General features: G+C 44.3%; 4 protein-coding genes and 1 pseudogene across 5 annotated transcripts in view; 2 read left to right on the top strand and 3 right to left on the bottom strand.

The window, feature by feature from the left end:
• LOC125553194 (26S proteasome non-ATPase regulatory subunit 12 homolog A-like) overlaps positions 1 to 890 on the bottom strand; it is a 4286-nt gene extending 3396 nt beyond the window's left edge. Inside the window, exons 1-2 of one of the 2 annotated variants that reach the window (XM_048716991.1) lie at positions 684 to 890; positions 334 to 528 (exon numbers count right to left, since the gene is read on the bottom strand). In XM_048716991.1, the coding sequence (XP_048572948.1) occupies positions 334 to 528; positions 684 to 686 (198 nt within the window). In that variant the 5' untranslated portion in view covers positions 687 to 890. Of the gene's footprint in view, positions 1 to 333; positions 535 to 683 lie in introns of those variants that run through there. The other variant, XM_048716990.1, reaches the window with a different exon arrangement.
• A 24823-nt stretch (positions 891 to 25713) lies between these two features.
• LOC125554993 (vesicle-associated protein 1-4-like) lies at positions 25714 to 33535 on the bottom strand. Its single transcript, XM_048718325.1, has 5 exons — positions 33404 to 33535; positions 32055 to 32582; positions 28748 to 29162; positions 26614 to 26621; positions 25714 to 26181 (listed from the first exon to the last, which is right to left on the bottom strand). The coding sequence occupies exons 1-5, from the start codon at positions 33533 to 33535 to the stop codon at positions 25714 to 25716; spliced, it is 1551 nt and encodes a 516-aa protein (XP_048574282.1).
• Positions 33536 to 33845: 310 nt separating this feature from the next.
• LOC125554992 lies at positions 33846 to 39613 on the top strand (annotated as a pseudogene).
• Positions 39614 to 40274: 661 nt separating this feature from the next.
• Positions 40275 to 54861, bottom strand: LOC125554991 (probable L-type lectin-domain containing receptor kinase V.3). The gene is made up of 9 exons (XM_048718324.1): positions 54844 to 54861; positions 50075 to 50533; positions 48139 to 48562; positions 43883 to 43986; positions 43530 to 43788; positions 43087 to 43315; positions 42829 to 42976; positions 42520 to 42717; positions 40275 to 40628 (listed from the first exon to the last, which is right to left on the bottom strand). The coding sequence occupies exons 1-9, from the start codon at positions 54859 to 54861 to the stop codon at positions 40275 to 40277; spliced, it is 2193 nt and encodes a 730-aa protein (XP_048574281.1).
• Positions 54862 to 60002: 5141 nt separating this feature from the next.
• LOC125554417 (receptor kinase-like protein Xa21) lies at positions 60003 to 61511 on the top strand. Its single transcript, XM_048717981.1, has 2 exons — positions 60003 to 60907; positions 61045 to 61511. The coding sequence occupies exons 1-2, from the start codon at positions 60055 to 60057 to the stop codon at positions 61425 to 61427; spliced, it is 1236 nt and encodes a 411-aa protein (XP_048573938.1). The 5' UTR covers positions 60003 to 60054; the 3' UTR covers positions 61428 to 61511.
• The last annotated feature ends 10578 nt before the right edge of the window (positions 61512 to 72089 follow it).

Below are 72089 nucleotides of genomic sequence, written 5' to 3'. Positions count from 1 at the left end.
AACAAAACATATTGAGACCTACTTCCTTCACGCATATCACCACTAACAAATTTCTACTACATAAATCCCAGTTTCTCACAATAAACAAACTATCTAGCTAAAGGTTCAAAAAAAAAAACTATCTAGCTTCTCCGAACAGCCAATTCCTATCACATAAAGAACTAATCGAAGACCCTAATCCAGCCAATTCTCTGGGAAGCTTCTCTGAGCATAATTCCACCACATAAATCTAGGGTTAAGTATCCAAATCGTAGCTACAGGCTCAAGTTCGACACAATCGAGACGAAGCAGAGAAGGGGGGAGGAGGGGCGGGGTGTGGCGAGCGAGCTGTACCTGTTTGAGCTGGCCCCTCCGCTTGGAGAGGACGACGATCTGGTCGTTGAGCGTCTTCCAGGCGGCGTCCTTGAAGCAGAGCTCGACGATGTCGACGGCGGCCTTCCGGGTGCCGGCCACATCCCCGGCGAGGCGGCACTGCTTCTCCGTGTTCAGGAGCGACTCGATCGCCGCGTCGAGGCCGCTGCTGCCCTCCTGCATCACCACAAATCACCGTCGTCACAAGGACAGCAACAAGCAGATCAGATCGGAAACCCTAGGCCGGTGGGGATGGAACCCCGGGAAGCTCGGCGGCCGGGTGGGGGGACGGGGAGGGGCGGAGGCGGGCGGGAGGGAGAGGGGGAGCTCACCATGGTCGGGATCTCGCGAGGAGGCGGCACCGGCGGCGGGGGTGGGCGGAGGAGGAGAGGGGACGGCGGCCGATTTGGGTTTGCTTGCGGGAGAGGTCTCGCGCTGGGTGGGGGATGGAGCGTGGGGAGAGAGTATAGTGGTGCTGCTGAGCCGGGTCGGGCTCGGGCCGGGCGTCTTGGATGGCGAGGTCTGGACGGCCCAGATCCGGTGTCTGGTCGGTCTCTCGTCTTCGGGCCAGTCCTCTTCGCAGCTTAAAAAATAAGCCGCCTCTTCTCCAGTTTTTCTGTAAACCGCTTCTCTTATTTATTGAGGCTTCTAACCTAATTATAGAATAACTAATTTAAAAATCTCAACAAATTTTGAATACGGCTTATTTTTTAAGTTGGGAAGAGGCAGCTTATCTTTTAAAGCCGCCCAAAAGAACTGGCCCTTCGTCTACGTGCCGCTACGCAGACTCGGTCGGAACCTCCCGTTTAGCACGGTACGCGCTAGCGAACCAGCCAACACCCAACGCGCACCCCTCACCCTCCCACCGCGCACCCTTTTGTTTTTTTTCTTTCGTCTTTAAAATAAGTCGGGATTAAAAAAACAATTTTCAAAAAACATAAAATGTCTGTGAATTCAAAATATATTGATGGTTTCAAAACAAATGTTTGGAAAATTATAAAATATTCGTGATTTTAAAAAAAATTGTGAATTTTAAAAACCAATCAGGAAATAAAAAATGTTCATGATTTGAATAAATGACCGCGTATTCAAAAATGTTCTTAAATTTGAAAAATAATTATGGATACAGAAAATATCATGGGTTTAGAAAAAATCATGGATTTTATTAAATCATGCAGTTTGATAAAATACTCATCCAAATAAAAATGAAAAAAAAAACAGAAACCCGAAGAGAAAAACGCAAAAAACAGGTCTGGGAAGGTTACTTTCCCAAAACCAGAAAGGAGCTACTTGGGCCGCCCCAGCGGCGGCGGGGGGGGGGGGGGGGGGGGGGGGGGGGGGGGTACGCATTTGGTCATCATCGGCCGACCTACGTGCTAAATAGGATCGAGGCCTCGTGGCTATTGACTTAGATCCCTACATATTAAAAAACTGTGGAGATGTCTGCACAATGCCATTCCTTGTTTTATTGTTCTTGAACAACTACACATCGAAAACAATTCACAATGACGGGTCTGAGCGGTGGGAACGAAGGGCATTAGTCATGCTTTGTTTAAATGTTTATGAGCGAAGGCAATCTCGAAGTCGCTCAAACTTAAGCAACTTGTTTCTGGCGCTGCGCTTGTGGGCGGATCAGGAGCGGGGGTGATTGAGTTTCGGAAATGTTAATGCTCACACATGTGGGCGTTTGCACATCGCCCACACGCCTCCATCACCACTCATTTTGCCACGTATGAATAGATGACATCAGCAGAATTTTTTTTAGTTTCCGGCTTAAAAATGTTGTATCTCCTAAATAAAAAAGCGAACTAAAAATCCGTTTTCACCATTAAATCCGTCTCGACGAGATCTGCAAAACTAGACCCCATGTTGATATGTTTTGACGAAAAAAAAATTTGCCAGAAGTTGCCACGATGTTTACACTGCAGTTGCCATAGGGCTTAAACTAAAGTTGCCATGTGGCAATTTTAGTTTGTAGATCATGGCAATTTTAGTATTTTGATGATAGCAACTCCAGTACTTTGACCATGAAAATTATTTTTTGTATGAACCATGGCAATTTTACGTGCATGTATCATGGCAATTTTAGTTTATGGTTCATGGCAAGTCTAGTTTCTTAATTCCTCATTTTATAAATGTCAAAATTTACATTTAAATGTAGAAGAAAATAGCTGAAACATATCATGGCAACTTCAGTGTAAATATCATGGCAATTCATATGCAATAGACATGGCAACTTTTAATCCAAAAAAAATTTCATCAAAACATATCAATATGGGATCTAGTTTCGAAGATCTCATCGCGAGGGATTTAATGGTGAAAACGGATTTTCAATCAGATTTTTCGTTTAAGAGATAAAACATTTTAAAAACTGAAAATCCAAAAAAATTCCTACATGCATGCATGCGATGACGTGGCAATCTGTTTACATTAGAGACGTGTGGTGCGTCTCTCTTCCTGCCACACGTGTGGCAGTTAGCGCGCCCCCAATTTCTGCTATGTGATTAATCGTTCGAACACCTCTATATGGATCCGACTAACTGTCAGAGTTGATGGCAACTACATGTTGACATATATGGTGGGAGCGCATGCAGCAATTGGTCCAAGGCAAAATTGTGCGATCTTCAAAACATATTGCGCCAATAATTCACATGTTGCCTCTCAACTTTGTCCGTGCAGCGGGCAAAGCTACGACTGCTTAGAGACTAAATATATGGGCTAGAGCTTTAGTTGGTCAGTAGGTACTGAATGTTGATGCATATTTCTCCGATGAAGATAGAAGATTACTCGGGGTCTTGCGGAGCAAATGCCAGAGAGCATCGCGGAGGTTTTATTAGAGCTTTTACAACGCGTCTAGAGCATGTGGCAGATGTTGTTTTTGCTGAAGCCGCTGCATTTTACATGAATGTCTGATTATTTCCAAAGTGTTAAATAGGAACCACAGTCACCATGGCAGAGGACACATCCATTGCAAAGGCATAATGTTGAATCATTGCTTTGTCGAAGGATTGCGTCGAAGAAGAGGCAAGAGCACTAAAGGATAAAACATGAAAGACATTGGTCAAAACCACCATCACTGTCATCAATATCTAAAGTATAGAGCAAAGCGAGGAAATCACCACAAACATTGGTCAAAACCAACTCAAAACCACTGCCATTGTCATCGCTGAAGTAGATCAAAGAGGACCATAATCAACAAGATCAAGAGCATTAGTCGGGCAAGATTGCCCTAAGTTGTCGAGCGAGATGATTAGTTTTCCTACTAGTGCCACTAGTCGTCAGCTTAGGTCGCTTTAGGTTACCAGAGAAGAGAATTATGACACAAGACATCGAGAGTGATCTTTGGAATATTTTCTCGTGGCACTAGTAGAAAACAGGGCTTTGGTTCGGGCCTGGCCAGCCCATTAGTCCCGGTTCTGCACGAACCGGGACCCATGGGGGGCATTTGTCCCGGTTCGTGAGCCTAGGGGGCCGGCCGGGGCCTCGTAGGCATTGGTCCCGGTTCGTCTAGACCCATTTGTCCCGGTTCTAGGCACGAACCGGGACCAATGGACCTCGCTCCTGGCCCACAGCCATTGGTCCCGGTTTGTAACTCGAACAGGGACAGAAGGGGGAGCTTTAGTCCTGGTTCCAACCACGAACCGGGACAAATAAGTTGCCTACATATACCCCATCGCCGCAGTAGAGCACTCCACAGTGCTCTGTTTTTTCTAGCCGGCGATGGGAGGGCATTTGGGTGCTCTAGCTCACCTCCTATGCACATGAGGTGTTCGATGAAATGCCCGAGCCACACTAGTTAAGCTTTCTCCTCTCGAAGCTCGACCTCCGAGCTCCATTTTTCCCGAGATTTGTCTAGGTTTAGCGGTCCGTCACGCCCCGTCCCCGTCTTCACCGCCGTCGATCGCCCGCGCCGATCTCGTCGCCGGCACCACCGTGGTGAGCCTCTTGTTCTTATATTCTTTCTAAAAGAAAAAATTCTTACTTTAGATAGATACTTGTCTAATTTTCTTACTTTTGACACACATAATTATATATAATGCACGCAGATGAACCGGCAATGGATGTACGGTGACAGACACACCCCCGAGTACATTAAGGGCGTGCATAATTTTCTCGAAGTGGCTGAGGCAAACAAGCAGAATGGTTTTATGTGTTGTCCATGCCCTAAATGTGGGAATACGAAGTCTTACTCTGACTGGAAAATCCTTCACATCCACCTGCTTTATAAGGGTTTCATGCCACACTATAATGTTTGGACGAGGCACAGAGAAATAGGGGTTATGATGGAAGACATCGAAGAAGAAGAGGACGATGACAACTATGTGCCCCCTGAATACGGTGATGCTGCAACGGGGGAAGCTGCTAAAGATCAAGAGGAACCAGATGATGTGCCCGATGATGGTGATCTCCGCCGGGTCATTGTCGATGCAAGGACACAATGCGAAAGTCAAAAGGAGAAGCTGAAATTCGATCACATGTTAGAGGATCACAAAAAAGGGTTGTACCCCAATTGCGAAGATGGCAACACAAAGCTCACTACCGTACTGGAATTGTTGCAGTGGAAGGTAGAGAATGTTGTGCCTGACAAAGGATTTGAGAAGTTACTGAAAATATTGAAGAAGAAGCTTTCAAAGGATAACGAATTGCCCGACAGTACGTACGCAGCAAAGAAGGTCGTATGCCCTCTAGGATTGGAGTGCAGAAGATACATGCACGCCCTAATGACTGCATCCTCTACCGCGGTGCGTATGAGGATTTGAATGCATGCCCGGTATGCGGTGCATTGCAGTATAAGATCAGACGAGATGACCCTGGTGATGTTGACGGCGAGCCCCCCAGGAAGAGGGTTCCTGCGAAGGTGATGTGGTATGCTCCTATAATACCACGGTTGAAATGTCTGTTCAGAAATGAAGAGCATGACAAGTTGATGCGATGGCACAGAGAGGGTCGTAAGAAAGACGGGAAGTTGAGAGCACCCGCTTACGGGTCGCAGTGGAGAAAAATCAAGAGAAAGTACTGGGCTGAGTTTGCAGGTGACCCAAGGAACGTATGGTTTGGTTTAAGCGCGGATGGCAGTAATACTTTCGGGGAGCAGAGCAGCAATCACAGCACCTGGCCCGTGACTCTATGTATGTATAACCTTCCTCCTTGGATGTGCATGAAGCGGAAGTTCATTATGATGTCAGTTCTCATCCAAGGCCCTAACCAACCCGGCAATGACATTGATGTGTACCTAAGACCATTAGTTGAAGAACTTTTACAGCTATGGAATGAAAACGGTGTACGTGTGTGGGATGAGCACAAACAGGAGGAATTTAACCTGCACGCATTGCTGTTTGTAACCATCAACGATTGGCCCGCTCTCAGTAACCTTTCAGGACAGACAAACAAGGGATACCACGCATGCACGCACTGTTTAGCTGACACCGAAAGTATATACCTAGACAAATGCAGGAACAATGTGTACCTGGGCCATCGTCGATTTCTTCCGACCAACCATCAATGTCGAAAGAAAGGCAAGCATTTCAAAGGCGAGGCAGATCACCGGAAGAAGCCCGCCATGCGTACCGGTGATCACGTACTTGCTATGGTCAATGATTTACACGTAATATTTGGAAAGGGTCCCGACGGACTAGCTGTTCCGAATGACGCTGAGGGACGCGCACCCATGTGGAAGAAGAAATATATAATTTGGGACCTACCCTACTGGAAAGACCTAAAGGTCCGCTCTTCAATCGACGTGATGCACGTGACGAAGAACCTTTGCGTGAACCTGCTAGGCTTCTTGGGCGTGTATGGGAAGACAAAAGATACACTTGAGGCACGGGAGGACCTGCAACGTTTGCACGAAAAAGATGGCATGCCTCCAAAGTAGTATGAAGGTCCTGCCGGCTACGCTCTTACCAAAGAAGAGAAGGAAATCTTCTTTGAATGCCTGCTCAGTATGAAGGTCCCGACTAGCTTCTCGTCGAATATAAAGGGAATAATAAATATGCCAGAGAAAAAGTTCCAGAACCTAAAGTCTCATGACTGCCCCGTGATTATGACGCAACTGCTTCCGGTTGCATTGAGGGGGCTTCTACCGGAAAACGTCCGATTAGCCATTGTGAAGCTATGTGCATTCCTCAATGCAATCTCTCAGAAGGTGATCGATCCAGAAATCATACCAAGGCTAAGGAGTGATGTGGCGCAATGTCTTGTCAATTTCGAGCTGGTGTTCCCACCATCCTTTTTCAATATCATGACGCATGTCCTAGTTCATCTAGTCAACGAGAACCAAGGACAAGGGAGCAGCCCGCTGATAGAGAGGAAGACCGTACTCCATCACCTCCATTAGGCCAACCAAAATTGGACCCCCATCCGTCTCTGCCCCCGAACGCCGTCGACAAGCAGAGCCACTCACCCCGAGTGGAAGGATAGGAACAGTAGGCTGCCGAGGAGAGAACGAGAGCACAGTTGATACGTCCATTTTGCTTCATGCTTTTATATCGATATTTATTGCATTATGGGCTGTTATTTCATGTTATGTCACAATACTTATGACTATTCTCTCTTATTCTACAAGGTTTACATAAGGAGGGAGAATGCCGGCAGCTGGAATTCTGGGCTGGAAAAGGAGCAAATATTAGAGACCTATTCTGCGCAACTTCAAAAGTCCTGAAACTCCATGGAATATCTTAAAAGAAATAAAGAAAATCGTCGCCAAAGATGAAGGCCAGGGGGCCCACACCCTGCTCACGAGGGTGGGGGGCACGCCCCCCTCCCTAGGGCGCGCCCCCTACCTCGTGGGTCTCCGACGTCCATCTTCTGCTATATGAAGTCTTTCGATGAGAAAAAAAATCAGAAGCAACCTTTCGGGACGAAACTCCGCCGCCATGAGGCGGAACCTTGGCGGAACCAATCTAGGGCTCCGGCAGAGCTGTTCTGCCGGGGATACTTCCCTCCGGGAGGGGGAAATCATCACCATCATCATCACCAACGCTCCTCTCATTGGGAGAGGGAAATCTCCATCAACATCTTCACCAGCACCATCTCATCTCCAAACCCTAGTTCATCTCTTGTATCCAATTCTTGTCTCAAAGTCCGGGATGGGTGCTAGTAGGTTGCTAGTAGTGTTGATTACTCCTTGTAGTTGATGCTAGTTGGTTTATTTGGTGGAAGATCATATGTTCAGATCCTATATGCATATTATTACCCCTCTGATTATGAACATGAATATGCTTTGTGAGTATTTACGTTTGTTCCTGAGGACAAGGGAGAAGTTTTGCTATTAGTAGTCATGTGAATTTGGTATTAGTTCGATATTTTGATGAGATGTATGTTGTCTAGCCTCTAGTGGTGTTATGTGAACGTCGACTACATAACACTTCACCATTATTTGGGCCTAGAGGAAGGCATTGGGAAGTAATAAGTAGATGATGGGTTGCTAGAGTGACAGAAGCTTAAACCGTAGTTTTATGCGTTGCTTCGTAAGGGGCTGATTTGGATCCATATGTTTCATGCTATGGTTAGGTTTACCTTAATACTTTTGTTGTAGTTGCGGATGCTTGCAATAGAGGTTAATCATAAGTGGGATGCTTGTTCAAGTAAGAACAACACCCAAGCACCGGTCCACCCACATATCAAATTATCAAAGTACCGAACGCGAATCATATGAACGTGATGAAAACTAGCTTGATGATATTCCCATGTGTCCTCGGGAGCGCTTTTCCTATTATAAGAGTTTGTTCCGGCTTGTCCTTTGCTATAAAAAGGATTGGGCCACCTTGCTACACTTTATTTACTTTTTTCACTTGTTGCTCGTTACAATTTATCTTATTACAAAACTATATGTAACACTTATTTCAGTACTTGCAGAGAATACCTTGCTGAAAACCGCTTATCATTTTCTTCTGCTCCTCGTTGGGTTCGACACTCTTATTTATCGAAAGGACTACGATAGATCCCCTATACTTGTGGGTCATCAAGACTCTTTTCTGACGCCGTTGTCGGGGAGTGTAGCGCCTTTGGTAGGAGGAATTTGGTAAGGAAAAATTTATATAGTGTGCTGAAATTTACTGTCATTTGTTACTATGGAAAGTAATTCTCTGAGGGGCTTGTTCGGGGTATCTTCACCCCGTCCAGTAGAGCAAAGAGTTGCTTCTCAACCTACTGAACCTATTGAAAATGAAACTCCTTTTGAATTTCCTTCGGGTATGATGGAAAAACTGCTAGCTAATCCTTTTACAGGAGATGGAACAAAGCATCCTGATGAGCACTTAATATATGTGGATGAAGTTTGTGTATTATTTAAGCTTGCAGGTATGCCCGATGATGTTGCTAAGAAGAAGGTCTTCCCTTTATCTTTGAAGGGAGATGCATTGACATGGTATAGGCTATGTGATGATACGAGATCATGGAGCTATAAAAGATTGAAATTGGAATTTCATCAAAAGTATTACCCTATGCATCTTGTTCATCGTGATCGCAATTATATATATAATTTCTGGCTTCGCGAAGGAGAAAGCATCGCTCAAGCTTGGGGGAGGCTTAAATCAATGTTATATTCATGCCCCAATTATGAGCTCTCGAGAGAAATAATTATTCAAATTTTTTATGCTTGGCTGTCTCATAACAATCAAACCATGCTCGATACTTCTTGTGCTGACTCTTTTATGATGAAGACTATTGAATTTAAATGGGATTTATTGGATATAATTAAACGCAACTCTGAAGATTGGGACCTCGACGAAGGTAAGGAGTCAGGTATGACACCTAAGTTTGATTGTGTTAAATCTTTTATGGATACCGATATTTTCCGCAAGTTTAGCACTAAATATGGACTTGACTCTGAGATAGTAGCTTCTTTCTGTGAATCTTTTGCTACTTATGTTGATCTCCCTAAGGAAAAGTGGTTTAAATATCATCCTTCCATAGAAGTAAAAGTAGCTGCACCTATTAAAGTTGAAGAAAAGACTGTCACTTATAATGATCCTATTGTTCCTACTTCTTATGTTGAGAGACCACCTTTCCCTGTTAGAATAAAGGATCATGCTAACGCTTCAACTGTTGTTCGTAAAAGCAATATTAGAACTTATACACCTCCTGAGTAAGTTAAAGTAGAACCTAATATTGCTATTGTTAAAGATCTCTTGTCTGATAATATTGATGGGCATGTTATTCAGTTCGACGGTGAAACTGCTAGAATTGCTAAGCCTTGTGCTAAAGATAAACATAGACCTATGGTAGGCGTGCCTGTTATTTCTGTTAAAATAGGAGATCATTATTATCATGGCTTATGTGATATGGGTGCGAGTGCTAGTGTTATACCGCATACTTTATACGAAGAAATTAAGCATGAAATTGCACCTGCTGAGTTAGAGGGTATTGATGTTACAATTAAACTTGCCAATAGAGATACTATATCCGCGATGGGAATTGTTAGAGATGTTGATGTCTTGTGTGGGAAAACTAAATATCCCGCTGATTTTCTTGTTTTTGGTTCCCCACAAGATAGCTTTTGTCCCATTATATTTGGTAGACCCTTCTTGAACACTGTTAATGCTAAGATAGACTGTGAAAAGAATGTTGTTACTATTGGCTTGGATGACATGATTCATGAGTTTAATTTCTCTAAATTTAGTAAACAATATCGTGAAGAAGAATTGCCTAGTAAGGATGAAATTATTGGTCTTGTTTCTATTGCCGTACCTCCTAGTGATCCTTTAGACCATTTTTTGCTAGACCATGAAAATGATATGTTCATGAATGAAAGAAGGGAAATAGATGAAGTATTCTTTAAACAGGAACCTATTCTGCAACACAATTTGCCTGTTGAAATTTGAGGGGATCCCCCTCCACCCAAGGATGATCCCGTGTTTGAGCTTAAACCGTTGCCTGATAATCTTAAATATGCTTATCTTGATGAAAAGAAGATATATCCTGTTATTATTAGTGCTAACCTTTTAGAGCATGAAGAAGAAAGATTATTGAAAACTCTGAAGAAGCACCGTTGACGGTGTCCTGGACTAGGGGGTACTCACCACGTCGTCTCCCGATCTATTAGATTGGGCCGAGGACCCCCATGGCCGTATACTCATGGGCCAGTTCGGACAGCTACCGCATACAAGGAAGATTCCACAAGACTTGGCGATCAAGACAAGGACTTCTCCCCACCGGCGTATTCAGCTAGGACTCTTGTTATCCTAGGCCTCTGGTGCATTATATAAACCGAGGCCAGGCTAGTCGATAGAGATATACATACAATCACATACAACAATCATACCATAGGCTAGCTTTTAGGATTTAGCCTCCTTGATCCCGTGATAGATCTACTCTTGTACTACCCATATCATCAATATTAATCAAGCAGGACATAGGGTTTTACCTCCATCAAGAGGGCCCGAACCTGGGTAAAACATCATGTCCCCTGTCTCCTGTTACTCATCGATCCTAGACGCACAGTTCGGGACCCCCTACCCGACATCTGCCGGTTTTGACACCGACATTGGTGCTTTCATTGAGAGTTCCGATGTGTGATTGGCAAAAGGATCGATGGCTCATCTGCACACTACTAGAAAAAGGGCTATAGATGGGATTGACACTAATGGCGCACCAGACAAGCGGTGCGCCATTAGTATATACTAATGGCGCACCACCTTCTGATACGCCATTAGAGTTGAAACTACTAATGGCGCACATGGCCCAGGGTGCGCCATTAGTATCAATTTTTTTTGAACTAGTGCGCCTGTCCAAACATACTAATGGCGCATCCAGACAAAGTGCGCCATTACTAGTTGTAACTAGTAATGGCGCACCTGTCGGAAAGTGCGCCACTAATGTTGTTTTTTTATTATATTTTTTATTCCTTTTTTTGCAAAACTACTAATGGCGCACTTTTCCACCGTGCGCCATTAGTATGTTTTTTTTTGCAAAACTACTAATGGCGCACCACCAGGAGGTGCGCCATTAGTAACCTGGATTACTAATGGCGCATTTAGAGTTGGTACGCCATTAGTAATCCCTCCCTATCCCCTCTCTCTCTCCCTCGCCCTCGCCCTCGATCCCCTTCCCCTCTCCTCTCCCGACGCTGCCGCCCCGCCGCCCCGTCGTCCTCGTCTCCCCGCCGCCCCGTCGTCCTCGTCTCCTCGGCGCCGCTCTCCCCGTCGCCCCACCTCGTTGAACGCCATCGCCCCGCCGCCCTCGTCGCCGGTGGGCGCCCGGACGCCGCCCCATCCACACCACCGTCGCCGGAGCACCACCACCACCCGGACCTCGTCGCCTCCCGGACCTCGTCGCACCACCACCACCCGGACCTCGTCGCCCCACCTCGTCGCCCCGTCCACACCACCGCCCCCGTGAGCTCCCCCTCCTCCTCTCCCCCTCTGTTGCTTGTTGCTTGCTGCTTGCTGCTTGCTTGTAGTTCACTAATGCTGCTTGCTGCTTGCTTGTTCTTTGGATATAATTAGTGCTCCATTCGTATGGTAGGATAGCATACGGTTTATGTTTATATTGCTAAGTTTAGTTTTGATAATAGATCGGATGATGTGCTTTGTAATGGTGTTTCAGCCTTCAGGCTAATGCTGTAACTAATGATTGTAATAATTTTTAATTAATTAACATATGGACAGGGGATTTAAGAAAAACCAGTGTCCAACCTTTTTTTAAGATGGTTTCACCTGAAAAATCATTTGATTTTTCATCACTATAAATTTCATTGGGTGTCCACGTTAAAAAGACTGAAGTGTCAAACCTGAAATTCGGTCCTTGGTTGACCAAAGCGTTAAAGACTAAAGCGCCAGTGTCCTCCTAACCATTCAACCAAATATTGGTTAGAAAACAAGGGTTTTTTTTTCTCTCTCTCAAAAGTTAACTAGTAATATTTTCGGGAGATTAGAGTAGTGCTCAATCTGGGCCGTGGGATCCTGATCCAGCGATGACCATGCATAGTATAGCAGAGCCGCTCTCAGTCGCCTGCCCCCAATCCCCCGCCCCTCCGAGCACGGCGACGGCGCCGCCGCCCGCCGGCGCTCCATGGCGATTCGCGAGGCTCGTCTCTTTCCCAGGCGTTCAAGCAGATGAGCCGCACATCTCCTCCCTTGGCGGCATGGAGTGCGCTCTTCAATCTCAGCAACAGATTTATGTTTGCGAACCCGTGCGTTTAAGGTGTCTTCGTGATAGGAACTTTCTGCAATAAATGGACCATGTCTCAGGACAAATGCTGAATTAGCTAGTGTCACATCTACATCATTCTAACATGATATTTGACAACCAAGTTTAGCACAGCACAAGCTTCTACTCCCTCTGTTTCTAAATATAACTCTTGATGTCATATAGTTCTAATTTAAACACTTACAGTCTTTCTACTACTACTTGATCAACTGGAGTACTCTGGTACTTGATCAGTAGCTGTTTTGGTGTAGCAAGTGCAGCAGCTGTAGTACTCCATTTGGTACTCCATCTGGAGACTTTAACTGGATCAGATTAGGTACTCCATTTGCTGTAGTACTCTAGTTAACTGAAACTAGTGACATCACTTGAAGCAACTTAAGTCTGAATAATCAAATTCATCATACACTATTACTTGAATAAAAGATTATGTGCTTGCAGTGGAGTGCATGCGTTTTGGAGTAGCATCAGTTGGTGTAGTACTGCTTGGAGTAGCTTGCTGTAGAGATTTGTGTATTCTGCAGTTGAGTGCCAAAATAAACCTTGCTAGGTGAATCTTGTTTGCATTAGGAGTAATCGCTGGAAATTTACTGAATTTTGTTTCCAGTAGATGCACTATTGGAGTATTGGATTACTGCCTCTGTTTTTAATTAACAGTAATCCATGATCAGCAACAGTTTCTTTCACTAATTTTCAGTTAACAACAATCCATGATTTTTTTCAGCTAAAACTATTGATGATTTTTTGTTGGGTGACCTATTAGATCTGGAATGGAAGCTCACATAAGTTGAGCTGATTTTTGTCCATATGAAAGCAGAGGACCATATGGTCTGTGGCCTTTTCATCCATATGAAAGTAGAGGCACATTGTGGTGCTAGTTTGCTGGCTTTTGTCTCCGACCGTCGTGTCGTGATGATTTTGCAGGTACCCCGAGAGGCCCTTGAGTTTGCCGGAATGTCGATTAACTTCCGTTCCGGCAAATTCGGGTACTCCATATGTCCTATTTTCAGCAAAGGTCATGCTGAAATTTTCCGTGAATTTTAGCATGACTTTGCTAAAAATAGGACATATGGGGTACTTGCGACTAATGCATGGGCCGGGGTATCTTAGTACTTAGTTAAGTAGGATCAACTGCCCCGCCATTCTTGCTGCATTAAACCATAGGTGGCAATAGAGCCAAGTGATTAGTGCCAAGTGATTAAGCCCAATCTAGGGTGCCTCGGCATCGATAAACCCTAAATGATGAAAACTTAACTTGGCTGCCCCGGATGCCTCGGTGTCGATGAGAACCCAAATGATGTACGCTTAGGCTTTTAGGGTGCCTCGGCGTCGAAACCCTAAATGATGAAAGCTTAGGCTTTTAGGGTGCCTCGGTGTCGACAAACCCTAAATGATGAGACCATGATCTTGTTCCTTGACAATAACCAACTTTTTGACCAAACTTTTTTCCTATTTAGAGCGAAACATGGCCCACAACGATGAGGCCGGTGGTTCGGGCGGCAAGCAATTCTGGGAGCTGTCCCAGGATATGTCGTCATCATCATCGGACGACGAAAGTCTCCCGACGGAGTGCTACTGGTGCCACGACAATCGAGGTCTGTGCGACATTCCTCACCTGGATGATGATCGGCGCTTCAGCATTAAGCTCAAGGAGACCTTCGAGTCGAAACGGTACACACCGATGACAAGTGTTATTTTCATAATTAAGCATTACTTCAACTATTTCAACGTGTAATTTTCATCTTTTACAATTCGAGTATAGCTTATCCCATGCCATGCAAGACGCTATGTCTTGGAGAGGATGGATTTTGAAGACCATGAAATTTCTGAAACAAAGAAAATTCACCTAAGGACTCATCACGATGTGGACTTTGAAGTAAATCTATATAATTCTGAGAGCGTAACCCATTTTGGTTGCAAAAATTGGGAAGCATTTTGCAAGATGTATGGTTTTGATGAGGGTATGCTTATCACCATGGATCTTGGTAATCCTGACATCAACCAAGACAATATGGACATTTGGGTCCTTGTTGATACGCCTCCAGTTCTACCGCTATGTGAGTTTCTCAAACATAGTTATTAGCTAATTTATATTGTTTATTTCAAAATAGTTGACAGCTTATTTCCATTGACAGCTTATTTTTATTGTTCAAAGAATGTGCGGGAGATGATAGACAAAACCCACTACACCGATGGCTCCGAATTAACAACTTACAAGGAGAAAAATCATCTGGTCGGATTTTGTACTGACATTGAAAATTACATTATCCACAAACAAATTCCTCAACATTATGGTAAATACGTGCCACTAGTGCATGTGTGCAACTATGGTAACTACCATGGAGATACCCTGGTAAGATTTTTACTATTACGACATCCGTGCATCTTTTGCATACTTCTAAAACTAGTACATCATTGCTAACTATGAAGTTATTACTATGTTTTTTAACAGATAATCCCAAAGAATTGTGTGCCTCATATGATGTTTCTGAAAGGTAGTGTTAATGTTTTGAACATACAGCCAGGTCATCCTACGAATCTCAATTGTCCATACGAGATTTCTAAAAGAAGTGGAGACATGAAAATCAAAGGATGGAAAAAATGTATGGACAGTCGTAAGGAGCTTCTTGGAAGCAAAAGGAAGCGAAGCGCAAGAATTGGAGACAGGATGTTCTCCATTCTCCATAATGGAGAGTCAGGGTCTATATTGTTTTATGCTATTTTAGCTTAAATAGGGTATTTAGGTCCTGCCTAATACTGATGATCATGTGCTGATGAACAATTAAGTAGGGTTGGTTCGAAGACTATCAAGATGATGATCGTATGACTTGTTATGAATAACGAGTAGAAGTTGTATGATGATGATTAGTAGGACTTGTTACGATTAGTATTACTTTTGACAAACTCGATACTCGCAGTCTTGAGACTTGTAATGTTTTATCTTTGTTCGGTCTTTTCAATTCGGAGACTAATATGATGAATTGTATTTGGAGACTAATATGATGAATTGTATTCAGAGACTAATCTTCTATTGTATTCGATGAATCTGTTGTTGATGTGTGCTGTCTATATTTTGTCCAATTATACATTTTGTAACCTGTGCAAAAAACAGAAAATTAAAAAATAAAAAAACCTAATATTCATACTAATGGCGCATCACATCATAGTGCGCCATTAGTATGCCAAAGGATACTAATGGCGCATCATTAAATAGTGCGCCATTAGTATGCCGAAGTTACTAATGGCGCATCCTGTTGTTGTGCGCCATTAGTATGCCAAAGCACCTGGGTATACATGGCCCCCTGGGAGGCATACTAATGGCGCACTTTTGTATATACTAATGGCGCATCCGAGGTGCGCCATTAGTATACCAGATACTAATGGCGCACCGGTGGTGCGCCATTAGTAAAATATAATAATGGCGCACCACTAATGCGCCATTAATGGCCAAATTAGGTGCGCCATTAGTAGGCCTTTTCCTAGTAGTGGCAGGTCAACTACGGTGTCGGCATCTTCGTCGCCGGCTCGACTGGTCACCTTGGCTCGACCAAGGACCGTGCTCCATATCCGATCGTCATGTTCGGACGAGGTCCTTCATCAACATCAACTCCGATCTCTATCAAGATCATTGAGGAATCATCCATGAGCTCGGGGGCTCAACGTCAACATTGCCCTCGGGCGACCGTGCTGTTTTTCCGAACAGCAAACTTGTATCCGCTGCCATCACCTCTTAGAGCATCTCTTTGATGATCCCTTTGGTGGAATTGTGCGGAATTGAGTCTACAACAACCATGCAAAGTTTCGTCGAGTTCCGATGGAGGAATCTCCGACAATCTACGATATACAGGAACCCTGTCAAATCTGGACGGGAATCTGGATGAGTTTAGGGCGTGGTGTCCAGCTTCTAGCTCGGACGTCCTTTGGAAGATCCAACCGTTGATCGGCTGCGGAAATACCATGTCTACCACCCCTCCAAATTTCAGCTCGATCCAACGGTTAAAACTCCGGGAAACTTTCGATGAGTGGACCAATTTTCGGATCTGTTTTCTGCGCGAATACGGATCCGACCCGAATTCATGTTTCTTTATGAACGTGATATTGGACAACCTTTTTTAAGGAATTTTGTTCTATGGTATTGTGCGTTGTTTTTAAACACGTACCCATAAAATTTTAAGCCTCCTTCGAGGTAATCTTCACCATCATACTGGTGTCAAACCAGTCCGGCGGTATTGCTCCACGGCTGCCGACCTGCGCTACACACGTCGCCGCCTTATTGAGCCGAGCTCAATTCCTTCGATCATCATCTCCGCAAGCCGAACAAGAGTTCGGCATCGCGAAGGATAAATCATCACCAACATCCACTACTAGGGAAAAGCCTAGCAGCAGCGAGGGTTTTGGGCCTCTCAGTAGCGCAGGCACCGGCGCTACTAATAAGGCGCTACAGCTAACGTATAGCAGTAGCGCCGGTTGTCCCACGCTACTGCTATACATGAATAGCTGTAGCGCTCTTTGAGAAAGGGCGCTACTGATATTATCTGCAGCGCTGTTTGCTGGGACGCGCTACTGACAATGCGGTGCTACTGCTAAATTTCCCCCCTCGCTACTACTAGTTTATTTATTAGTTTTTTCCTGCATATTTGTTTTGTATTTGTTTTGTATTTGAATAGGCTTTATACAATAATCTTTAGCATATGATACACATACAAATGTAATCATAGCATATACATACAATTAGTCTCATCAAATCATGTCATCATCATAATCATCATCCAACACAAAGTGGTCTCTCGTCATCATCTCGAAAATAGCGATACAAGTCTCGAATGATATGCAAATACATCGTCATCCATTTAAACAATGATATACACGAGAAGAGATATCACTTTGAGAACATGAGTTCGTATCCCTCTCTCGCATTAGCGTGAACCTCTAAACTAACTACTGCCTGTCGCTCGGAAACCGGAAGGGCCTGACACTCTGGCCACTTGTCGTATATATACTCCTGGCATAGCACTTCTTTGCCATCTATGATCTATGCACCTGCATCATCACATGAGTCGATGATATGCAACATATATAGTTGAGCAACAGAAAGAGACGGACTTGGCAAAAATAAAAACAACATATCATAAGCATAAATAACAAAGTTCATCGTACCCCAAAATGCCCTAACTAGAGTGATTTTCGCTAGTCGAGGAGGAGGACGGTTTAATTACATCACAAATAAAGTTTCACCGTGCATAACTCAAAGTTTTGTCATACAGAAAGTATGGACTAAATGGACACATTGTCATATATCGACAATCACTCCAACATGTCGTTCCATCCATCCAAGTCAGGGAGATAGTCCCCGAGCCTAGTGAAAGGCTTCAGGTCGAGACGCTGAGAGGATATCCATGTTCAGACGTCTTCCCGCGACATTTGTCCTTCTCTGTAGAACATCCCTGTTTTTTCCGACAACCTCCTTCATGATGATTTGGGCAAGTTCGCTGGATGTTATAGAACTCAGCTCGAAGTCGATGATCCTTGATATCTCCTATGTCCTTTGCCCATTGCAGAATATGGGCATCGCCGGAAGAAGGTGCCATGCGAAGGTTCTGGTGATCCCGTCTGTACTCTAGCATGTGGTGTAGGACATAGAATCCATCATTAAGAGAATCGTCCGATTGCTGGATGCAGCAGAAGTCAGTCTTATGGCCGAAGGCGACCCTGCCGCCCCTCATCTTCTTGTCCCTGACCTCTCCATCCAGTGATTGGTAGTGATACATAGCACTGTCGAGAACATCCTTGATGTGGGTGTAATCCTTTTTGTGAATGTTCTTCGACGAGTCCAAGTAAAGAGCGTGGGAGAATCAGGGGTAGAGGATGATGAGGACGGCGCGCCCGCCGCTGCGCAAAATAAGTCCTCAAATTAATTAGCCTCCACCATGCAAATGAATGATTGAAATCGAAGGAAGGATAGCAGCGCGGATGACTTACACGGGATGATAAGGCACGAGAATCTCCCCCTTGTCCTTATTGGCGAGCATGAAACTGATGATGTAATCCCTCGCGTATTCACGGTGCTTTGTGCAGACTCCCAAGAAGCCCTCGTGCATGTAGTACGGGTCAGCGACACAGATATGAGATATCTGGTCAACCCCGATGATGTAGTTCATGTGCAAGGCATAAAGGCGGACAAACGTAAAATCCAGCTTCTTCACGTGAAACATGTCGAATATGTAATCGAATCGGAGGAAGAACTTATCCGCGGGGAAGCTGTCGACGTACGACATTTGCTGCGGAACGTTAACCACGTAGAGTGGGTATCCTGGATCTTTCTAGGCGATGAGGTCTTTCTCTACCCGCAGCACATCATCATGAAGTCTCTTTAGATCGCCGAATCTGGCCCCTAGCGCTGTTGCAGGTAGGATTGGTTGACCGGGGATATGCCATTTATCCGCATCAGGGATATCTATACGGTCCTGAAGCCGAGGCTGCTGAGGCGGCTGGATCATAGAAACAACTTTTTTGCCTTTCCTCGCTCTCTTCCTAAACTTCTTTACTACCGGAAGGTCGTCCATAATATGTTGAGACGGCAATTCAGGCACCGACTCATGACGCTCAAACCCTGAGGAGGCGCCAGTATAGACATACTGTTCAGCAGCGCCATCGCCGTCCTCATCCTCATCCATGGCGATGTCATCAGCGACTAATGGAGCCTCCTCCTTACCCCGTCCGCTATCACCCAACCCGACACCCGACGCTAATTGGGCAGGTGGGGTGTTGATGTTCATACCTTGCTGAGGCTGCGTGCTCGTGGGTGTGCTCCCGGCCGCCTCCAGATGAAGCAGACTCTTTGGCCACAACAGGACCCACCCAACATTTCAACAATCACAAAGTCGCCGTGGTGTCTCGTCGTCATCCCCCAGTAGTACTGGAGGAGGCAAATTCTCGTGGCCCGATTTGACACTGGCCATGGAAACCTTGAAGACGTTTGGGGGGATCAGCTGGCTGTGGAACAATGGTTCCTTCGGCTCCATTATCGTCGCCTTCCCCACGTCCACCTTCTGGTCGCCGATGGTGTACAATATGGTGCACGGGGTTTCGTCGGCCTGCAAAGAAAAGTCTGTGACGTGAGACATCCAAAAGGCAACGAAAACGGGAGATTATACATTTATATTGAAGGGGGCCGGTGTGACAGATACCGTGAGGGCGTCGAGCTCAGCCAAAGACGAAGCACCGCCTAGCACGTCCGGTGCGGGAGCCGGTGCGGGAGCAGGTGCAGCTGCAGGTGCTGGTGCAACGCTAGTCGAGCTGCTCCCCGCCAAGAAGTCAGCAAGGGGAAAGTCCGTTGCATCTTTTTCTGGATTTTGCCTGCTCCAATTGAAAACGGCCGGAACCAAGGTAGTAGAAATATCTACAGCCACCTGTTTTGCGGCAACTACCGCTGTTGTGACTGTCTCAGTTGATTTCTTCTCAACCGCAATCTCAACCCTCTTGTCGATGTTTTCTTCATTTAACCTCCGTCTTTCCTTTCTCTCCTCCATGGTCTCACGGTAGTACTTCTTCCACGTGGCGCCGTCTCCGACACCGTGCACGCGTCCATACGACGGTCGAGTATCCACCGGTTGTCGTTTCAATATTTTCAACGCCCGGTTGAATGAAGTGTCCCACTTGGGCCTCGCCAATGCCTCAGACGTCGAGTCGCTTTCGGCCGCAATCCTGTGCTGCTCTCTCTGCAAAAGGCACAACGATCGTTTACAAATATGACTAATGTGTGCGGTCGAATTGATCAGAAACTAAAATTACCAGTAGTCTCATGAACTCCGTAATGACCGGTGTTGTCTCGTAAACCTTTTTCACTGGGTCCCAACGGTGCCGGGCCCTGAGGACGTCACGCTCCTGCGGGACGGTGAACTCCGCCAAGGGGTCTGGGATGCCCAGACTCGCGGCTTTCGTGTCCTCCTTGGCCCATTTGGACCTCTTTCCGCCGTAACCATGGCTTCCGAGGTGGTGGCTCCCAAAGTTCCTCTCTTGAAGCCCCTTCATGTACTTAGACTTTTTTTGGCATCTTCGGCCTCGCAAGCCTCCTTGAATATTTGAAACTGCTCTTCCGTGATTGTCGGATTATCCTTTACAATCTCGGAGTAGGGTTCCTTCTTGTCGATGATCCTTGCTTTCACTCGATTTTTCCAGGTGGCCAACAACGTCGCTAAACTTGGTCATGGCGTGTTTGTTTATCTTCTTCATTGCCGGGTCCTCATCTGGATCTTTATAATCATTCTCATTCCGGCCCGGGAACAAGAATATCTGGTGAAACTTCTTTAGGAGGGAGCTCCTCATATTTTCTATCTTCTGTAGTTTCTCATCGTTGATGGTGGCGGTTGTTCGTACGATGCAGCCTATTTGATTACTGTAGCATCGACGCGCTTCCTCGGGCGCCGTTGGCTCAAAATTGCCGTCGTCCACCTCCGTGACCACCACTCTAGTAGTCCTGAGTTTGTTAGGAACCCGTTGCCTCTTTCTTTCGGTTCTACACCGGCTCCACTCCCCGAGGCAGCGCCGGTCTCAGTCTCGGTGCCGGTCTCGATGCCGGTCTGAGTTTGAGCGCCGGTCTCAGTCTCAGCACCGGTCTGCGTGTCGGTCTCAGTCCCCGATGCCACCGGTGGGCCCAGCAATAACATCGGTTGATCGTCGGTAAGGCTAAAAAATTCGTCTGCCGCCTGGTAGGCGTCGTCGCAATCACCAGAACCCTGTCCTTCATCGTTGCTAGCCATGTTTCCTATGATTAAATCTAGTCAATTAATTCTAGACCTAATAAAATGAATAATGACATAAAAGGCCTATTGTTTTGCAGGAATGTTGACTCTTTCCTGGTGCGGCAAATCTCGGGCACTCGATATGTCCTAGTTTGTAGCACAAGTCATGCCGAAATTCATGGAAAATTTCGGCATGACCTTTGCTAAAAAGTGGACAAATCGAGAACCTGAACCGGAACAGAAATGAATCAACATTCCGGCAAAACATAGGCCACTCAGCATCATTCCCTGGAAACAACGAATCCACTTGGGCACAATCGAACACCTTCAATGAAAAGATATAACATGAGCAAACACTATTGAGGAATTTACATATAACATGGCCACTTCAATGAAAAGATATAATCAACAATAATGGAATATGCAAATGAACATCAATGACATATATCATATAAAAACAGTCTTGTTTTTTGTTTACATAGCAACAATTAGTTTGACCAAGTTTTTGAAAAGAAAAAACAATTCTGTTTTTTGTTTATAGCTAAATGCCATAGCTACTTTTTTTTATTTATAGCTAAATACTTATGTTTTTTTGTCTAAAGCTAAAAGTCTAGGAACTCCATTTTCTCTAACCCTTCTGACCTCACCAAAATTTCCATAGCAAGACCTTACTACCTACACCCAATTTCTTCAAAAATATTCAGGTCCATAGTCCAAATAATTCAAATTTCATTTGAATGAAATTTGGAACAAATTCAGGTCTGTAGTCCAAATATTTTTTTATAGCTAAGTGTTTTTTGTTTATAGCCTCTGTTAATTTAAATCTAAATGCTACTATTATTTATATACCCTCTATTAGTTTAAAGCTAAATGGAATTACTGTTTAGGCATTTTCATAAAAATTGCCCTAGCTAATTTCCTAAAAAAATTGCTAATCATTTTTCCTAAATGCTATAAAATGCCTACTACCCTAAAAAATCTAGGGTTCATATGAACATCAACATGGTATCAACATATATATGAATTGCCCTAGCAGAGAGAGAGAGGAGTGTAGGGGACAGTAGAGGCAGAGCCTTATGGTCGGCGGCAAGGGCAGGCTCTGGCTCGGGCGGCGGCGGTGAGCTCGAGGGAGGCGACGGTGAGGTCGACGATGGCCTCGGGCGGCAACGGTGTGGTCGAAGGCGGCGGGCGGCGACGGTGTGGTCGAAGGCGGCCTCGGGCGGTGGCGGTGTGGTCGAAGGCGGCAGGGCGACGGCGGCGATGGAGCAGTTGGGGGACAGGGGGGGCCAGGAGTAGAGAGGGGGGAAAGGACTTAGCGAAATTTTGAGCCCGGGCTGCCGGCATTTGAGTCAAACTAGCAGTAGTGCGTTTTGCCGAAACGCGCTATAGCTAAGATAGCTATAGCGTGTTCCAGAGAAACGTGCTTCAGCTATTCCATTCTGTTTTCTTTCATTTTCATTTACTTTTCTACTTGTTTTTCACTTTATTTTATTTCCGTTAGCAGCAGCGCCTTACACGTAAGAGCGCTACAGCTAAGGAGATTAGCAGTAGCGCTGGGCCAGTATACGCGCTACTGCTAGGTTGGGCTAGCCATGTGCGCCCAGTTCAAACATAGCAGCAGCGCTTTTCGCTAGTACGCGCTACTGCTAAAGTCATAGCAGTAGCGTGGTTTATCTACGCGCGCTGCTACTAAGTAGCAGTAGCGCTTGATTTTGTACAGCGCTACTGGTAAGATTCTGTGTATAGGCTTTTCCCTAGTAGTGATCGCCGCCCCACGGATTACACGGAGCGGGCATACTGGCATCGCCGCACGGTCACTTCATCAAGCCGGCATTGACCACGTCACGACCTGCATCGGCAGCACCGCACTACTGCTTCTTCAAGCTGGTGTTCATCACGCCGACCTACTTCGACTCATCGGCTGATGTCGAGGCTTCGACATCTCGGTTGGGCCGGGGGCTTCGCCATCTCTTCATCAACCTACTCCGAACACTTCGGCGTGACTAGCCGACCAGCTCCGTCACGTTAGCTGGGCCGAGGGCTTTGCCTCAGCGAGTCAACCTTTACCAGCATTGCCATGCCGTCGTTTTATCGCCCATCAGGCAATGGGTGTGCGGAGCGAGTCCCAATTTTGGGAATCACCTTCCTTCGGATTGCTACAACAAATAAACCAGGTGCTACTAATCCCAGTATTTTATGCTTGTTGGGGTTCATGAAGGAAATATGCCCTAGAGGCAATAATAAAGTTATTATTTATTTCCTTATATCATGATAAATGTTTATTATTCATGCTAGAATTGTATTAACCGAAAACATAATACATGTGTGAATACATAGACAAACAGAGTGTCACTAGTATGCCTCTACTTGACTAGCTCGTTAATCAAAGATGGTTATGTTTCCTAACCATGAACAAAGAGTTGTTACTTGATTAACGAGGTCACATCATTAGTTGAATGATCTGATTGACATGACCCATTCCATTAGCTTAGCACCCGATCGTTTAGTATGTTGCTATCGCTTTCTTCATGACTTATACATGTTCCTATGACTATGAGATTATGCAACTCCCGTTTACCGGAGGAACACTTTGTGTGCTACCAAACGTCACAACGTAACTGGGTGATTATAAAGGAGCTCTACAGGTGTCTCCAAAGGTAGATGTTGGGTTGGCGTATTTCGAGATTAGGATTTGTCACTCCGATTGTCGGAGAGGTATCTCTGGGCCCTCTCGGTAATGCACATCACATAAGCCTTGCAAGCATTGCAACTAATGAGTTAGTTGCGGGATGATGTATTACAGAACGAGTAAAGAGACTTGCCGGTAACGAGATTGAACTAGGTATTGGATACCGACGATCGAATCTCGGGCAAGTAACATACCGATGACAAAGGGAACAACGTATGTTGTTATGCGGTCTGATCGATAAAGATCTTCATAGAATATGTAGGAGCCAATATGGGCATCCAGGTCCCGCTATTGGTTATTGACCGGAGACGTGTCTCGGTCATGTCTATATTGTTCTCGAACCGTAGGGTCCGCACGCTTAAGGTTTCGATGACAGTTATATTATGAGTTTTGATGTACCGAAGGAGTTCGGAGTCCCGGATGAGATCGGGGACATGACGAGGAGTCTCGAAATGGTCGAGACGTAAAGATCGATATATTGGACGACTATATTCAGACTTCGGAAAGGTTCCGAGTGATTCGGGTATTTTTCGGAGTACCGGAGAGTTACGGGAATTCGCCGGGAGAAGTATTGGGCCTTGATGGGCTTTAGTGGGAAGAGGAGAAAGGGCCTGCTGCGCCCCCCCTCCCCTCTAGTCCAAATTGGACTAGGGAAAAGGGGGCCGGCCACCTTTCCTTCTCCTCCACTTCCTTCTCCCTTCCTCCCCTCTTGGTGGACTCCTACTAGGACTTGGAGTCCTAATAGGACTCCACATCCTGGCCGCACCTAGCCTTGGCCGACCTCCTCCTCCTCCATCCTTTATATACAGGGGCAGGGGGCACCCCATAGACACAAGTTGATCCACGTGATCGTTCCTTAGCCGTGTGCGGTGCCCCCTGCCACCATATTCCACCTCGATCATATCGTTGTAGTGCTTAGGCGGAGCCCTGCGTCGGTAGAACATCATCATCGTCACCACGCCGTTGTGCTGACGGAACTCATCCCCGAAGCTTTGCTGGATCGGAGCCCGGGGAGCGTCATCGAGCTGTACGTGTGCTAAGAACTCGGAGGTGCCGGAGTAACGGTGCTTGGATCGGTCGGATCGGGAAGACGTACGACTACTTCCTCTACGTTGCGTCAACGCTTCCGTTGCGATCTACGAGGGTACGTAGATAACACTATCCCTCTCGTTGCTATGCATCACCATGATCTTGCATGTGCGTAGGAAATTTTTTGAAATTATTGCGTTCCCCAACAGTTAGTTGTGGCATAGTAGTAGTGACATGGCCCCTGCCCTACTACTAGCCTGTTAACCCACGTCATTACTAGGCTTCTCCCTACTAGTACACTAAAAAGCATCCCATATCCTATTACTAAGCTACCAGGAGTGCTTGAAGTAGATCTAACATCCGACGACGTACATGCCGACATGACATTCTCCTGAACCTCCGTTCGCACCAAGATGAAATATATTATTTGCCCAATGTAGGTCGCTCAAAATTAAACATGCGAATTCTTATAGTCTTCATATCTGGTCACTAGCTACACTTATTTTCTTGGATTCACAAGAAGTTTTTGATGTTTTCGTATTTTAGTGTCATGTGTGCATACTTTTATATATAAATATAAAATCGCAAAAGGTGTGTGCATCTGTTGACGTAGAGGCTGGGTGAAACATATTTTCTTTTTTTATAGTTTTATAAATAAATAATAAATTGCAAATGATTGCTTTCCCTAGAAAATAGGTGGCAGGACATGCTACTAATACCGATGAGCCACTAATGCGAGCACAAAACAAAATTGATTTAGAACGTTGTCCATAGAAGAGTAGGGGAACTCACCTCAGTATGTGGCACACTGTCAGGGGATTCTTGTTGATATGCTGGGTAAAGAACAACGCCCAAGTCTCTTCTATGCCATATTTGTCCTGCCTCTTCATGATAGAATTTATCTAAATCGCAGCCATATTTGGAGTTACTGAAGCTCTCGCTCACAGTTGTGCTGTACAGAATGAACTTGTCATCGCACTCCATGCTTTGTGCAATGGACTTCTTCGATGTCCTTCTTACGAACAATTCCTGTGTGGACCTTGGTGGCAGGATTCCTCTATTCGGAGAGGTTGGGTACTCTGCTACATTTGCAGACGTAGACTTTGTAATAAAAACGACGTAGTTATCCGTGACGTTGACAACCTTAATTGAGGAGGAAGCTGACAACATCTCATTTGGCAGAAAGGGGAAGCGTAGCTCATTGGGGTCGACCTGGATCAGCTCCTGTCGGGACAGAAGAAGAGCAATCATGCAATTAATCGAGTAATGTTATAGCTCAAGGTAAAAGCTGCATCATCATCTATACTAGTATTTGTTGGGTTTCAACCCTGTCTCCAAGTAAAAGGAGCAGCCCCATCTCCAAGCAACCTAGAATTCAAATAAAGGGGCTTATCTCTGTGGCATGTGGCAGGATAAGATAACTTGCATCGCATTAAATGCATGTAGGGATTGAATAGTACTAGTGGATAGTGCAGCTGGACTTAGAAGTCCATGTTCACAGAGTAGTGCTAGTTTGTAGTAATGAAGCATAGTCGGTTCATTTGTCCTGTAAAAAGGCTTGCAATCCCATCGTTGTAATCAAGCTACTCCTCCAGAGAAAATATTCTACTTCAAGCTTAATACTGCTTTGTGCAAGTGTGTGCGTGGGGTGAGTACTACTAGTTCTAGGCACCCCTAGCACTCATAGTGTAGCACATCTACCACAAATAGGGAACCTCTACCATTCTTAGTGCAGGACCCCTACCACTAAGAAAATACTCCTAGCACTCCAAATCGGGACCCGTACCACCCGTAGTGCACCATAGTAGTTTGGGCTAACAATTGGCATCAGAACCTCGTTCCGATAGCCATGTGAGGTCTCCTGGACTAAAGGGGTACTAACCTAGCTAGTTGGCCCATAGTCCACGGGCCAAGCTTATGGCCCATCAATCTCATAAGGAAGGATTCTGGAAGCTCTGAACCAAGGCACGGTGAAGATGGACTCTACTGAAGACTTGGAGTGTACCCCAAAGGATTGCACTTAGGGCTGGCATGTATTTCTCCAGCTAGCACCCGACCATGTGTAACCCTATATACCCCTAGTACCTCTTTGCCATACAGTAGCAGCTTCGCCTGGCTGGCGGCACCGCTCCGCTCCCCCCCCCCCCTCGTTGCGATGATGTAGCCCTGTAGCACGGCCGCTGCTTCAGCGCGAGGTTGCAGTACAACATCTGCTGTGACGAGCTAGTTTGCAGCGCGACAGCCGCTTTGGCCGGATGGGTTGTAGCACGACCTGTACTACGACAATCGAGCTAGGACGCAGCACAACGGCTGCTGAGACGAGCTAGACCACATCACGACGGATGCTTCGACCAAATTGGTTGTAGCACGGTCGCTGCTACGACGAGGTATAAGTAGAACGCAACACGACGGCTGCTGTGATGACCTAGCCTGCAGCACAATGGCTGCTTTGGCCGGATGGGTTGCAGCATGGTCGCTGCATCGACCAGCCCTTTGCAGCAGTGTCGCCCCGGTGACTTTCCTCCCAACCTTACAGCTCCCGAGTTGGCGCTTGCGACACCAGACACTGTCGTCGTGTTATCGCGTGCGTAGCAGCTGTGCCTAATAGCTCCTGCACGCTGCACTAGCGCACCAGTGCAGGGCCCCGCTGGCCATCCACACGGTCATCGTCTTCATAGCAAAGTTGTCGGCCCTTGGCAACATCGTTCATCGGCCCCGCAAGCACTGTCGTGGCGGCTCTCCGGCAGGATGTGAGAGATGGCAGTGATAAAGAGGTGGGGGCATGCAGGCTGTTATGCAGCTTCTATGACGACACATGCAGCCATGGTGTTTCTTCTCTGCTTTGCGGCGCAGATGGAGGGACTAAAAAAGGGATTAAGAGATAGCGGAGAGAGAAGGAGCGTGTTACACATCGGTGAACAGATCTTTTTAAAAGATCCGCCGAGTTTGGAGCCGTTAGATCTGACATGATCTCTCGGCCGAGCATCGTTCTCACTTTTGCAATAGAAGTCATGTTGCGAGAACTCTTTTGCACCACAGGTCTTGTTGCAGAAACATGTGCAACAAAGGCTGTGTTGCAGTTTTTATTTGCAACAGAGGTCTTGTTGTAGAATTTTTTTAAGAAATTTCTTGCAACACATCTCTTGTTAGCGTCTTTTTTTTGCTTTGCAGATTTGTTTTTGCAACGTAGTTCTTGTTGCATAAACGTCGCCACATGGTGCAGCAGATGGGATCACGTGGCTGGTTGGAGGTAGCAAAAATAGATGTGAACGTGTGTGGTTGGATTAGATGGGATCCAATGGCTGCGTGGGTGGCAGAAGGCTGCGCGTGATCGGTCGGCTGAACAGAGTAATTTCCTAAGAGAGAGAGAGAGAGAGAGAGAGGGACGAGTGGCTAGAGATGGTTACCGAGAGGAGCACACATGGCCGATGACCATGGGACGCATGGCAGTAGGTGGAAACTGTTTATCCGTGGTCAGAATCAGCCGAATAGATTAGAAATCTTTTCCCATTAATTGTTGCTGATTTAGGGATGTGCGCTTTTTTAGATAGTTGTGCGCATCTATTGATGCAGAGACTAGAAAAGATATATTAAGTTTTTCTGATTTTTTATCAATAAAGATCCATTGCCACGATTGCTTTCCCTAAAAAAGGAGGGCATGCAGGAGATGCTACTAATTTTGATGATCTACCAATACGAACACATGTAAATAAAATGGACTGGAAATAAAACTGGTTTAGAACGTTGTGCATAGAGGAGTATGGGGAAGTCACCTCAGTATGTGGCATACCGTCGGGGGACCCTTGTTGATATGCTGGGTAAAGAACGACGCCCAACTCTCTGATATGCCAAATTTGACCAACCTGTTCACTGTAGAATTTATCTAAATTGCTGCCATATTGAGAGTTACTAAAGCTCTCGCTCACAGTTGTGCTGCAAATAATGTACTTGTCATCACACTCGATGCTTTGTGCAACGGACTTCTTCGCTGTCCTTCTTACAAACAATTCCTTTGTGGACCTTGGTAGCAGGATTCCTCTATACGGAGAGGTTGGGTGCTCTGCTACATTTGCACCTGGGGACGTTGTAATAAAAACAACGTAGTTATCCGTGACGTTGACAACCTTAATTGAGGAGGAAGCTGACAGCATCTCATTTGGCAGAAAGGGGAAGCGGAGCTCATTGGGGTCGACCTGGATCAGCTCCTGTCGGGACAGAAGAACGGAGCAATCATGCAATTAATCAAGTAATGTTATAGCTCAAGGTAAAAGCTGCATCATCATCTATACTAGTATTTGTTGGGTTTCAACCCCGTCTCCAAGTAAAAGGAGCAGCCCCGTCTCCAAGCATCCTAGAATTCAAATAAAGGGGCTTATCTCTAGGGTATGTGTCAGGATAAGATAATTTGCATCGCATTAAATGCATGTTAGGATTGAATAGTACTCCCTCCATTCCATAATATAGTGTCAATAGATTATATAGGAAGTCAAACTTCTTCAACTTTGATCAATTTTTTACAGAAAAATATCTGCATATATAATATCAAATTCATATCACTACATAAAACACAAGATATACTTTCATATTATATTAATTTTGTATCATTATTGTTGATATTTTTCTCCATAAACTTGGTCAAACTTTGTGATATTGGACTTTAAGAAAAAACTATGTGCAGTATATTGTGGAATGCAGGGAGTAGTGGACAGTGCGGCTGGACTTAGAAGTCCATGTTCACACAGTAGTGCTAGTGTATAGCGCACGCAATGTGCAGCATAGTCGGTTCATTTGACCTATAAAAAGACTTGCAATCCCTTCGTTGTAATCAAGCTACTCCTCTAGAGAAAATATTTAGCTTCAAGCTTAATACTACTTTGTGCAAGTGTGTGTGGGGGTGAGTACTACTAGTTCTAGGCACCCCTAGCACTCATAGTGTAGCACCCCTAACACAAATAGGGAACCCCTACCACTCTTAGTGCAGGACCCCTACCACTAAGAAAATACCCCTAGCACTCCAAATCAGGACCCCTACCACATAATGTAGAACCCTACCACCCATAGTACACCCCTACCATAGTAGTTTGGGCTAACAATTGGTATCAAAGCCTCGTTCCAATAGCCGTGTGAGATGTCCTGGACTAAGGGGTACCAACCTAGTTGGCCCCCAGTCCACGGGCCAAGCTTATGGCCCACCGATCTCATAAGGAAGGACTCTGGAAGCTCCAAACCAAGGCGTGGTGAAGATGGACTCTACCGAAGACTTGGAGTGTACCCCAAGGATTACACTGAGGACTGGCCCATATTTCTCCAGCTAGCAACCGACCATGTGTAACCCTATATACCTCCAGTACCTATTTGTCCCGCAGCAGCAGCTTCACCTGGCTAGTGGCACCGCCCCCTTGCTGCGACGATGTAGCCCCGTGGCACGGACACTGCTTCAGCGTGAGGTTGCAGTACAACATCTGCTGTGACGAGCTAGTTTGCAGCGAAACGACCGCTTTGGCCGGATGGGTTGCAGCAAGACCGCTGCTACGATGATCGAGCTAGGACGCAACACAACGGCTACTGAGACGAGCTAGACTGCATCACGACGGATGCTTCGGGCGGATTGGTTGTAGCACGGTCGCTGCTGCGACGAGGTATAAGTAGAACGCAACATGACGGCTGTTGCGATGACCTAGCCTGCAGCACAACGGCTGCTTCGGCTGGATGCGTTGCATCATGGTCGCTGCATCGACGAGCCCTTCACAGCAGCGTCGCCCCGGTGACCTTTCCTCGCAACCTTGCAGCTCCCCAGTAGGGGCGCTTGCGACACCAAACACTGTCGTCATGTTGTCGCGTGCGTAGCTGCTGTGCATAATAGCTCCTGCACGCTGCACTAGCACACCAGCGGAGGGCCCCGTCGGCCATCCACAGGGTCATCGTCTTCATAGTAACGTTGTCGGCCCTTGGCAACATCGGTCATCGGCCCCGCAAGCAATGTCGTGGCGGCTCTCCGGCAGGAAGTGAGAGATGGCAGGGATAAAGAGGTGGGGGAACGCAGGCTGGTGTGCCGATGCTACGAGGACACATGCAGCCATGGTGTTTCTTCTCTGTTTTGCGGCGCGGATGGAGAGACTAAAAAAGGGATTAAGTGACAGTGAAGAGAGAAGGAGCGTGTTATACATCGGCGAACGGATCTATTTAAAAGATCTGCCGAGTTTGGAGCTGTTAGATCTGACATGATCTTGTGGCCGAGCATCGTTCTCACTTTTGCAATAGAAGTCATGTTGTGAGAACTCTTTTGCAACACAGGTCTTGTTGCAGAAACACCTGCAACAAAGGTTGTGTTGCAGTTTTTATTTGCAACAGAGGTCTTGTTGTAGAATTTTTTTGAGAAATTTCTTCCAACACATGTCTTGTTAGCTTTTTCTTGCATTGCAGATTTGTTTTTGCAACATAGTTCTTGTTGTATAAACGTCGCCACATGGTGCAGCAGATGAGATCACGTTGCTGGTTGGAGCTAGCAAAAATGGATGTGAACGTGTGCGGTTGGATCAGATGGGATCCAACGGCTGGATGGGTGGCAGAAGGCTGCGCGTGATCGGTTTGCTAGAGATGGTTATCGAGAGGAGCACACGTGGCCGATGACCAAGGGACGCATGGCAGTTGGTGGAGACGGTTTATCCGTGGTTAGAATCAGCCGATAGATTAGAAATCTTTTCCCATTAATTGCTGAGCAGTGCTACAGGGACGACATATTTCCAGCCGAAATCTGGACGATGCATCAAATCTTCCGTTGGATTGTATCTTTTAGCAAATCAGCACCGTTTAAGATGGACATCGTCCAGATTTCGTCCATGCACTGTCGTGTGCAGAGTGCGTTAATTGTTGCTGATTTAGGGATGTATGCTTTTTTAGATAGCTGTGCACATCTATTGATGCAGAGACCAGAAAAGATATATTATATATTTCTGAATTTTTTATCAATAAAGATCCATTGTCATGATTGCTTTCCTAAAAAAAGGAGGGCATGCAGGAGATGCTACTAATTTTGATGATCCACCAATACGAACACATGTAAATAAAATGGAATGAAAATAAAATTGGTTTAGAACGTTGCCCATAGAGGAGTATGGGGAACTCACCTCAGTATGTGGCATACCATCGGGGGACCCTTGTTGATATGCTGGGTAAAGAACAACAGCCAACTCTCTCCTATGCCATATTTGACCCGCCTGTTCATAATAGAATTTATCTAAATCGCTGCCATATTGAGAGTTACTGAAGCTCTCACTCACAGTTGTGCTGCAAATAATGTACTTGTCATCGCACTCGATGCTTTGTGCAACGGACTTCTTCGCTATCCTTCTCACAAACAATTCTTGTGTGGACCTTGGTGGCAGGATTCCTCTATTCGGAGAGGTTGGGTGCCCTGCTACATTTGCAGCCCGAGACATTGTAATAAAAACGACGTAGTTATCCGTGACGTTGACAACCTTAATTGAGCACAAAGCTGACATCATCTCATTTGGCAGAAAGGGGAAGCGGAGCTCACTAGGGTCGACCTGGATCAGCTCCTCTGCTGGTTCAAGAACAACAGCCAACTCTCTGGGGTCAACGTGGTTACGGACAGAGGAGCTTATCTACACAAGAACAGAGGAACCATGCGATCCGGTACCGTTAGCTCAAGGTAAAAACTGCATCATCATCTATTTGGACAAGATAAAAAGCAAGGAGAAACAGAGGGCAAAGTGGTGTGAGGCTATCCAGTTATTAATAAGAATAGTACAACGGGATGAATTTTCATGGAACTACAACGTTGTCTGACCTCTAAAATCCAACATCAGAAATCCAGAGAATTGTACCTTCTGTTGGAACTTCTTATTCAACCAATCCATCTTCTACGGTTCTACCTTTACCCTTCCTGCCACCGGCCCCACCGGCAACAATCCGCTGGACACCGGAGGCTAGAGCAGTGCCGCACACATCGCACCTTTGCTCGCGCCGCCGCTGCTTGCTGAGGAATAGGGGAGGTCAGCGCTAGAGGTCGATCGATTCGCCGAGGAACTGGCAGAAGAGAGGAGCAGCTAGCAAATCGATTAACCAGTCAACCGGGAGGAATTAGTCCAGCTTTTATTGTAAGTGGAAGGAAGACTTGGTCCAATTTTTGGGGATGAACGGTCTATTATATTGATGTTGTTGAGAAGAACGGGGAAACATGGGAGAGATGAGATCGATGTCGATGGAATCTCTAGCTGTCTTGTCTATTATATTGGGGATGATGCCATTCGGATTTAATAGATCGTGGCATGACAACGGATATAACAAGGCAAATGATTCCTACCGGCCAGCCGGCTGAAGCTTGGGCTGGCCGCACACGTGCCGCTCGATCAGAACTGATTGAACAGCACACGCTCGATCAGAATTGACCCACGCACCACTCAGCGCCAAAGTTCGTTGCTACAATCGACCCCATCAGATGCTGGAACCGGCCGTCATTCTTGCTACAACCAGCAGGAGTAACCGAAGGCGCCAATTTTGTTTTGCTGAAACCGACACCTGTGCTGGAACCAGCGAACCGGGATGCTACATCCATGGTGGTGAGCAGTCGCCAAGGTGCTGGAACCGACGACATTTTTTTGCTGCAATCGGTGATAAGGATTGCTAGAGCTAAACAAAATGCTCGATGCTGGGTTGGGGCATGGCGGCGAGCTAAGCTACCACAGGTGACCTGGGAAAAAAGCTGCAACCGTCCGTTGGGGAGGCTGCAAATGGTGGTGCACGGAGCTGCAATCGTGGTTCTGCGAGCGTTGCCGCGCACTGCTACGAACAGGCCCACACGAACGCCGGCGAGCTGCAATCAAACAACCATGCCGCGATGTTTTTCAACGGCGGAGCTGCAACCGATGGCGTTTGAGGGAGCTGCATCCATTCAGGGACTACCATGGCGCTTCAAGCGCGGCATGAGCACGGCGAGATGTTGGTGGTAGGTTTGCTGCGAACCACGACGCCAGCGACGAGCATGAAAATGATCTAGCGTGGAGCGGCGGGCGGCGCGGTGCTCCGACTGAGGGCGAGACGAGGCACGGCACTGTGCACCCGACGAGTTGTGCGAGATGCGGGAGCTGCGCAAGGAAGAAGCTTGGGGCGGACCGTTTCTGCCGGATCCAACGGCCCACACGGCTCGCATCAGACGGCTCCCGCACAGCCGGCCGGCCGGCCAGTGCCTAGCGCTGTCGTGTAACCAGAGCACTTCAATTTCATATATTGCGCTGAGCCGGTTTTATAGTACAACCTCTCGCACTGTTTCTTACCTGCCGAACATGTATTTTTGCAATTTTGCAGACAAAAAGCAACCAAAATTCATCAGAACTTCAGTCTCGTTTTGCATTGTCTCTGCTTAGTCTTTCCTCCAGCAATGCAATGGCTATGCAAGCAAGACCTCAGTGGTATGGCCAATAGAAAGGCATGTACTATGTATGCCACGCTGAACTACTGCTTGTTGCTGGGTTGCCTCCGACACACAGCTCCGATGCCTCTTGGAGGCGCAAACGGAAACAAAGAGCCTCATAAAACAAAAACAAAAACACAAACAGCACCCTGGAGATCCTTGTGCAAGCCACCGTCGATCGTCGCCCGAATCCGGCAGCACCGGAGCGCCTGCCAGAGACGGAAACGAAGCACCACCACACCTAAGGCCGGAGAAGCTTTCCTCGCAGCAACGCTGCTTTATGGACCTCAAGAAAGGCTCGCCGCGAACGGCAAAGCTCATGTCGATGTGGTTCGTCAGCCGGGGATGCACCCCGAACCTCTCCGACCACAGCCCCGCTGTCGCCCGTCGTCCGTCGACGCCGTCGAGAGAGAACACCGGGACCGCCTGCCTTCATCCTCGAACCAAACTCCAGCACAGCCATCCTTCGCAGATCACCAACGCCATCGCCACAAAGGGCAACGGCAAGCCCCAAAACATCCGTCGCCAGAACTGAGCTAAGTACTGTGGAGCACACACAAAAAATTCCCCAATCTAAGCAGGCCCTAAGTCTTAATAAACACTGCAACCTTTGTATGCTTGTTAATGTTTGCATGGGAAGTAGAATAAATGGACACAAGTTAGGTTGACTTGTCATCAGATAGCTTTGTTTTGAGTACATACGTTTTGCCTTTTGGTGTTTCAATTTTGCAACTGTGAGTGTGTCGAGTTTTCATCGAAGCTGGCAATTAGTTATTAGCAGAACTGTGAACAACTACACAATAGCCTGGTATTGGATTCAGATTGTTTGACTGGACAGTGCACACTAATTGGCCTAGTAATTACATCCAGATCTCAGGTATATGTGTTGAGTAATGCTATCGATCTAAGGGATAACTGAACGAGCAATTCCTTCTCTCATGCATGTGAATTTTGACCTACAACGTCATCAGTAATGTAGCTCATGTGTTACATTGTAGTATATTTTCTGTATCTCTTACTCATGTATGACAGTGAATTTATTGCTTGAATAGAATTCATTGATAGAGCACTTTCGTGGAATTGATGTTCTTTCACTGTTTACTGATTCAGGAATGCTATTCTTGGAACTAGTCTTGTAGCATTTCTACTTCAAGGAAATGAAGCCAGCGGTTATGATGTCCTTGGCATTAATTTGTTGTCTCTGCAGCTGTAGCCAGTGCTGATGTATTGCTCAAGGTTTGTTACTGCTCAGTCTTTATATATGATGTGGCCAGATTTTTCACAATTCCGTGATACCTTGCTTCTTTAAATATATATGCCATGGAAATAAATGACCAGTTATCAGATTCATCATTCATCATGTGATTTTATTAGAAGAAAATAGTATAGTTACTAATGTCCCATATTCTAGTGGTGCTAGATCTTACACTGGCTCTCTTTAAATTGCAGAATCAGTTTTGGGCCACTCCAAGGAAAAATAGTGGTCACTGAGGATGACGTGCAAGGAGGAATAAATTTGTTTGTCCGACAAGTCACTGAATGGTATCCAAGCCTAATCCCAAGGGTCACCTTTTGTCACTAAGCACCACATTACATTCTAGGTGAACTGCATTCCTCTATCAAGTTACAGGGTATGCGTGCCCTTTACATTTTATTGCACCAATGATACTTCATCAAGAAAAATGCCAATCCACTGAGTGATAAACTGCGGAAGAAAAAAGCGTTCTCAGTCTGCGGCATAAGGATGTCAATGATCTTTTTGGTAATTGTAGACTTGTAGTGACATTGTATGATTTATTCTGAATTTGTTACGTTATACAAGAGGAACTATGTTGGACACCTGCTGCTCGTTGTTCCTAAAGTTAGAACAGTGGCACCCTGTTGTTACGTCTGATGATACATTCTGAATTGTTAAAATTTTTTATCAAGAATGATTCTGAATTGGCATTAGCAGTTGTCCTGTGATTACACAAATGATATATTCTAAATTGCCGATGTCCTCATCCGCAAGTGTCTCGCGGAGTACGGAGAGCAAGACGCACTCTGCATTCTTCCTTACGGCTTCCCACGGTGCGGCTTCTCCCACAGCACTGTGCAAATCCTGTTGTCGCTGGATGAGATGCTCGTCAACGAAGCGCTCCACCAGGGGCTCAAGATGTACTCCGGCTGGCTCACCTTCCTGAAGTTCTACATTGACGGTAAGTTCTTCGGCGTGCAGTTGTAATGTGCGACATCACTATCGGTATGTATATATGTTCTCTGCCTTTCCTTCTCCAAATATTACGGTTTAATGTTTAAGAATTTTTGCTATCCTACATGCAGTGTGAATTGTTTTGCAATGCAACATGTAGCTGTTACAGGCATAAGATTTTATCAGGTTGAAGGCAAGATACATTGGTGTTGCTTGTGGCTTAACAGGTATGTGGCAGTGTCAATGTGTCGAAGCTGCATTAGGTAAATTAGCTCAGAACTTCACATTCAAGAGATAAACTAGGAGTGGAGTGCAGTCAGAGTCAGACACTCTGTTGCTTTCTGCTTTCCTTTGTCGAAGGCAATTTTCTTTCTCTTTTTTTTTGGAATAAACACTGGACATATCGTTTGAGAAACTATGATAGACTATTAGTAAGGTGTTGATTGAAAGAATTCTGAAAATGATGGAACATGGTCGATGTGGAAAAGAACCTAAAAGCATGAATTGGTTTATCAAGTTAAAGGCCAACAGAGGGTGAAGTCCGATACAGCATTTGTCGTCATGATTATCACCTGCTTGGCATCCATTATACTCCTAGCATCTCCAGTAGCTAAGGTTCTTTACATCCTGGACAAAAATGTTTCAGTTTGACAACTTTACAATGCAGCACCATATAATAGGTGTCGATCTTCACATTGATTGGCAGATTTAGAGTAACCATAGCAGGACATAGCTGCTGCATTGGATATTTGCATAACAGCTGTGTGGCCCCTGTTATAAGTATAATTATGTTTAAGTTAGAGATTAGGAGTTAAAAATGGGATTGGTTTAAACCATGTACGACTTGTCCCCTACTCCAAGCCTCTTTTACGTTGTACTCTATATATACCCCTACGAGGGTCAGATCAATACAACATATAATTCCAGGGTTCTATATTCTCTCACATGGTATTAGAGCGGTTAGTCTTACGACGCCGATCCTAGGTTCCTCTACCACTTCCGCAGCGCGCCGCCCTCGGGGAAATTAATCTTCTCTCCTGGGGGCGCGGCACCCGATCAGTCAAAGATTTGATCGGTCTCGTAGTTTTAGATCCAATTTTCAAGTTCATCATCATTAGATTGATTCCTTAAATTAGATCAACTTCAAATTTTGAAACTCAAGTAGATTGTTTTTTCTTTAGCCACAAATAAATACCACGGTGCTCAAAATCCGGTGAAATCGGTGCAGAAATCGCAGCAGGGGCATCGAGCACTCTCCATCGACTCTTTGGCGGCTACGTGCGGGATCAGCGGCTGTGCATGTAGATCTCGCCTGAGACGCTGGTCGCCGGAGCCAGCAACGCTTCGAGGATCTCCACCGCGTCCGACCTCAACGGATGACACATCATCGAGTTTACATCGTCGACATGCCGCTGCAACGTCATCGCCGACACTTCATCGTCAAGGTCTTCATCAACATCGTCTTCACCAACATCTTCGTCAACACATCGCCGACGCCTCGTTCACAAGATGGGCACCTAGCGTCCTCTGACAGACTTTTCTGCAAGACGCAACCTCGACGACGGCAATGACCGCGTCACGACGACGGCATCGACCGCGTCATCCATGACGGCACGACTGCGTCGACATGGCGTCACTATAGTGACGACCCCTACACGGCCATACGGTTCTGGCAAAACCGACGTGTGCTCGATGGGTTTCCTCCGGTCTTGGCAAAACTGGTGGACTCATCGCCGACGGCACCCTCTGACATCCGCAAGGTGCATCGTCCACGGCTGCAGCTCCGTCATCTACAACATTGCGCAATTTTTTGTGCCTCCGGCTTTGTGCTACTTGATCATCCACGACTATCTCGACCACGGCTACATCACATGATCGGCTACCTCGACATTGACATTAATGGCTACGTCTACAGCAACTCATCGGCAACAACTCCAGTCAACAGCGTCCGCGTCGTCACTAGCGTTCACGCCACTCCCGATGTGACTGCGGGAGGGAATAGAGGAGAAGGCAGGAAGGCACCAGAAGGGGACGCAGTCACCGCCTTAGGTGCCAACCCATCAGAGACGCAGTTGATGATGGCGCGGCGAAGAATATGACGAAAGCACAAGAGTTCAAATTCAGTCGTCATCGTCCGCTTCACTCCCGCTACGACTGAGGGGGAATGTTAGAAGTATAATTATGTTTAAGTTAGAGATTAGGAGTTAGAGATGGGATTGGTTTAAACCATGTACCACTTGTCCCCTACTCCAAATCTCTCTCACATATTGTACTCTATATATATCCCACACCTGGTCAGATCAATACAACAACATAATATTATCATCCTACAATTTCCACAGCCCCCTGTAGTCCATTATGATTTCAAGCCTATAGCAATGTGCTTCTAGATGATGACATGGGTGTCCGTCTCAGTGACTTTGGGTTAGCTAAGTTCCTTCAAAGTCATAACTCTTTCAAGTACTATTACTTCCGCGAGCTTACAAGGACCAAGAGGATCAATTGGAAACATTGCACCAGGTAAACATTCACTATATTATTATTAGCTTTCCTCACTCCCTAGTATCATTCAAGTTTTACTTTTCCATTCTTTAAAAGGAAACTTGTATGGTTTTCAATAATCAATGTAGTAAGATAACTCAATGTTAAATAATGCAGAGTATGGCATCGGGAACAAGATCTCAAGAGCAGGCGATGTCTATAGCTATGGAATTATCATCCTAGAAATGCTCACAGGGAGACGCCCAACAGATGTGTTGTTCAAGAATGGCCTGACCCTTCAGAAATTTGTTGGAAATGCATTCCCCAAAAAGATCCGTGATATACTTGATCCTACCTTCATAATCCTGAGCTCCGGAGACGAAGGCCTGGACCATGCAATGGTGGGAATGCTGAGCTGCATTATGCAGCTTGTTCAGCTTGGTCTCTCATGCTCCACAGAGACACCAAAAGATCGACCGACAATGCCAGACGTCTACACAGAAGTCTCTGCAACCAAACGAGAATATTCAGCATCGCGTGCCAAGGAATAGGACACACTGTTTTTGTTTGCATGTATGTTACGAGTGAGTTGAAGTCTATGCTTGTGTTGGGGTTCTACAAAATTTTGTTGTACTGCTAATATTCCGTCAAGAGAAATACCAGTCCACCGTGTGAGAAAGTGCAGAAGAAAACATGCTTTCAGTCTGCAGTAGAAGGATGTCAAGGATGACGTTGTCCGACTTACTCTGAATGTGTTATATTATGTTGGACACCTGCTGCTCATTGTTCCTCAAGTTAAAATAGTCGGCACCCTGTCTGTAACTCTGAAGATACTTTCTAAACTGACATTAGCAATTGTCTCACCTGGTGTGTATATATATATGCTCTCCGCCTTTCATTCTCCCCCGACTACGGTTCAAAGTTTTCTTGGGCTCTTTGTTGAAGTAGACACGCGTGGTATTGCAGTGTGGATTGGCCCGTGAGAAATTTGTGTTGTCTAGCACCAGGGATTAGGAATACATTCGGTAGTCTGGCATGATCTGAATTTCCGAGGGTGATGATGAATTGATGATAGATTTGGCAAGTGGAAAAACGCACAGCCTGTTTCAGGCGTTACACTTGATCAGTTTGAAGTCGGGTATGGCAGTGTCATCATACTCAGAGCCAGGCACTCTGTCTATGCTAAATATTTGTCCACGAAAAGCATCTCTGTCATCTTCTGTTACAAAATGCATCATTCAGGTTCAGTCCAGCACATGCAATTTTTGAGGACTCGAGAGGAACAGGAGCACCGGAGCAGATTAGCAGGCGAGCAGCGAGCTCGACCCAGCGTCCCTCCGCGGCGCGGCGAGGCAGCTCAGGCAGAGGACGGAGGCCGGAGGGGGGAGGGCACTCGCCCCTGCTCGCACTGCCGAGGAGGGGAGAGGCGCCCTGGACGGCGCGGTCTCGAGGGGCCGAGCAGGCCAGCAGCAGACGTGGCGGGCAGGGAGGGAGGGGAGGGGGAGGGCGGCTTGGCGCCGGCGTCGGCGTCTGCGGGGGACGCACGCTCGCGGCTGCACAGGAAGCCTGTCAAGAACAAATCAGGGCGCATGAAAAATCCCAGGCACGTAGTTTTCTTTAAAGTTGTGGCACACTTTATTTATTTATTTTGAGAAATGTGGCACACTTTATTAAAATCAAACCATAGTTACATCCTCGATCAGTTTAGCTAGCTAGAAGAAAACCAAGGATCTCCCTCTCAGGAAATTACAATTTTAGAAGAAAACTCATAATAAAGTATTAAGGGAATAAAAGATTCATGAGTATTACACTTGGTCTCTGTATGGTTAGGATTCACGCACCCAACATTAATGCACAGACGCAAAAAATCACGCCGGCAAATAGCAAAGCCGTAAAAGACCAATGTTATGCCTAGGCGGACGAAAGAAACAAAGAGCAACATTGAACCTAGTCGAGCAGTTGCTTCCAGAACTATACAGCCCGATCTATTAACTGCGTTATGAAGCAACCTCTGTACTCCTCTGTGTAACTCTGGTGTGTGTGTTTGAACTAGTCCGTGTATGGGTGCTCTGGCGGTTTGCTTTATTTATAAAGCGGGGAAAAAGCCTTTTTCGATTAAAACTCAGATGCTTCATATCTTCCGCCCCGCCCATACAAACAGGACATTACGCTTTTGGGTAGTTATAACTATATAAGTGCGAATGTTTTCCCATGTTGCCAGAAAAAACAACTTGGCCCAGGCTTTGTTTCAATCCTGGCTCCGCCATTGAGTGGGAGGGCACTTGCGCCTGCTCGTGGTGACAGAGCAGGCCAGCGGCAGAGTTGTCGTGACGGGCAGGCGGTGCTGGGGGTGGGGGCAGGTGTCGCCTCGGTGGCTGGCTCTGCGCCTGCCTGGCTTCGGCCTTCGAACCTTGGTGGGCTACTGATGGGATGGACAACCTGACTGAACTGTGTCTCTCTGCCTAGCTTGGTTCTATTTCCTACAGTGCATTTTTGTTTCTGAAAGAAAGGCAAAAACTTTGCCCAGTTTTATTAAATGAGCAAGAACAACCAGGAAAACAGTTAATAGTCCATCACATTTCGCAATTTTCTGAACAAGTTTATGTGAAAAAACAACCAGATTTGCTGGGAATTGCAAGCATTGACCAGAATCTTCCAACAGTAGGGGAAGCAGGATATCTATCCATGTAGTAGTGTTGCAATTGCAACCAACAGTGCTAGTCTCAAGCCAAAGGATCAATATTTACACACAAGTCATATTATGTACGACACCAGCCATAGAGAATCGGCCAAACAAGAACATAGAGAACGACAGGTGTGTGTCATTCACTTGCTTGTTAAAGAGGGCGTTGATCCAAAGCCCTGTGTAACAACTGAATCCAGCTTAAATTAGATATGCATCCATAATTTTATAGAACCATTGTTACACATTCAAAGTGGCATACCAGAAATTAAGACGGAAGCAACGGATGTTGTGGCAGTCTCCTTCGCTAAATAACGGCAGATCCGCATGTATGTTGTGGCTGTATTGATAACTGGAATGGACAAGATAGTTGGTTAAATTTTGCTTGATCTGTACTCTTCCCTAACGTTACTGGTTTTGAGCGTCTACGTGTTCTCCAATTCTAGAACTTTGCCTAAAGTCCAAGTTTGGTCCAAAAACTTTCAAACCCACAAAAAACGAACATTGCACGTACCAAAACATTCACCTGATCATCGACTGTTTTGATAGTGCATACAAGGTATGCATTAAGCACATAGCTTAGTCCTAGAACCTAGGTTACTACTTCCAATGTCAATCCATATGTAGAATAAGTTATAGCATTTTCAGTGTTATAGTAGTTACAAATATATAAATGCAATGTTTTGTATTCTCTAGGTTAGGAAAAGGAGACTAATACACTATATGCTACACAATACCCTGGCACTTTAATACACCGTATGCTAGTGATGTTACCTCGTTGCTAATATACCAATCCATACTTTCCAAACCTTGAAGCAGATCAATAATTTTCTTCATTGTAGGTCTTTTCGTCCGTTCAGGATTCACACATATTAGACCTACTTGGATGCATCTTGTTATTTGTTGGCAATTTATTTCGAGCGATGTATACCCTGATTCTTTTTGCATCACATTTCTCCATTTTTGAAGTTCCTGTGAAATCACAAGTTCAGAACACAAATATGTAATGTTACTATAAGATAGTAAAATGTCACATGGTCTTTATGAAAGGGGGACTCAAAAGTTTATAAGAAATTTCCTTACAAGTTCGATGAATTCGCTGGAAGATGTTTTGATATCATATGGGTAGTCCCTATGCCCCGTTATCACCTCCATGATAATCACACCCAAACCAAATATGTCTGACATAGGTGTGATTGTACCTCGTAGGTATTCTGGTGGCATATAACCTCTGCATTAATTAACATGAGTGGGTGAATATAAAGTTTCAAGAGAATGTTAACGAAAATGCATTTCGTTGCTTATTAAAAGCAAGGGATTATCAAGAGGAGGCTAACTTACAGTGTTCCACTAATAAGGACAGTGTGAAAAGTTTGTTTTTGATCAAACAGTCTTGACAGACCAAAGTCTGTGATTTTTGGTATCATATTTTCATCAAGCAATATGTTCCCGGGTTTTAGGTCCAAGTGAATAATGGGACCATCGGATTGCTCGTGGAGGTACTGTAGACCATAGGAAATTCCCTCGATTATTTTGAGGCGTGTGGGCCAGTCAAGTCCAGTGGATGCATCTGCGTTGTAAGTAAAAGAAGATAATTCTATAGATAATGTCTTTAAACCTATTATTATTGGCATGCTCTACATAGAAAGACTTTGAAAATTGTGTTGTATATATTCTTTTTTTTCACTCATAAGAATGTGGTATTCAGGACGTATAATCAAACCACAAAAAATGTAATCTTAAATAGAGATCAAAAGTAGAGAAACAAAATCAAAATTTCATACCTGAAATGTACTTATCAAGACTTCCCTTTGGTAAAAACTCCAAGGAAAGCAAACATTCAGTGCTCCCGGCAAAAATGAATTTTCCTTCGTGATGGTTGCGTAAATGTTGTGTTTCATAACAGTAGCCTACTAGTTGAACTATATTTGGGTGTTTTACTTTCATCAGAAGATTAACCTCATTCTCAAATTGCTCCTGCGAGCTTGACATGGACTGCACAAGCTTCTTCACCGCGACCATTTTCCCATTTCCTAGCACTCCCTGTTTGAAGTCTCTTATTAATATGAGTATGTATTTTTCAGTCAATTAAGGTTTACATTTTGAGAAAACAAAAACATATATGCTTTAACCTTACCTTATATACCACACCAAAACCACCTCTACCAATTATTCTCTCAGTGCAGAAGTTGTTTGTGATGTGTTTAAAATATTGTAACGCCATATGGTCATCTGTGGATCCTGCCTGCATAAAGAAGTCCCTGGTTTAGCAAAGAATTTCACTTATATTGGTTCAATAGAACTTTTGGGTTAACTTGGAGATTTCTATCAAACAAAAATATCAAAGTTATTTTGGAGCTATTGACAAAAAATTAATTATTATGTAGACCTTTTATTACAACAACAAAGTCAGATCCCAGTGAATTGCCATCTTTTTTTTAATGATGTGCTACAATGCCATTATTTTATACCGCCATATTACTGTCATTGATGTGGATTTCAAGAGAAGGGGGGAGTTTCAGTGTCTGGGGGAGAGGGCACCTCCATGGCAAATCAAGCTAGAGGACTCAGCGGTGCGGGTGAGCTGTAGGAAAGGTATGTTTTCAAATTCTGCTTCACATCTTGTTTGTTGAATCTGTAGCTGGATTGTTTTCCCAAAATAATGTACCTACTGCATGAAAATCCTTTTTAGCAACCAAATTTTTCTGTTGCATATAAAGTTATGAAAGATTCCCTTTCAGATCTACATGCTTATATACTGAAAAGGTGATGCAATATTCTTTTTGTCATGTTAGGGTATGCGGGACCATCTGTCAACCCGACCTTCAGCAAGTTTGCAAAAAACAATATGGCAGCATATGGCATATGTATTTCTCATCCAGACAAGCTTAGTCTGGGATGATACATGTCCCACTCCCATGTGGGGATATCTAGGTGTTATCTCAAGTTGCAACATGTTTTTGATGTGTAGTGGGGCAGTTCAATAGGGCATGGGAGTCGATATCATCATCTAATATGGTAAAATAAGAAAGCATATGTGCAAAATCATGTAAGTAGTGTTATGGAATTAAAGATTTGATGGAACCCGTCACTTTTATACGATTTCCTTACTATAGAGAAATTTTCTGTTATGGCTTTTAAATGTCATAGTTATTTCAAAAACTCTGACATTTTCCGCGAAGAATAAAAACAGTTATTTACTACCTATACGCAGATGCGCGGCACACCCCAACTATCACCGGAGCACAATGAATTTCCAGTGAAGACAATCTGTCGTGAGGGCGGGAGGCATGAGGTTGCCTGGCATGCGAAGCTCGACGGACAAGTCGCATGCACCACCACCGAGCAGTCACCGCCACCGGATCATCCAACCGAGATGAGACACGGTGCGGATCACCGCCCGAACACATCAGAGCATGGTTAATAGTATAGCCAACTGCTGGCTATATGAACATGCCATGTCACCAAGAGTTAGCATTATTAATTGGTCATACTATAGAGTGGGCTATAAGGTTGGCTATAAGCTCATATATTTTTCACTTTCTCTCATTAAATGTTTTTGCCTAGGAGCACGCATAGAGCCTTTCTCTTGCATTAGAGCCCACTCCTTTATTTTTTTTCTTGTCTCTCTCCTTCACATAGACAAAAATGTCATATAAGCGGGCTTATAGACCACTATTGTACTTGCTCTCAATGGTGGCACGCACCCCCAAAGTTGCCGAGTGGATCAGAGTTGCATTCAACCTTCTACCGTATCAAGCACCTTGGGAGCACACTGCCAGCCGCTTGCAAGAAACCATATGCCAGATCCCGTCGGATCCAGCCTGCCGCGACACACCCAGCCAGATCTGGGCCAAGCCCGTGCCAACCACCACGCCACAGCACCACCCATGTCACACAGCATAGAGGACACAAACGGAGGTGCTTAGATGGGATAAACTGTTTGGAAGAATAGGGACTGGAGGGCCCACGCCCCCTGAAAATCAGGGGGGTGAAGTTTAGTTAGTTAAGGAATCTCGTAAAGCCCCCGTATTACCCCGTTGATCTAGAATTTTCGCTTCAGTAGCGTAGAGCACTTGCTCCAGGCACGCACGTCGCCGATCGGTGACAGGAGACCGGTCAACCCGGGTGAGGAGAGAAGGAGAGAGCTGGACGAGTGCACCCGCCGCCGCTATCAGCAACGATGGCCTCCTCCTATGGCGATGGCGGGGGCAAGATGGCGATGGAGTTAGGGCCGACGGCGGGGTGTCTTCCGGTCCGGAGTCGATAGGTGTTTTCTCCATGAACGTCTATCTCTAGCTAGCTTCTTTATCTCGTACCAATGTAATACAAAATAATAAAGGATGTAGCTAGATCTTAGTCAACTAAGATTTAACCAAGTCTCGCTTCAGTGATAGAACATATAAAAGAGAATGGAGCGTAGCTCAGTTGGCAAGGCAGGGGTACACAGCCAGCCCACCAGTGTTTAAGTCTTGACTCGAGCACTTGGTGCTCATGGAGTTTCCTTCTATAAAAAATGCCAACAGGCTAGTCTAGCCCCGGTTGGTCTTTTTTATATAGAACATATAGAAAAAAGAAATAAAAAATTAAAATAAATTTTTGCATGGATCGTCACATAATATCCCACAAATATAGCATTGACCGAGACTTGGTTAAGTCTCAGTTGACTGAAATTTGGTAATCCCGTATAATAAAAGCTCGCTGGAGTACATCAGCTCGTACTCTTGTTTTCTCACGGAAGAACGTGGTACCACAAACAGACTCACTATCTGTCCGTGGACGAGTCCATGTACGTGTCCACGGACACAGTTACAGGAGCCAGCCATCCAACCCTATTCATCAAACATCCACTCCTATTTTCATTTTTCAATGCCCGCAACACTTCAAAATAACTATAGATGAGCATGATTCTTTGAGTAGTGAAAATATTCAAATTCAACACTAGTTTAAATTAAAAATTAAATATTCAAACATTAAGTTTCCAAATAAATAGTCAAACTTGAATTCAACTTATGTTCTAGTTGTCCCCTTTAAGCTCCCATAGATGCTCAATTAAATCATTCTTTAGCTGATCCTGAGTTGTTCGATTCTGAATCTCTTGCATTTGGACAAACCCCTCAAACATCAACAATTTGGCGATGGCTTTTCGACAAACACTTGTTAGGCGTGGTGTCCGCTGTGGACGGCAACCGCAAGGGCTGGGGGTACCTCAGCCGTGGCTAGACGAGGGGTAACAACGACATAGGCAAAGCGGAGTTGGTGCCTGGATGAAGTGGTGGAGGTCCGGCAAGGCCTGGACCGGGCTGCTGGGGTGGTACATCAGTGACGTCGGCCTGGGATAGAGATGATACAAAGAAGAGGGGACAAAGTGAGAAAGACTCGGGAATCAAATGGGGTTTCAGGTGGGCCGGGGGTGTCGGAGTCCAACATGGAGGAGGTCCGGACTCCCGCAAACCTCCCTCGGATTTGCATCCAGTTTGTTGGGAATATTCATATTTATGTTTAGTTTGTAAACTTTGAATTTGATTTGTCAACTATATTCGTGATTTGGTTGAATATTCATATTTATGTTTAGTTTCTATATGTGTGCTAATATGTAGTTGCAGTGTATACTAGAATTGCATAAGTTTAGAAAAAAAAATTACTCCGTTATATATAGGGGATCGGCTAGGTCCGACCAAAATTTAGTGGAGTAAAAATACTTCACTAATTGTTTACTCCACCTGATCCTCTTTTATTTTTAAGGGATCGATTAGAAATGGCATAAGAAAGCCGCTTTTCCCAAACATGGAGGCTTTTGGCACACGTCAGCTATGTTTTCAAATTCTGCTTCCCATCTTGTTAGTTGAATCTGTAGCTCGATATATTGTTTCTAGCAAAATTACATACCTACTCCATGGAAATCCTTTTCGGTATGCATTTTGTCCTTCTGTCATATAAATTTATGCAAGATTCCTTTTGAGCTCTACATGCTTATATATTGTGAAAAAGCTATATATACTTTTAGTCATGTTAAGTGTGTGCCTTTTGTGCACTGGACAAAACAATAAGTTTGGCGAAAGAAGATAAAATTGTATGGCAACATATATGGCATATGTATTTCTCATCCAAACAAGCTTTAGTCTGGGGTAATACATGTCCCTAGTGCGCTTAATAGTTTGTATCCCAAGTCGTGACATGGTTTTGACGTGTAGTGGGGCAATTGCATGGGTCATCGAAGTCGACGTCATCATCTAATATATGGTAAGATAGGAAACTGTATGTGCAAAGTCATGTATATAGTGTCATGGAATTTAAGATTCAGTGGAACCCGTCACTTTGATAATTCCTTACACAGAGAAATTTTCTATAATGGCTTTTAAATGACATTCTGTAGATTGAGTGTCAAGGAACTCACCTCAGTATCTGGCATAAAATCTGTAGGCTGCAACTGGGCGCCGACTTCAAGATGAACGCGCAACTCCACCTTATGCCATATAACTCCGGCCTTTGTTTCATAGAATTCTGGAAGATCGTTGGTTTGGAAATCCTCGCTCACAATGGTGCTGAACAGAAAGACCATATCATTGCATTCAGTGCTCCGTAGAAGCCCCTCCTTTGTTGTCCTCATTACCACGAGATTTTGTGTGCACCTTGGTGGCAGGATTCCGTTGCTGGGTCTCATGGTGTATTCTGCCACATTGGTCGAAGTGTACCTTCCAAGGAAAGCGATGTAGTCGTCTGTATTGTTAACTACCTTAATTAAAGATTTAACTGAATTACTCGCGTCTGGAACAAATGGAAAGCGGAGCCAATGGGGGTTGACTTGGATCAGCTCCTACAGGAAAGCAGAAAGTAATGGATTGATTGACCCCGTCAGTTGACAACGTAATATTATTCTTCGGTTCAGCAAAGTACAATACTACAATAAAAGCTCGCCGGAGTACATGAGGGCATACTCTTGTTTTTCTCATTGAAGGATTGCAAATATGTACGACTTTTTCTAATACTCAGTTTTGCAAAACGTGCATGTAATGTACCATGGTCATCTCTTTTAACTCTTACTTATTAAATAGATAGGCATTTCTCACATCAAGCAAACTCAATTATTAATTAGTTGGAGTATACATTGTACTTTGCATCTTGTATTTGTGCACTTATATCTGGGGGACACCAGCTTTGAAAGATATTGTCAATTAGGATGACAAGTCATGTTCAGGCGACAAGCGTGTGTGTATGCCTATGGGTATAGTTTTAACAAAAAGAAAGTTAATCCAAAAAAAGTAGTCAGTTGCCAGAATTGAAAAATCCGTGAACCCTGCCTCATGCAGACGAGCCGTGCCCCCCCCCCCCCCCCCCCCCCCCCCCCCCCCCCCCCCCCCCCCCCCAGTCCTCATGTGCAAACCAAACCAATGCCCATAAGCTTTTACTGGGTTAAGACCAATGGTGGAATGTTGCGGCTGCAATCTACTGGGATTGCTCAGTGAGTTAGCGACGTCAATTGGGATGGTTGAGTGTGCTCATTTTTCTAGAGACGTCAATAGCGTGGTCTTGACCTACCTAGATTTGTAATTGGGTGGAAAGAACCCGTAAGTTTTCTTTTGAGAGCTATTGGGCGAATATATTTTATCTTGGTGTGCTGCAGCGAACAGAGGTTCGGAAAAATATCACCTTGGCACGTACTTCGTTGGAGGTTTTTACCAGGGTTGTCTATTTCAAGAACTGGTGGTAGCTCAGTAATAGGATCGGTGATGCTTGATTAGTAACTCCTTACCCAATCACTAGCTACACTCTTACTCCCTTCGTCCCAAAATAAGTGTCTCGAGCTTAATACAAATTTGTACTAGAGCTAGTACAAAGTTGAGATACTTATTTTTGGGACGGAGGGAGTATTTTCTTTCATTACAAGAAGATTTTCATTTTTCCCTTTTTTTCCTTTTAGTATCGTGTGTGCCTTTTTTTAATAAAGGACATTTAATTGAATTGATACATCAAGGTGATACCACCGCATCGAAAGAATGCCCGGTCTCTACATAGCGACATGCACACAGCCAACATGTCCTACAGACCCAAAAATAAGCATTCATTTTAACGTACAAATAAATCAATTCAGCCTAGTGTGCGGCAGTTCCTATCCGGTGTGCATTGATGTAAAAAAAAAGGCGTGTATGCATCTGTTGATCTAGATGCCGGGAGAAATATACCCTTTTTCCAAAATATTTTATCAATAAACATCGATTGCCATGATTGCTTTCTCTAAAAATAAGAGGGCAGGACATGCTATAAATTCAATTGAGCCGCTAATATAATACGAACACATGTAAAATAAAATGTACTATGGGGAACTCACCTTAGTATGTGGCATACCGTCAGGGGACTCTTGTTGATCTACTGGGTAAAGAACGACGCTCAACTCTTTCCTATGCCATATTTGACCACCCTGTTTTTCGTTGTAAAATTTGAGTAAATCACTGCCATATTCGGAGTTACTGAAGCTCTCGTTCACAGTGGTGATGAACAGAAGGTACTTGTCATCACACTCGATGCTCTGTGCAACGGACTTCTTCGCCACCCTTGTTACAAAAAATTCCTGTGTGGACCTTGGTGGCAGGATTACTCCACCGTCCGGACGGGATGTGTACAATGCCTCATTGTTCCTCATACACATAGGAAGAAAAACGACATAGTTATCCGTGGGGTTGATTAGCTTGATTGAGGACGAAGCTGACAACATCGTGTTTGGCAGAAAGGGGAAGCGGAGCTCACTGGGGTAAACCTGGATCACCCTCTTTGGGTCAGACAGGCTTATCTACAGAAGAACAGAGGAATCATGCAATTAATCGAGTACATTAGCTTATGGCAAAAACTGCATCATCCTTTATTTGGACAAGATAAATAACAAGGAGGAACAGTGGGCAAGTGGTGTTAGGATATCCAATTTTTATTTTTATTTTATTTTTTTGTGAATAGATGATATCCAGTTAACAATACAACTAGATGATTTTTCATGGAACTGCGGAGAGGTAGGACGGAAAAATATTGAGCGAGAGCGAACTATAAAGCAGTCTACAATACAAATTCACAATATACAATTGTACTACACAAATGCTCCTTCCTATCAATCTTCTACCGTTCTATCTTGAGTGAAATGCGTCATTAGTTCATCAACTCAAATTGAATGCGTGATTGAGGCCAACAACTTAAAGAAGTGATTAGATCTGATCCATAAACTCGTTTGTTTGATTAAATAAGGCCAAAATTGTTCGGGGAAAAACTGGCCATGTAGCTACCATGTCAGCCTATCTTTGACCGCTCGCAAAGTGACGAATTTTTACAAGGGCCTTTCAGCGACAATGCTGACCTAATCAGATGTAGGAAAAAAAATTGAAATGCCTCATCCTGTGTGGGACTCCCTGTTCAAGAATTCGGCCGATTAATGTGTTAACTTGTCGATTGAACGAGTAGCCAATGAACTAATAAATCGTCCGATTAATTAATTAGCTGGCCGATTAACTTGTCGTTAGCCTATTAGTCCCCTACCCACTAGCCAACCACGATATCCTCAACAGTGGTGGGACTTGAACCCATGATCCAAGGGCAAAAACAAAACATCAATGACTACTACACCGCTAAGTGATTAATGATTAACTTATCGTTAGCCTACTAATCACTTTTTCTGCCCAAGTCTTTGTCGATTCTGATAGTATGCCGAGTACAAAATAATAGGTTGGTCATAGAAAAATGAAATGGAAAAAGGAAACAAAAAAACACTGGAAAAATAAAAGCGCTTGCACGCGTCGAGTGGGTCAGCCAACTTTGATTATAGTTGATGTTTTGGTAAGCTCTGATTTGATTTGATTTGGGTATGAGTAGTGGAAGGAACAAATGCTTGGATTTACTTGAGATTTTTTTAATGATTTGATTTGAATGAGTTAATGCATGACGTTATTTTGGAGAAGCGTTGATCGGATTGAGTTAATGTGTGCGTCAAATGGGCTGGCCCAAATTAGGTGCGCTTGAATGAAAGGTCGCCTATGAGACGTTGTGCGCATAATATCGGGTTGGTGGGAGGTGAGGTGACGCTACCAACTCCCCCTAGTAGTAGAGACTAAGTGACTCGTTCATTGATTAGATTACATAGTGTATGTTTTAATCTGGTACACAACCTTTTGGAGTTTTTTTGGCAAGGGTGCCAAATTGATCCGGTCGAGCAATCATTTTGCTTACGTTGCAGTTGGTCCCTTACTTTGTAAAGAACATAAGCAAAATAGTCTCTAGCAAAATATATATTGACTAAGATCACATTGCTTGCATTGTGTTTTGTCCCTTATATTGATTAGGATCACTTTCCTTGTCTTGTGATTTGGCCCTTACTGTGTAAGAAACGAAAAAAAAGGAACAAATCACTTTCATTACACAGTATATATTGATTCGACCCGGGTTTTAATTTTTCCATAGATCAGATCAGGTCGCCATGCTATATTAAAACAACATGTGGCAAAGGAATAAAATGTGGACCCCAATATGGAAGCCAACCCGAACGAAAATCCAAGAAGATATTAAAACAACATGTGGCAAAGGAATAAAAAACCAAAAATATGTCCCGGCTTTATCACTAGAACACACAAACCCTTACAAAAAACCTAAAAAGTAACTTGCCCATGTGTGTACAGATGAAAACTTGCCAATGTCCAGCAAAATAGTTTGCCATAACTCTGTAAGTAAATTTGCCAAGACACCTAAATTTCAGTGTACATCGCACAGTTGCTCTAAATTTTCTTTAAGATAACATATATGTCATGCATGTGGTAAAAAATAAATTAGCCATCGTAGAGATAATAAAAATGCCATGTAATGTATGAGAAAATTGTGTGGTTAAGATAACACATTTGAAACAAAATTTCCATGACTTACTAGGGAAAATTTGGCATGTCGTGAGCCATAAAAATGCCAAGGCATGTATAGAAATAATGAGAATTTTTGGCCACGTGACTATATTACACCCATTTAGTAAATAAAATTGCCATGATTTTTCATAATAAGTAATTTGAGTAGAATAAACTTGTTTAAAATTTACCATGATGTTATTTTTTACAAATTGAAAAGTTTACAAACAATTTGATTCCTATAAAAAGCATGGCAAAATGATCTAACAAAAAACTCTGATAATGCTTACATGGAAATTTTATAGAATTGCCATGGTAAAAATCTACCCAAAATTTATGTTCGGAAATTACCATGGAAAAAATTAACAGTGGAAAAACAAACTATGACTAAATTTGCCACGACAAGTATATGTTCAAAATTTGTCATGGTATTTTAATTAAAACTGCCATGATTTGTATATGAAATTTGGTATATATGTAAAAATAACACTAATTATGACCACATTTACCATGGCAGATGTATGTCAAATTTTGCCATGATTTTTAGTTAAAACTCACATGCTTTGCATAATAAATTTGTCATTTATGTAAAATAGCAGTACTTGAGACGAAAATTGCCATGGCAGAAGTATATTAGAATTTTCCATAGTACGTTAATGAAAATTGCCATGCTTTTGTATACGAAATTTGCCATATATGTCAACTAACACAAAAATTGATCAAATATTACATGGCAAATGCATATTCAAATTTGCCATAGTATATTATATCAAAATTGCCATCTTTGTGTAATAAAATTGCAGTGTATATGAAATAACACAAGAAATTGATCAAAATTGCCATGGCAAATGCATATTCAAATTTGCCATGGTATTTTTATCAAAACTGGCATGATCAAAGAAATCTGCCATGTATGTGAAATAACACAAAAAATTGATCAAAACTTGTGACGGCAAATGCATGTTCAAACTTGACATGGTATTTTTACCAAATTTGCCATCTTTTGTGTGATCAAATTGTCGTGTATGTGAAATAACACAAAAAATTGATCAAAATTGTCAAGGAAAATGATATTCAAATTTGTCGTGGTATTTTTATCAAAATTTTAATGATTCCCCGCTCTAATTAGACGTTAAAAATAGATTAGTGTCGGATGCGGGGAAAGGTTGGGTTTTCCTATGAATGGACCCTTTATTTTTTCCTTTTTTAGAAATCCTAATTATTCTTGATTAGATATTGAATAAGGGATGTTATGGATTGAATGTGTAAAAGAAGCAGTATATTGATGCTTTATAATAGAAAATTTCCATGTATGTGAAATAGTTTGGTAATGGATTTCCCATGTGACCATTAATGAATTAATTTGTCAAGTTATGACCAAAAAACCTATAAAATGAAAAGTTTTTAAGAATATGCCATGTGACAATAATGGAATTTTTGTATGAACAAAAATGAATTGCCATGATACCAAGACACTGGAAGAATAATTTACCATTATACATGGCAAACTTGTATGAAAGCCTAAGAAAATCATAGCAATAATGCCATGGGTGAAAGAAACTAAAGTAGAGCACAAATTTTCCATGGCAAAAATCATCATTAGGTTTTGTCGTGTCGTTACAAAAATATTGCTTATTAACTTTGTGGTGGCACGGATTGACAAATGTTCTGTTCGGTATTTGTTCATATGGAAAATTCCATACAGCATCACATTACTCATCTAGATACTTAAAAAAGAAAAAGAAAATGCAGACACACTCATTGAATACTAACTTGCGACTGGTCAAAGAAATGGCGCGATTGACATGGCAAAACTATTACAAAAAAATCTATAAAACATGCCTGAGCTTATCAAAATTTTGCCATGGTTTGAGGAAACCATAGCTTTCTGAATGTTGCCATATCGGTTTGATGAAAATTGTCATGTTAATGTTAAAAAATGCCTATGTCTATGATAAAGATCTTATCTTAAATTTGCTTATTAAACCATTGTCAGAAAATTGCCATGTTCTTTTCTAGCTGCACATGGCAAATTGGATGGGGATTGAGGGGGAAAACACATGGCAAAAACTTGTTGGAACAAACCATGTGAACAAAAAATTGCCATGTTTGTGGATTGGTGATACTAGAGTCTAGGTACATAAGGTTCATGTTTGTCATTGTGCTTTACAAGAAAATTTTAGCATTAGCCTACTCACGCAAATTGCTAGAAATTGGGATCCAAAATTCTTACCTCCAAATTGGGCGCCATTTGCGACATACTACATGAGGCAGGGAGGGGAGTCAACGTTGAGCAGTCGACGGCAGCATAAGCGACTGGAGAGAGGCGAGGTTGAACACCCAGCATCAGAGGAGACAAGGATGACCAGCCCCTAGCTCATGCAACGGATGGCAGGGATGATAAGAAGCCACATCGAGAGGAAACAAAACAGCCTGCAACAGCGTCCATGGATGATGGCGAGGACGAGAGCCCACATCCAAGGGGAGGGAAGGTGCATCGACGGGAGTTTATCAGCCTACGACGGCGGCCACAGAACATTACGGGGGATTTGGATCATTTGCCCCACTTCACATGGGGTTTGATGATTTGCCCTAGGGTTGTGTCAATGGCTAGTGGCCCCGGCCGCACCCGTCAATCTCGAGGAGGGGGATCCAATTTCTCGAATGAGGACGAGCATACGCATCGGGCATGAGGTAGCCGAATCGAGGGGATTTGAGCAGCCCGCGATGACGGGCTCGGATGGCGGCGAGGATGGTCTACTCGGTGACACGGCCTCGGATGGCGGCGAGAATGGTCAGCTTGGTGACGGCGGCAAGGAGCGCACAGATGGAGGTGGCCTCAAGGGCCGATGCGGCCTTCGACCTCCGCCCACGACGGCAGTTCGAGCCGGTTGGCACAGACCCGGAGCATGCCGGCCAGGTGCGTCGCGGCGAGCGTGCGGTGTTCAGCCTCCTCTTCCCTCTCTGGATTGAGCAAATAGAGTGGTCGCGATGTGGTGGGAGGAATGGATATGCAAAGCGGAGAGAGGTGTGGAGGGGGAGGAAAGATGTGTTCGCGTTGGGGATCATTTTTACCGAACAATCTCATTTGCTGACGTGGTTGTGATCCTCTGTTTTAAGATGCATGCTCAAATCCAGCGGTGAAAATGACGTTTGGCCCCAAATCTTGAAAGGCCGACGTCAGTTTTTATCATTATATATATAGCTTACCACAGAACTAGTTAATGGTACGTGCCATGCACGTGTAGAGGTAGTTATAAACACACATACTTTTTTTACGGGACATAAACACACATACTTGTGGGTAATTTTAAGTATCATGGTTTGAAGTACCATAGGAGGACTCGCATTGTTAACTAATTAATCATTAATTATATATATATAATTTAATATTGTATTTGTGTAATATCGAATTCACACAATTTATACCAAGAGAAAAAGATACCCACTTCATCCTCAAAGGTTTGGCTTAATAAAATTTAAGTCATCCTAGATTGAGCGATGGAAAAAAGTACTATTTGCAAGTTAATTATCATTACAATAAAATAATAATTAATATTGATTACGTCTTTTTGTTGATCATATTTTTTCACAGAGTTTATTAGTAAAAATAAAGAAAACAAGGATAATAATACATGTAAAAAATTGTAAGAGAAAATAAAAGCTATCTAGTTGTAACACATATAGTAACATTTTTATTTTGTTTTTCATTCTATAATCAGTTCAGGCTTGTGCATCTATACCCAGGCTGCACCGTCACATGTTTTTTCTCTCTCTCTCGTCCTGATGCATACTTGGTTGCTTGCTACTGTGGTTGCTTGTACTACAATTCTGCTCTACTATTGCATGCATCACGGGAGTGGCTAGATATTTCTCGAGAGTGACGGGGGGTTCACATGGGAGAATATCATGTACTCCCAACCCTAGGGTGCTCCCGGTGCTCCGAACTCAGTAGCACATTTTAAAATGTTTGAAAAGTTTTGAAAAAAATCCAGCACATCGACACAACATCACTGTATGTTGTCATAAAATTTGAAATCTAAATTCGAATCATAGCTTGAGAAACATAAATGATAAATTCGACAACAAATAGTACACAACATAAGTTGGGCTTTAGATTTGGCCCATTATCACATTGATGTTGATTTTGCCATTTTTGTATCTCGAGTAATGTTTTGAATTTTTTTGACTACATACATTGATGTTGTGTCAATGTGCTAGATTTTTTTCAGAATGTTTTGAACATTTAAAAATGTGTTACCGAGTTTGGAGCACCAGGAGCACTCTAGTGATGGGAGTACCCGATATTCTCCCAGGTTCACATGTGCATCCTAGAAAGTACTACATCTGAGATGGCTGACAGCACAGGGAAAGGCCGCAGCGCGAATCCCTTCAACTTAGGCCATCAGATTGATATATCTAACGGTTCATATACAGCCACGTAAACATGAAACACAGGCCAATAAATTTGAGCTGTCTGATTAGAAAGATCCAACGATGCATACGACTTACTACTGGTATATTATATAGGAGTATAGATATATATGCTCCGTACTATGTAACCTAAATAGTACACAAATCGCTTAGCAGCATAATGGTCACTGGATGTTGATTTGCCCTCAAATCTCGGTTTCAAGTCTCACACAATGTGTGATTTTAATATAATTTTCTTTATCGGATTAGATTGGCGTTGTTGCAAAAAGCTCCTTGTAAAAATTAGTCGGTTTGCAAGCTGTCAAAATTAGGCTGACGTGACAGCGACATGACCTGGTTTTCTTTTTACTTCGGAATCGAATTTGGCCTTATTTGATCAAATAAATAATTTGATGGACTAAATCTGATCATCTCATAAGTTGTAGGCCTAAAGAGTACATTCAGTTCGAGTTAATGGACTGATGCGACGCGTTTCACTTGTTCTACCTTTCCTCTTCATGGCCACCCCTAACCGGCACGATCCAAATCGTCTAACGTAGGGAGGGACGTTAGGAAGCTACCGCACCCTGACTTTCCTTCGCTACATAACTAATACTCCATTTATAAAGAAATATAAGAGTGTTTAGAGCATCTTCAATAACTGCACAACGAGCGGCGCGTTAAAATAGTTTTTTGCGTGCGGTAGGGCGCTAGGTCCAGCAGCGGCTGAAAAAATTTGCGCGCACGACCCGCTCCAACAGATCACTATTTTAGTGACCCAAACACGCTTATATTTATTTACGGAGAGAGTACGATTTAATACAGCGATATAAAGAGTAATTATCTACAGTGCTTCATGATTTGCATAAAATCTCTAACTTACCTTGGCCAGTTTAAACAAAAGGAACCAACCGGCGGGGGACATTGTAGCTTCCTGACTTTCCTCGTGCTAAGTCAGAGGATCCGGTTCCCAACCAGCAACGGTTACTGGAGGCTGGAGCAGTGCCGCGCACGGCGCACCTTTGCTCGCGGCTGCCGTCCGCCTGGCCGCCGGCGCCGCTGCCTCCCGCTAGCGATTCCGCCGTCGCTGCTGCTTGCTTAGGGATTGGTGAAGTCAACGCTAGAGGTCGATGGATTTGCTGAGGAACTGGCCAGAGGAGAGAGGAGCACTTAGCAAATCGATTGACTAGTCCAGCGGGAGGAGTTGGTCCAGCTTTTATCGTAAGTCCGAGGACACGGTCCATTTTTTATTTTTATTTTTGAGAAGAAAGGGAAACATGGCAGAGATGAGATCCATGTGGAGGCATGAGTGGAGATGGAGCGAGTTTATATTAGTCAAGAGATGCAGTTTTTTATTTTTTATTTTTGGCATTGAGAGGAGAGGAGATGAGATGGATCCATGTGGAGGCATCAGATGCTGTGACATTATTATATATATATTATTAAGGACAATGCGATTCGGATTTAATATCAAATGTGACATGGGAACCGATAGAGGCTCCCTCCCCCAACGACTTCCATGGAATCAGTCTGATGTTGCTGAAGTTGTTTCATAATCTGTTCTAGTATGAAAATAGCCACAAGTGTATAGAAAAGCTAGCTGGCAAAAAGAATAATAAACAAAAACTGGTTGAAAAAAACTGCACCTTACTGATAAGCTTAACCTATTTTGGATCAGTACAAGCAATAGAAAGGCATATGTAAAATGTGCCACGCTGAACGCTGCTTGTTGCTCGGCTGCCTCCGATGCCTCTAAGAGGCGCAATGGAGACATGTAATGATTCAGACACGAGATCTCTAAGGGCGATGATGGCAGATTTGGCAAGTGGAAACAAGCAGCTGTTACAGGCATAAGATTTGATCAGGCCGGACGGTTGAAGGCTTAAAGGGGATGTGGCAGTGTCAATGTGCCATACTGCATCCGGTAAATTAGTTCAGGCCTTCACATTCAAGAGATGAACTAGGAGTGGAGTGCAGTCAGAGTCAGGTGCTCTGTCCATCTAGGCATTAATTTTAAGTCTAATTCAACACATATGTGTAGGTACTTGTGATAGCTAAATTAGAAGTTAACCATATCCATTTCGAGAGTAGCAGGAGCACCGGAGCAGCTGAGCAGGCAGCGCAGCCGATGCAACTCAGGCAGGGGGGAAGATGCCCTTGACGGTGCGGTCGCATGGATACTGAGTTGCATTATGCAGCTTCTTCAGCTTGGTCGTGTGCTCTGCAGAGACACCAAGAGATCGACCAACAATGCCGGACGTTTACGCAGAAGTCTCTGCAATCAAACGAGAATATGCAGTGCTGCGCATCAATAATAGGACACTTTTGTTTTTGTTTGCCGGTGAGTTACTTTGCTGAAGTGACTGAAAGATATCTTCCTGAGAGGCCTTTATGTTGGGTATGTTCAAAATTTTGTTATTGCTAATATGCCATCAAGAGAAATACCAGCCACACTCTGCGATAAAGTGTGGAAGAAAATATGTTCTCAGTCTGCAGTAGAAGGACGTCAAGGAGGACGTTGCCTGATTTACTATGAATGTGTTATGTCTGAATATGTTCTGAGTCTGATCAGGTTGAAGGCAAGATACACCAGTGTTGCTTGTGGTTTAAAGAGTGTATCTGGCAGTGTCAATATGTCATAGCTGCAGTCAGAGTCAGGCACTCTGTCTATGCTCCAGAAGCACGCTAAATCTTCCATGGTTGCGGGTGCCGATGAAAAGCATCACATCTTGTATTACTAGTACAAGATGGAATGAAAATCGATATAATAAAATGAATCAATGGTTGTTGTTTATCCAACAACCATCTTTCCGGGCACATTCCAACTGCTTTAGGTGCTTGTGTCCGCTTAGAGTCCCTTTACCTGGAGGGTAACACGCTTGCTGGCCGAATTCCTTAGTCTTTCGTGAATTTGGAAGGTATTTCTGGTGATCTTTCTCGAAACAACTTGAGCGGTGAAATCCCAAACTTTTTCCAGTCCTTCAATTCTCTGAAGCATCTCAACTTGTCCTTCAACGACCTCGAGGGTCAAATGCCACAAGGGGGGATGTTTCAAAATTCTAGTGAGGTGTCTGTCCAAGGGAACAGTATGTTATGTTCTAGTTCCCCAATGCTACAGCTGCCACTTTGCTTTGCATCATCCAGACACCGGCGCACTTGGCGAACTCTAAAGATAACTGGGATCAGTGTGACGGCTCTTGCTTTGGTCTGTTTGTCATGTGTAGTATTTATTCTCTTGAAGAGGAGGAGTAAGAGATCTAAACAGTCAGATCATCCATCATACACGGAGATGAAGAGCTTCTCATATGCTGATTTAGCCAAAGCGACAAATGGTTTCTGTCCAGACAACTTGGTTGGCTCAGGGGCATACGGATCAGTATGCAAGGGTGTACTTGAGTCTGAAACAAATGGGATGATTGCTGTCAAAGTTTTCAAGCTTGACCAACTTGGAGCACCAAAAAGCTTTGTTGCCGAGTGTGAGGCCTTCAGAAACACTCGTCATCATAATCTTGCAAGGGTGATTTCTGCATGCTCAACATGGGACAACAAAGGGAACGATTTCAAGGCTCTTATTATTGAATACATGGCTAACGGCACCCTAGAGAGCTGGATTTATTCAGAAACAAGAAGACCGTTGAGTTTGGGCTCCAGAGTAACAATAGCAGTGGACATAGCTGCTGCATTGGATTATTTACATAACAGTTGGGTGCCCCCTATAGTCCACTGTGATTTGAAGCCTAGCAATGTGCTACTAGATGATGCCATGGGTGCCCGTCTCAGTGACTTTGGGTTAGCTAAGTTCCTTCAAAGTCATAACTCTTCCAGTACTATTACTTCTACGAGCTTAGCAGGGCCAAGAGGATCAATTGGATACATTGCACCAGGTAAACATTTACTACATTATTATTATTATCTTTACTCCCTAATATGATTCAAGTTTCCCTTTTCCTTTATTCAAAAGGAACCTTATATAGTTTTCAATAATCATTGTTCTAAGATAACTGAAATTTAAACAATGCAGAGTATGGCATCGGGAACAAGATCTCAACGGCGGGTGATGTGTATAGCTATGGAATTATCATCCTAGAAATGCTCACGGGGAAACGCCCAACAGATGTGTTGTTCAATAATGGCCTGAGCCTTCAGAAATTTGTGGGAAATGCATTCCCCGAAAAGATCCGTGAGATACTTGATCCTAATTTCAACATCCCGAGTTTAGGAGACGAAGGTGTGGACCATGGAAACCATGCAATGGTGGGGATGCTGAGCTGCATTATGCAGCTTGTTCAGCTTGGGCTCTCATGCTCCACGGAGACACCAAAAGATCGACCGACAATGCCGGAAGTTTATGCAGAAGTCTCCGCAATCAAACGAGAATATTCAGCGTTGCGTGTCAAGGAATAGGACACTTTTGTTTTGTTCGTTTGTATGTTACAAGTGAGTTGTAGTCTATGCTTAGTTTTCTCAGGTGACTGGAAGATATCTTCCTGAGAGGCCTTTATGTTGGGCTTCTTCGAATTTTTGTTGTACCGCCGATACTTCATCAAGAGAAATACCGATCCACTGCGTGATAAAGTGCGGACTGAAAAAACATGTTCTCAGTCTGCAGCATAAGAGCATCTCCAACAGACGCCCTACGAAGCCGCGCGCTAAAAAAATTTTACAGTGCCAAAGTAGCGTTTTAGCGCGCCGGATGATCGAGCATCTCCAGCAGACGCCCAAAAATATAGTGCCCAGCTACATCTCCAACAGACGCCTAAAATTAACCACACGCGCTCGTGCCCAACTCGCCGCCCGTGGCATGCTCCCCGCCATGGTCATGGCCACGCGCCGCCGCACGTGGCCTGCTCGCCGCCGTGGCCGTGGCCGTGGCCTGCTCGCCGCCGTGGCCGTGGCCGTGGCCGTGGCTGTGGCCGCGCTCCTCACCTGCTCGCCCCGCCGTGGCCACACCCGAGCCCGCCCCGCCATGGCCACGCCCGTGCCCGCCCCGCCGTGGCCGCGCCCGCCCAGCCGTGGCCGCGCGTGGCCGCGCCCGAGCCGGCCACGCCAGCGCCCGCCCCGCCGTGGCCGCGCTCGCCCCGCCGTGGTCGTGCCCGCGCCATGGTCGCGCCCGAGCCCGCCCCGCCATGGCCGTGCCCGAGCCCGCCCCGCCATGGCCGTGCCAAAGCCCGCCCCGCCGTGGTCGCGCCCGAGCCCGCCCCGCCATGGCCGTGCCAGAGCCCGCCTCGCCGTGGCCGCACTCCTCCCCTGCTCGCGTCGTTCTGGCCTGCTTCTCCCCTGCTCGCCCCGCCGTGGCGCCGCCCGCGCTCCTCCCCTGCCCGCCGCCGCCCGTGGCCGTGGCCGCGCCGCCCCGCCGTGGCTGCGCTCCTCCCCGCCCACGCCGCCGTCGTGGTTGTGGCCGCACCCGCGCCCCGCCGCCCATGGCCGGCTGGCATGCGCACGTGAGGAGGCCGGCAGCGGGCACACGCGAGAAGGCTAGTGGCTGGCGCACGCGAGGAGGCCGACGGAGGCCAAGGCGCACGAGACACTTTTCAGCGCGCGTGGGAAGTTCAGCACGCCGGAGCTCACGCCTCAAATATACAGCTTCCAGTCCAGTTTCTTCTGGCGCGCTGAACATTTTTTACAGCGTGCTCTATTATGCAGCGTCCGCTGGAGTGCTATTTTTGACCCCGTCCGCTGGAATGATAATTGTCATTGGCAGCTTTCCTCTAATTACAGTCATGATATTACAGTGTGAATCGCTCTGTGAGGAATCTGTTTTGTCTGGCATCCGGGCATAGGAATATATTCATTAGCCTGGAATGCTCTGAATTTCTGAGGGCAATGATGGTAGATTTGGCAAATGGAAACATGCTGCCGTTTCAGGCATAAGATTTGAACATGCTAGAGGCCAGATTCACCAGTGTTGCCTGTGGCTTATGTTAGAATTAATGGGCTAGGCCCATAGCAATTTCTGAAATCTCAAAGCCCATGTGTAAAATGGCAAGTGGTGGTGCTAAGTTTAGTCTCATCTTGGAAGTTGAAAAAGAGTTGGACCTCTTTATATAGTGGGTTCTCTCTACCACTCTAAGTGGTGTGTGAGAAGAGAAAGGGAAAAACCACACGCGCGCGCTCGCTCGCCTCGCCTCGCCGGGCCGTGGCGAGGCGTACATGCGATATGCGCGTGAATGGTCTGCCGAAGTCCGGTCCGTCTCCTTGCAGGAGCGCAGCTTCCTTTTGCCGTTTTATTTTTATGTCTTGGCAGACAAGTTTTTAATTTCTTGTCCGGTAAGTATACGAATTAGAAACCGAGTCGGTTTGGGATTGTGGTCGCGACACAATACCGCCTCTGGTCCTAATATATATACAGCTACCGGCTGCGGCCAGAGATACACCGAAAAACACCTAGGGTTTTTGCCTCATCTCACAACTTGCGCCGCCATCGTAGTCTACTCCATCCCAAACGCCGGCGTGCATCGGCGCGTGGGAGAGCAGGTCTCCGGAACCGTTTGTCTTTGCGATCCTGCATCGGGAGAGGACGAATTAGGTTTTTGGGAAGCGCTGTGCGCGACTGCTCAAATTCGTCATCACGGGTCGTCTTCCGTCCAAGTCGGGCGGTGCTACTCATCGTCGTATTCATCGCCGTCAGCAGCAGATCATCGCCAACATCGTCATCAACACTATCGCACCCATAATAGCTAACGATCAGTACGTCCAACATCCTCTGTTCATGTCTGTTTCTACAGCTACTGTTACGTGTTTGCTGCTGTTATGCATGTCTTGCTGTTCTTCTAGTTTGCTAGATTTTTGCATGCTAGTATCTTTTCTAGTCATGAATTATTTACTGGAATTAATCATGAACTTGCCTAATATTCCAACAATCCAAAAACCTAATTATAGGCAATTTCCTGAGTTAACTATGGCTGGATTCGCTGATGCGCTGAGGCCGGATAAGTTTACCGGTGTGCACTTTAAGAGGTGGCAGGTGAAGACCACGCTCTGGCTTACTGCTTTGAAAGTTTTCCACGCTAGTGTTAGTGCTCCAGAGGGAATGACCGACGAAGATCGGAGAAAATTCCAGGAAGCCAATACTATGTTTGTGGGATGCATTCTGAGTGTTCTTGCTGACCGTCTGTGTGATGTGTACATGCACATAAACGACGGAAAAATTCTGTGGGATGCACTGAATGCAAAATTCGGTGCAACAGATGCAGGCAGTGAACTGTACATCATGGAGAGTTTTCATGACTACAAGATGGTGAATAACCGTTCTGTGGTTGAACAAGCTCATGAGATACAGTGCATTGTGAAGGAACTTGAACTCCTTAAATGTGTTCTACCCGACAAATTTGTGGCTGGGTGCATGATTGCAAAGTTGCCTCCTTCATGGAGGAATTTCGCCACAACTCTGAAGCATAACAGACAGGAGATATCAGTTGAAAATCTGATTGCATCTCTTGATGTTGAAGAAAAAGCTCGGGCTAAAGATACCACTGAAAAAGGAGGTGAGGTTCAGCCTACTGCTAACATGGTGCAGAGGTACCCACAGAACAAGAACAAAGGGAAGAACAAACCTGTTTTCAACAAGCCTACCAAGACTACTACCTTCAAGAAGAAAAAGTTCAACAAGGCTGAGCTAGAGTGCTACGCCTGTGGGAAGCCTGGACACTTTTCCAAGGAATGCCCTGAACGTGCAGACCGCAGAGGGAAAACAAGCTCCAAGACTGTCAACATGGTGACCGCTAGCAATACTGATGGGTATGGTAATTTACCTATTGTGCTTTCAGTATTTCAATCATCTTCGTGGTGGATTGATTCGGGTGCTAACGTTCATGTGTGTGCTAACATCTCCCTGTTTACTTCTTATCAGGTCGCAAGGGATTCTTCCGTCCTAATGGGGAATGGGTCACATGCTTCTGTTCGTGGCATTGGCACGGTGGATCTGAAGTTTACTTCAGGAAAGATCGTGCAACTAAGGGACGTGCAGCATGTCCCTACTATGAACAAGAATCTAGTTAGCGGCTCCCTTCTATGTCGAGATGGATTTAAGGTAGTTTTAGAGTCCAATAAAGTAATCGTGTCAAGATTTGGACAATTTATAGGAAAAGGCTATGAGTGCGGAGGCTTGTTCCGCTTTTCTCTTTCAGATTTTTGCAATAAGTCAATAAACCAAATTTGTGCTAGTGTTAATGATGATGCAAGTATTTGGCACTCTCGTTTATGTCATATTAATTTTGGTTTAATGTCTCGGCTATCCAGCATGAGTTTAATTCCGAACTTCACAGTTGCCAAAGGTTCTAAGTGCCATAGTTGTGTGCAATCTAAGCAACCTCGAAAGCCTCATAAGGCTGCCGAGGAGAGAAACTTGGCACCTCTAGAACTCATACATTCTGATCTTTGTGAGATGAATGGTGTGTTGACAAAAGGTGGAAAGAGATATTTCATGACTTTGATTGATGATGCGACTAGATTTTGCTATGTTTATTTGTTGCAAACTAAAGATGAAGCATTAGACTACTTTAAAGTCTATAAAGCTGAAGTTGAAAATCAACTAGAGAGAAAGATCAAGCGTCTTAGGTCCGATCGTGGTGGAGAGTATTTTCCAAAAGTTTTTGATGAATTTTGTGAGGAACATGGTATTATTCATGAGAGGACGCCTCCCTATTCACCTCAATCAAATGGAGTGGCCGAGAGGAAAAACCGCACATTGACTGACTTGGTGAATGCCATGTTAGACACTGCTGGTTTATCTAAGGCATCGTGGGGGGAGGCTCTATTGACTTCATGTCATGTCCTGAATAGAGTTCCCAACAATAATAAAGAGAAAACCCCTTATGAGGAGTGGGTTGGGAGAAAACCATCACTTTCTTATTTGCGCACTTGGGGATGTTTGGCAAAGGTCAATATTCCTATTCCTAAGAAACGCAAACTTGGACCAAAGACAATGGATTGTGTCTTTCTAGGGTATGCTCAACGGAGCATTGCTTATAGGTTTTTAGTGGTAAAGTCTGAAGTACCTGATATGCATGTTGATACTATAATGGAATCTCGTGATGCAACATTTTTTGAGAACATATTTCCTATGAAAGATATGCATAGCATTGCTAGATTTTCTTCTGAGATAATTCCTGAATCTAGTACAACTGATGAATATTTCGAACAATCACATGAGGAAGTCCTTGAGAAGGATAACAATGAAGTTCCTAGAAGGAACAAGAGACAAAGGATTGCAAAATCCTTTGGTAATGATTTCATTGTATACCTTGTGGACGACACACCCAAGACGATTGCAGAAGCATATGCATCTCCTGATGTAGATGATTGGAAAGAAGCTGTTCATAATGAGATGGACTCAATTCTTTCTAATGGAACTTGGGAACTAACTGATAGACCATATGGTTGTAAACCTGTGGGCTGTAAGTGGGTGTTCAAAAAGAAGCTAAAGCCTGATGGTACTATTGATAAATACAAGGCGCGGCTAGTGGCCAAGGGCTACACTCAGAAAGAAGGCGAAGATTACTTTGACACCTATTCACCCGTTGCTAGAATGACCACCATTCGAGTGTTACTTTCCTTGGCTGCCTCTTATGGTCTTATCATTCATCAAATGGATGTAAAGACAGCTTTTCTCAATGGAGAGTTGGAAGAGGAGATCTATATGGATCAGCCTGACGGGTTTGTGGTAAAGGGTGAAGAGAGAAAGGTGTGCAAGTTGTTAAAATCTTTGTATGGTCTAAAACAGGCACCTAAGCAATGGCATGAGAAGTTTGAAAGAACTTTGACTTCTGTAGGATTTGTCATTAACGAGGCTGATAGGTGTGTTTACTATCGCCATGGTGGGGGCAATAGTGTCATATTATGTTTGTATGTGGACGACATACTGATATTTGGTACAAACATTAATGCAATTAATGAGGTCAAGTCTTTTCTATCAAAAAGTTTTGACATGAAAGATCTGGGAGAAGCCGATGTAATTCTAAACACCAAACTTATTAAGGATGAGAGTGGGATTACATTAACGCAATCTCACTATGTTGAGAAGGTCTTGAACCGATTCGGTTTTATGGATAGCAAGCCTTCTCCAACACCTTATGATCCCAGCATGACACTCAGAAAGAACAAGAAAGAAACGAGAGATCAATTAAGATACTCTCAAATTGTCGGTTCACTCATGTACTTAGCTAGCGCTACAAGACCAGATATCTCTTTTGCTATGAGCAAACTGAGTAGGTTCATGTCCAACCCGGGTGATGATCATTGGCATGCACTAGAAAGGGTCTTGCGCTATCTGAGAGGTACTATGAGTTACGGAATTACTTATTCAGGGCATCCTGCTGTGCTAGAAGGATATAGTGATTCAAATTGGATCTCCGATGTTGATGTACTTTACGCAACAAGTGGGTATGTATTTACTCATGGTGGTGGTGCAGTGTCATGGAGGTCTTGCAAGCAAACCATATTGACGAGGTCAACTATGGAAGCAGAATTAACTGCATTGGACACAGCTACTGTTGAGGCAGAATGGCTGCGTGAGCTCTTGATGGACTTGCCGGTTGTTGAAAAACCTGTACCGGCTATTCTTATGAATTGTGATAACCAAACGGTTATCACTAAAGTGAACAATTCTAAAGATAATGCAAAGTCATCAAGACACGTGAAAAGACGTTTGAAGTCTGTCAGGAAGTTGAGAAACTCCGGAGTAATAACTGTTACGTATATACAAACAGACAAAAACCTGGCAGATCCCTTTACAAAGGGACTATCACGAAATGTGATAGATATTGCATCGAGGGAGATGGGCATGAGACCCATAGATGTTACACCATAGTAGTAACCCAACCTTCGTGATCGGAGATCCCGTGAATTAGGATCTGGGAAGAACAAGCTATTGGTTAACTGAGGAGAGTAATAACTTATGATCGTCTCCAAGTGAAGATGCAAAACTCTCAGAACTGTAAGGCTCAGATCTGTAAGGCAGGTCGGCAACATGCCTTAATGTGGTTCTATTGGCTATAATTAGCAAAGATGCTGTCCTACAGAGCAGTCTTGAAAGAACACACCTATATGAGTTCTGACTGTAAACGTCGCAGTCTATGAGATTTGGGTGATCTCTAGTAAACTCACGAAGAGACCAGGGAGTATGACGTATAAGCTCCAAACCGCGGGGTAGCCTACTGGCGGTCAGGTACTGGTTAAGACTTTGAGTGAAACCTGTTCACACAAAACTAGCAATTCAAGGCATAGTCTATTGTCAAGTTGTGAATGGATGTAGCTTAAAGTTCTAGGCAGAAGTTCAACTTAACAGTCTCTGCTGAAACACTGGTATATTAAACAAGTGGTGAGAGAAGGCAAATCTCTAAATGGGTATTTGAGATCTGGTGGGGGATTGTTAGAATTGATGGGCTAGGCCCATAGCAATTTCTGAAATCTCAAAGCCCATGTGTAAAATGGCAAGTGGTGGTGCTAAGTTTAGTCCCACCTTGAAAGTTGAAGAAGAGTTGGACCTCTTTATATAGTGGGTTCTCTCTACCACTCTAAGTGGTGTGTGAGAAGAGAAAGGGAAAAACCACACGCGCGCGCTTGCTCGCCTCGCCTCGCCTGGCCTGGCCGGGCCGGGCCGGGCCGGGCCGTGGCGAGGCGAGGCGGCGCGTACATGCGATATGCGCGTGAATGGTCCGCCGAAGTCCGGTCCGTCTCCTTGCAGGAGCGCAGCTTCCTTTTGCCGTTTTATTTTTATGTCTTGGCAGACAAGTTTTTAATTTCTTGTCCGGTAAGTATACGAATTAGAAACCGAGTCGGTTTGGGATTGTGGTCGCGACACAATACCGCCTCTGGTCCTAATATATATACAGCTACCGGCTGCGGCCAGAGATACACCGAAAAACACCTAGGGTTTTTGCCTCATCTCACAACTTGCGCCGCCATCGTAGTCTACTCCATCCCAAACGCCGGCGTGCATCGGCGCGTGGGAGAGCAGGTCTCCAGAACCATTTGTCTTTGCGATCCTGCATCGGGAGGGGACGAATTAGGTTTTTGGGAAGCGCTGTGCGCGACTGCTCAAATTCGTCATCACGGGTCGTTTTCCGTCCAAGTCGGGCGGTGCTACTCATCGTCGTATTCATCGCCGTCAGCAGCAGATCGTCGCCAACATCATCATCAACACTATCGCACCCATAATAGCTAACGATCAGTACGTCCAACATCCTCTGTTCATGTCTGTTTCTACAGCTACTGTTACGTGTTTGCTGCTGTTATGCATGTCTTGCTGTTCTTCTAGTTTGCTAGATTTTTGCATGCTAGTATCTCTTCTAGTCATGAATTATTTACTGGAATTAATCATGAACTTGCCTAATATTCCAACAGCTTAAATGGGTAGTGTGTGGCAGTGGCAGGAGCAGTGTGTCATAGGTGCAGCGCATAACTGAATCCAGATCTTAGCATTGAAGAATGTCAGGCACTCTATGAAATTCAAGAGACAAACTAGGAGTAGAGTATCGCTAAGCACTCTGTCAATTTAAGTTCAATTCAACACGGACATTTTTCAGGACCCGGGAGCTAAAATTAAAGGTTACCCGATCAATTCGGAGAGGAAGAGAAGCACCGGAGCAGCTGAGCAGTGCGAGCAGGGAGCTCGACCCGGCGCTCCTCAGCGGAACGGCGGACGCAGCTCGGGCAGGGGCAGCAGGTCGGATGGGGAGGGCACTCACGCCTGCTCGCACCGCCGACGGGGGAGAGGTGCCCTGGACGGCGCGGTGGCGCGGAGGCCGGGCAGGCCAACAGCAGACATGTGGGAGGGGCAGGGCGGCGCCGCGGCGGCCTGGCCGTGCGGCTGGGCGGCGGTCGGGGACTCGGCAGGCACGGGGGCGCGCCTATATCTCGCCTTCAGCGAGTCTGGCTTCGGACTCGCTGAAACCAGATTCGCTGAAGCGGGCGAGCAACCTGGGCAGGCCCACGAGCACGGGATGCCACAGCCTCTTTTTCCTGTTGTTTTTTACGTTTTCTGTTTTACCTTTTTTGTACTTTTCTTTATACTTTACAATATTCTAAATATATATATTAAAAAAACAATCTTCAAAAAACATTTAAAAATTGTTGAACAAGTATTCAAAAAATATTAAACCAGTATTTGAAACAATGTTGATCACGTATATAAAAATGTAGAACAAGTATTTGAAAGAATGTTGATCATATATATAAAAATGTTGAACAAGTATTTGAAAAAATGTCGATTATGTATTGAATAATGTTTTTCAGGTATTTGAAAAATATTAAACAAAGATTTTGAAAAATCTTAAGCAACTATTTTAGAAAATGTTGATCATGTCTATAAAAATGTCGAACAAGTATTTGTAAAATGCTAAAAAAGCATTTGAGAAGATGTTGATCATGTATATAAAAATATTTAAAAAAATTTGAACAACTATTTAAAAAATGTTGAAAGAGTATTTGAAAACTATTGAACAACTAACTAAAAAATGTTATTGACATATACAAAAAATGTAGAATTAAAACCCAAAAAACAAGAGAAATGAAAAACAAAAAAGAATTAAAATAAAAACAAAGAACAAAAAAACTGAAGAAACAAATGCAAAAACATGAAACATAGGAGAAGCAAAAATAAAAGAAAAAATGGAGAAACCCGCAAAAAAACCCAGATAAAACGGTGGAGAAAATTGGCTCTTTTATTACATTAATTAGGTTGCGTCCTACATTACATCATGAACTCAACACACAGCAGAGTAGCTAGCGTCCCCATCTCCTACGAGGAGATCTGGGTTTGATTCCCGGCTGCGCTTCATTTTCTCCCATTTTCATGTGCTATTTTTATTAGATACGCACGCACAAATGAGTAAACTACCGGCTCGCTTAAAGCGAGAAATAGTCGCCGCGCAGGCTCAGGGTAAGAGCAGCAAGGACACAGAGGCTATATCTGGCTTACAGCCAGTTTTCCTCTTGAATCATTTTCAACCCCGCCACAGCAATGGGTCGCCCTATTTTTCGTCTGTTTTCTCTGTTCGTTGTTTCCGATATGATAAGATAGCCAATGGTGGTTGACGTACTGGTTTCTTCCGGCATTTTCTTTTTCTTTTTGTCGTTTTCTTTAATTCTTTCTTATGGCTTTCTCTATTTCTTCAGTGCTTTTCTTCAGCTTTATGGTTTCTTTTTTCACCAGTTCTCTTTCTTTCTTACAAGGTTTTGATAGGGTTTTTTTTCATATTTATTTGTTTCTTCCACGGGTTTCACTGTTTTTCTTTTTTCTTTGTCTTTCGTTCTTTCTTTCTCGGTTTCATGTTTTTTTCTTTTTCGGTTTCCTTTCTCCGCTTTTCTTTTTTCTCATGGTTTTCATTGGTTTTCTTCTTTTTCTTTGTTTCTTTCTCAGTTTTTAAATACATGTTAAACATTTTTATATACCTATTTTAAATATTTTTCAAATGCTTGATTAACATTTAAAACTTTTTCAAATGCAAGATTAACTATTTTTTATTACATAGTCAATATTTTTTCTATATAGATTTAGCATTTGTTTTTAAAGTATGATTAGCATAGTTCAAATACAAGTTTCATATTTTCTGAATACAATTAAATTTTAATTTTTTTTAATACATGGCCTATATTTTTTCTATACATGTTCAACATTTTTTCAAATGCTTGATTAATATTCTCCAAATACACGTTAAAAAGATTGTATACATGGTCAAAAACATTTATACACTTTTAGCATTTTTAAATGCCATCAACCTTTTTTGAATATTTGTTTAATTTTTTTCAAATGCTTGATGAACATTTCTAAATTTCATGATCAACCTCTTTCACACACATTGTATATTTTGTGCATACATGAGAAAAAAAATCTTTATACACATTTAACATTTTTCAAATACTTGGTTATTTTTTTTTCAAAAATATTGTTGGAAAATCTTTTTATATTTTTTTTAAAAGGAGGTTGAACCCCCAGCCTCTGCATCAATCGATGCATGCAACCATTTTTATTAATTATTTAACAAAAATCCGACAAAAAACATACATCAAACCACCTGAAGCCGCCACTCACACCTACAAATTCAATAATGTGTAGTGTCCTCACTC

The sequence above is a fragment of the Triticum urartu genome, chromosome 4, assembly GCF_003073215.2.
Source record: "Triticum urartu cultivar G1812 chromosome 4, Tu2.1, whole genome shotgun sequence".
Lineage (NCBI taxonomy): Eukaryota > Viridiplantae > Streptophyta > Magnoliopsida > Poales > Poaceae > Triticum > Triticum urartu.
The sequence above is the reverse complement of the archived record's forward strand: the minus strand, read 5'-3'. Positions and strand labels throughout refer to the sequence as shown.

Coding starts and splice junctions, on each gene's coding strand:
- LOC125554993 (XM_048718325.1), bottom strand. CDS start 33,535: ATGGATGTAGCATCCCGGTTCGCTGGTTCCAGCACAGGTGTCGGTTTC. Junction 32,583..33,403: donor AGCATCTGATGGGGTCGATT/GTAGCAACGAAC, acceptor GTTCTTGTGTAG/ATAAGCTCCTCTGTCCGTAA. Junction 29,163..32,054: donor CATACTCCTCTATGGGCAAC/GTTCTAAACCAA, acceptor CTGTCCCGACAG/GAGCTGATCCAGGTCGACCC.
- LOC125554991 (XM_048718324.1), bottom strand. Junction 48,563..50,074: donor ACGGTATGCCACATACTAAG/GTGAGTTCCCCA, acceptor GCTTTCCTGTAG/GAGCTGATCCAAGTCAACCC. Junction 40,629..42,519: donor ATTGGTATATTAGCAACGAG/GTAACATCACTA, acceptor TGTTCTTGACAG/GCTTCCTGTGCAGCCGCGAG.
- LOC125554417 (XM_048717981.1), top strand. CDS start 60,055: ATGCCACAAGGGGGGATGTTTCAAAATTCTAGTGAGGTGTCTGTCCAA. Junction 60,908..61,044: donor AATTGGATACATTGCACCAG/GTAAACATTTAC, acceptor TAAACAATGCAG/AGTATGGCATCGGGAACAAG.